Raw genomic sequence first — 72,089 nt, 5'->3', positions numbered from 1 at the left:
TTCCACCATTTGGGAGCCTACTCCAAATATCAAAAAGCACTTTAAAAGAATAGGTATGGTAAAGGTAAAGGACCCTTGGATGGTTAAGTCCAGTTGAATTTGACTATGGGGTTGTGGCGCTCATCTTGCTTTCAGGCCTAGGGAGCCAGTGTTTGTCCACAGACAGTTTTCCGGGCCATGTGGTCAGCAGGACTAAAACGCTTCTGGTGCAACGGGACACCATGACGGAAGCCAGAGTGCACGGAAATGCTGTTAACCTTCCCACCTATTTATCTACTTGCACTGGCATGCTTTTGAACCGCTAGGTTGCCAGGAGCTGGGACCGAGCAATGGGAGCTCACCCCATCACATGTACTCAAACTGCCAGCCTTACGATCGACAAGCCCAAGAGGCTTGTTTATTCGGGATGCGGGTGGCACTGTGGTCTAAACTACCGAGCCTCTTGGGCTTGCTGATCGGAAGGTTGATGGTTCAAATCCCAGTGAAGGGGTGAGCTCCCGTTGCTCTGTCCCAGTTCCTGCCAACCTAGCAACCACACCAGTGCAGGTAGATAAATAGATACCACTGTGGCGAGAAGGTAAACTGCATTCCTGTGCATTCTGGTTTCCGTCACAGTGTCCCGTTGCACCAGAAGTGGTTTAGTCATGCTGGCCACAGAACCCGGAAAGCTCTCTGTGGACAAACGCCAGCTCCCTCAGCCTGAAAACCGAGATAAGCACCACACCCCATAGTCTCCTTTGACTGGATTTATCCGTCCAGGGATCCTTTACCTTTACCTTATATCCCAGGGCAGTTGCCAGGTGCCTTTGTGACATCACAAATACACCACTGGCTTCTGTTGACTGGCTTCCAAAGGTGAACTTCCATCAGCCAACATCCACAAACATCAGTCTGCTTTAGCCTTGTAGCCTCCACTGACTTCCGAATCCAAATGCCACTGGCTTCCATCCACCAACACCTGCCAACTTCTCTTGGGTCCATCATGAGACGTCCACCAGCTTCCAACCACAGACACCAGCAGCCTTCAAGGAAGCAAACTCCCTAGCATCCCACTGCCAGAGGATTGCCTCCTTCCATTCACCACTTTGCCTCCTCCAAGTGGAAGAAACCTGGGCAGTGCTGAATGTCACATCCATTGCCAGGTGTGTCCAGTTGGAAATAAAAAGGGCTTTCCCCTTGGCCTGCCTTTATATCCACTCAGTTGTCAAGTGCTTTTGTGACATCACAAGAAACCCACAGCCAATGGCAACAGCTGGGGAGGCATCATCTTCATTGCTTTGAGCCTCACAATGGCAGGTGGACCTATCAATGATTGTGTGCTTGTTTATTTGGGATGCGGGTGGCCCTGTGGTCTAAACTACCAAGCCTTTTGGGCTTGCTAATCGGAAGGTTGGTGGTTCAAATCCCAGTGAAGGGGTGAGCTCCTGTTGCTCTCTCCCAGCTCCTGCCAACCTAGCAGTTTGAAAGCACACCAGAGCAAGTAAATAGGTATAGCTGCGGCAGAAAGGTAAACTGTTTTTCCATGCGCTCTGGTTTCCGTCACGGTGTCCCGTTACGCTAGAAGCGGTTTAGTCATGTTGGCCACATGACCTGGAAAGCTGTCTGTGGACAAATGCCAGCTCCTTGGCCTGAAAGCGAGATGAGCGCCACAACCCCATAGTCACCTTTGATTGGAGTTAACCATCCAGGGGTCCCTTACCCTTTTCTTACCTGCAACTGTTTCCTGCACAGTTTACCTGGTCTCTCCAAGTTGCTTTGGCTTTTGCATATTACTAAATTGTAAAAGAAACAGCGCCAACAAAAAGTTTTGTTTTTTAATAAACAAAACTTGATACTCTTGCAGGCCTACAGCTTCTATAAGAGAGAATTCTGCCGTCTAACTCTAACTGTGATAAATTTCTCTTGACTGCTATGTAAACTAGGGTTGGTCCAAGACATTTTGCTGCCTGAAATGGAGCAGCAAATGGCACAAATCATTTCATGCACTAAAGATGCTCACACAGTATGCAATAAGAAATGTTTTTACACCAAATGGCACTTCCTCCTCTCAGATGTCAAGGTGCAGAGTCAGGCTATTTTGGCACCCGAGGCAGAACATCCTACAAGTTCCTCTCTCACTGCCTGCCACGAAAAGTAAAAAAACAATAGATTAAATGATTTATAGCCCTAGTTACAGGTAGGTAGCCGTGTTGGTCTGCCGTAGCTGCCTGAAACAAAATAAATAAACTATAGAAGTTAATAACAAAGGGCTTATTATTTTGATACTCTGCTTCCAAACTGAGACCTTACTAAATACACCTCTAGGGGGAGCTGTAACTTCAACATTCAAACATGCATATAGAATTTGAAACTCAACCTCCCTTCGTCACTTTTGAAACAGATTGTATTTCTAAGCTTCCCCTTTTCAACTTGAGCAAACAAATCTGATCTGATCTGCGAAGATGACCGAAGAGAGTTTTCCCCCACCTTGCATTTGGAAAAGATAGAAGGAAAAGGCCATTTCCCTGCTAATGGATTCACAGAACCATAGCACAAATTTCTGAAGTGTTTGGCGTGCAACAAATTGCTGAATGCCAGGGACGATACCTAATAAACAGAGTAACTTTTTTAAAAACGAAAACAAAACCATGAGTTCTAAATTGTGATTGGTCCCAATCTCTACACTTAACACTTAATTAGATGTAATAATAATTTTAAAAATCCATTTAAACCCTTATGCACGCAGTTTTACATTCAATCTACCTCAAGGTCTATCAGGATTTCTCACTGACATAATTTGGGGTGGGGGAGTGGGCTCCATTGGCTAAAATAATATAGAGTGGATTTTTATGACATTTGGCAGCTACGGCAATCACTTGGGCCTAATGCAAAACATGTGTCTGAAGATTTGTAGTGCTTAAATCGAACACTGAATTGCATGCTGGTATTAAGGAGACCGTTCTATATCATGCCATCTGCACGGGCCTTTCTCCCAGCAAATTCTGTCTCCTTTTATGAAGAGAAACAAGCTCTTAAGAGATCGAAGTGGCTTGAAATGTTAACATTATGAAACATGGCAATGCGTTAGAGGAGGGGTAGGCAACCTAAGGCCTGGGGGCCGGATGCGGCCCAATCGCCTTATCAATCCGGCCCGTGGATGGTCCGGGAATCAGCATGTTTTTACATGAGTAGAATGTGTCGTTTTATTTAAAATGCATCTCTGTTATTTGTGGGCATAGGAATCTGTTCATTCTCCCCCCCCCAAAAAAAAAAGTCTGGCCCACCACTTTGTCTGAGGGACAATGCACCGGCCCACGGCTTAAAACCAGCCCTGCGTTAGAGAAACCAGCAGCAAACACAGGCAGGGCCATGAAATACCTGCAGAAATCTTGACACAAACAGGGATGCCGAGAGTTCCGTTTTGCCAATATGTCATGGATATATCAATATAGCAGTATAAATCTAGCACCTCCTCTGCCTGCTGTATTAGTAGGGTGGGCTTTTTTACTTGCTAGGAGGCATGAAACACACACGTATACGAAACAGCCACCTGTAGTTAAGAGGTCCAGGGCAAGCAGAAACATGCCGACATGAATCATCACATCCCGGAAAGTCTATGGACCTTGAGTGGCAGAATCCATGTTATAGGAAAGGTCACGGTCTCATAAATTTCCTAAGATCCTTTGGGTCGTGTTTAGTCGTTCTGCATGGAAAAAAATTTAACCAACCCTGAGCCTGGGTTTATCACCGTTAACTTTTATTGTATGTGTGCAACTTACCCATCTCTATAAGATATTTGAAGGCCGATAGGGTTTGAATCCCTGCAACGGGGTGAGCTCCCGTTGCTCGGTCCCAGCTCCTGCCCACCTAGCAGTTCGAAAGCACATCAAAGTGCAAGTAGATAAATAGGGACCGCTCCGGCGGGAAGGTAAACGGCGTTTCTGTGTGCTGCTCTGGTTCTCCAGAAGCAGCTTTGTCATGCTGGCCACATGACCCGGAAGCTGTCTGCGGACAAACGCCGGCTCCCTCGGCCTATAGAGCGAGATGAGTGCCACAACCCCAGAGTCGGACACGACTGGACCTGACGGTCAGGGGCCCCTTTACCTTTAGGGTTAAACCACTGAGCCTAGGGCTTGCTGATCAGAAGGTCAGCAGTTCGAATCCCTGTGACGGGGTGAGCTCCCGTTGCTCGGTCCCTGCTCCTGCCAACCTAGCAGTTTAAAAGCACGTCAAAGTGCAAGTAGATAAATAGGTACCACTCCGGTGGGAAGGTTTACGTATGCTGCTCTGGTTCGCCAGAAGCGGCTTTGTCATGCTGGCCACATGACCTGGAAGCTGTATGCCGGCTCCCTCGGCCAACAATGCGAGATGAGCGCCGCAACCCCAGAGTCGGTCATGACTGGACCTAATGGTCAGGGGTCTCTTTACATTTAATTCCTTCTTGGTGGGGGAGGGGGGATGAGCAATTGACAAATTTTGTTACATAAACTGGTGATGGATATAATAGGGATATAAAACCAGAAATATATTTCAGTATTTCCAGATTACTTCCACTCTGCCCAGGGAGGGTGTCTCTATCAGATTCCTCTCCCTCTTTCAGCAGCTCCCACATACCAGGCTGGACTTCCGGGAGACGATTTGGCAGGTTGGAGGAGACGATGCGGAAGAGGAGGTGTCGGAATTCCCTAACACAAATGTCCTTTCCTGATCACACTAGCTGTGGTGCCAAATTGTACTGTGCAAAATGAGGCTGTTCACATGTTGGTAGAGGTGTGGCAATGAAAATACACAATACAGGTACTACATAGATTACACACTAGCCGGTAGTACACTTACAGGTTCAAGATGCTGATGTTAGCCCATAAAGCCATAACAGGTTTGGGACCAGAGTACTTGAAGGACCACCTGAAGTTGTATCAGCCTGCCTGCAGTGAAAAATAAGCTTCAGACACCCTCCTCATTTATTAGTCAACAGGGCCATCTCAAGCCTATCCAGCACCGTGGTTCAAATATCCCTCCGGCGCCCCCCCCCCAATTTCCCAGAGTTGCTGATCTTTTTACAGCGCTGCCGGCAGCTTTGCGGGGCTGGAGGAGGCGGGCAGCGGCTGGAGGGCGGCTCCTCCAGCGGGGAAGAGGGGGAGGCTCGGGGCACGGCGCTGCTTCAGCGCAGAGGCGTAGCAAGCCCAGGTGGTACCCGGTGCGGATTTTTTTTCTCACCCCCCCCACGCGGCTCTGGCTCTGGTGAAAATGAAAAACATGAATTGCAAAAAAACCGAGAGCTTACAGAAATATGAAATCAGCATTGAAAGAATATATAAGAACAGTTGAAAAATCTCATGCAACAGAAAATTACAAAAAAGTTCCCCCGTGTGTGTGGGGGGGTGCTGAGTGTCACCCCCCTCCAGGGTGGCACCCGGGGCGACCTGCCCCCATCGCCCCCTTGCTATGCCACTGCTTCAGCATGGCGGACGAGGTCACCGTGCCCAGACTCCGCCTCTTCCCTGGCACCTGTGCCTCAGTGGCCACAGCAGGCGGAGGCTCTGGGCGCAGCGCTGCTTCAGCACAGCGAATGAGGGCACTGAGCTGATGCTGGGGGGAACCGCGTCCAGCCTCCGCCTCTTCCCAGGCACGCTCCAGAACTTGGCATGAACTTGGCGTCCTGGTGCCCCGTGCCACTTGCCTCTATGGGCAAGACGCCCCTGTTAGTCAATACCAGACCCTCCATGTGTCCCTATCTTCCAGGGACGTCCCTGATTTAGAGAAGCCGTCCCAGTTTCTGATTTGATCCTGGAATGTTCCGCTTTTCCTTAGGATGTCCCTATTTTCACTGGATGAATGTTGAAAGGTATGAAGTTATCTGACTCCCAAGCTGTTTGAAGGGAATCCTGTATAGGGAAGCTTATTTTAATGTTTAATGGTTTATTATGTTTTTATATATGTTGGGAACTGCCCAGAGTGGCTGGGGCAACCCAATTAGATGTGTGGGATATAAATAGTAAAATTATCGTTATGGAATGGGACATCCCTATTTCCACCAGAGAAATGTCGGAGGGTATGCAATACTATCCATTAGGTTGGTGAGGGAGGGAGGGGGACCCCGTGATTATTAAATTATCTCCTGAGGAGTGTTCAAATGGCCCCTTTTTGCAGACCTTTAAATGGGCCTTTAAATAGGTATTGGTGCCTCACTTGTTTCAGATGGCTTTTGAGTAAAAATGCTGTGGTCGGAGAATCTGAAGGTTTTGGACTGGTTTTAAATAGGTTCTGTCATGCTGGACCGATTCACCTCCTTGTTATGGCCAGTCTCATGATCTTTAAGCGATGCATATTTTAGCATTCCGTGATCTTTGTGCAATTAGTTTATTGTTTTGTATTTTAATGCCAGAAGGTAGCCCCCTTCAGAAGGCAGTCTACAATTATCTGCCCAATATATTTTAAACAAATATACGAGCGCGCACATCCTAAAACACCCCGCGCATTTCAGTTCATTCACTTTTCTAACTAAAAAAAAAAGTCTGCCTCTTTCTCAAAGTGGATCTGTTGTGCTAGGGTGAGGGAGAACTTCACTTTAATTGTGCCATCCTAAGTTTCCTGCTAGGTGCTCAAAACCCTCATGGAAAATACTGACAGTCTAGAGGCGCCCTGATTTAAAAACATAGCAAAGGGAGTAAAAAACAGCAACAACCCTTATTTTAAGGGTCAGTCCATTTGCCTCTTCCTGTTACCTTTTGTAAGGGCTCCTGGGAGGCTGGGGGCAATGGAGCAGGCCTCATTCCAGACTGGCAGGGCAGGATTGACTAGCGGCGAGTTATGACAAGTGCCTGCCTGCGAACTGTCCCCCTTGTATTGGGAAACAGCTTCAAGGCATTTGAGACGATGTGTTGTCCATGGATTATTACCTTCCCCAGGTGCTTCGAGTCATTCGGCTTCCTGTTCCATAAGATCAAGAGCGAAATATTTCTCCTAACAGCCCCTCTGAAATCCACTGCTTGCCTCATTTCCCTGCAGTATTGATGATGGATGCACACCCCAAATCGGAGGGGGTGGGAAAATGCTTTTCAAAACACACACACACACACACACACACACATGATCCTCTCAAGGTTACCACATATTTCTACTTAAGGGCACTATCTGCATGAAACACATCCACTATTTTTAACAGGGAAGAGTGTGGTGACATTTAACCAGAACGGGGAGGGACAGCTTTGCATTCATGCTGACAAAGAAACATTTTTTAGTATGCCAGGAGTAACTCAATCCCATCTCCTATCTTAATTTTTGAATCCCAAGCCAAAACAAGCTGAGCATGATATTTCGCCCCCCAGCTGGAGGCAAAGTCAACAGGGAAGAGGAAGACTTCGTGTTAAGTTTTCACAGCAGCCTGTGCTAAAGGATAAATGCTTTTTCCCTCTACCTTTGCTCACACGGACTGAGAACATCATCCGCCCTGAGCAGAAACGACTTTTAATGTACGTGACGACAGCAGCATGGATGCTATTAGCCCAGAGATGGGAAGAAGATAAAGTCCCTACCAGAGAAGAATGGGCTATGCCGAAATGGCAAAATTGACTGGAAAGTTCAGGAACCAAGATAAGGAATGGGGGCAAATTATAATTTATCTTGGAGACCACTGTAAACAGATGAAAACATTAGCAGGATTGCAATAACACTTGTAATGTAATGGGTATTATGAAGATAATGGAGATAATGAAGTGTGTGTGTGGAGTACTGAAAAAGATGCAGTAGAAAAGATTTAAGAATAGAACCTGTCATGAGGAAGAATCTCTTAATTGTGTATATGTGTTACGTTATTTTTATTATTTTTATAATTTTATACTTGTAAAATCGAATAAAATTATTTCAAAAAGAAGAAGAGAGAGAACATCATCCATCCTCTTGCTGGGTAGAAGAGGTTCATGCCGACAGGGCCATCTGTAAGCCTTCACACAATCTCAGGTCTCCAGAATGTAAGAAGAACTTTGTTGGCTTACTTAGACTAAAGAATGCTTGACTGCAGAATCACAGAATTCTAGAGTTGGAAGGGAACTCAAGAATCATATAGTCCAATCCACACCAATGCAGGAATTACAGCTTAAAAGCTCCTAACAGATGGCCATCCAACCTCTGTCTAAATACCTCCAATGAAGGATCTAGCCCAGGCATCCCCAAACTTCGGCCCTCCAGATGTTTTGGCCTACAACTCCCATGATCCCTAGCTAACAGGACCAATGGTTGGGGAAGATGGGAACTGTAGTCCAAAACATCTGGAGGGCCGAAGGTTGGGGATGCCTGATCTAGCCTCTTGTTCTCACAGTTGTCCACCAGTGATGCCAATGGAAAGCTCAAAAGTAGAAAATGAGCAGAAGAGCAGATTCCCCACTTGTGATTTCCAGTAACTATCAACCATCATTGATAGCATGATACAAACTGAGTTGTCCCTTCAAGTCCTTTCCCTTCCTCGCTAGGCGGTGGTGGAGGGAAATTGCACCATGCTTTCATGTACGAATGTCCGCTGAAATGAAACTATTGGCCAAAATTGTTACATACAGGCTATTGATGGAAAATAAAGAAGAGTGCAACTATAATAATAATGTTTTATTATTTATACCCCGCCCATCTGGCTGGGTTTCCCCACCCACTGTGGGCGGCTCTCAACAGAAGATTAAAAACACAATAAAACATCAAACATTAAAAACTTCCTTAAAGAGGGCTGCTTTCAGATGTCTTCTAAAAGTCAGATAGTTGTTTATTTCCTTGACATCTGAGGGGAGGGCACTCCACAGGGCGGGTGCCACTACCGAGAAGGCCCTCTGCCTGGTTCCTTGTAACCTCACTTCTCACAGTGAGGGAACTGCCAGAAGGCCCTCGGAGCTGGACCTCAGTGTCCAGCCTGAACGATGGGGTGAAGACGCTCCTTCAGGTATACTAACCTAGGAAGGTCAATTTGAAATGAAAAGATAAAGACATTTCCTTCTCGAATGTGTAGTATTTGCCGCATTCTTTTCTTGATAGATAGGAAGCCCTGTGATTCGGAGCGCTACAGGTATCTTGGCTCAAAGACTATCAGGAGGGGCTTGTGTTTGGTTTACATGGTTTTCTGGCACATTTCAAGCCAGAAACACTGCAATCCATTTTTAAAGTTACATTTTTGTTCAGCTGTAAAATGTCTGGCAATTTATTTTTCCAGCTGTTTTAAACCTTTTCTAAAACAACATTCTTTCATAGTCTTCACACTTCTCGACCTCATTAGACTTGTATCGAAATTTTTGCACGAGAGAGGGAGCAGTGAATTCAGCGTGTATGGGAAAAGACAAAAGTATTGCCAAGTTTATTTCTAGCCATGAGGGGCTGGGAGAGGACACCAAGGAAAAGTCAGCACTACAGAATTTTCTGTTGAAATAGCTGAAAGTTACCAATATGTCCCCAGACACCAAAGCAAGGCATCACTCAGTATTTGGATTTTTCAAATCTTTCATTCTTTTTGTATTTCTAACAGCCAATCCCATTCATGTTTACTCAGAAAGAAGTCATGCAATGTTCAGCTAACCTTTCTTTCAGCTAAGCATGCACAGAATTTTCACCTCAGCTTAGGTTCCTCACTGCATCTTCGGCTGACTTCATTTTTAGAGACTCCTGATGCCATTGTTACCAATCCATTGCATGCTGTTTTTCTCCTCGTATTTTGGAGAACAAGGGTCTCCCCATGGAATCGTTGGGCTCCAACTCTCTGTGGAATCGTTAGGCTCCAACTCTTTGAGCTCCTCTCACCCCATGTCATGATCCAACCAGCCCCTCCTGGATTTCTCAAGAGGGCTCATGACAGGATCTGTCACTCTTCGGCATGGTGATAAAGTCGTGGCAGTGCCGTGGTGAAGCTGGAAAACAGCAGTTTCACATCTTCTTCTTCTTTGGCGATCCCTTGTAGCCAAGTAAGATTGTCTTCCATAAACAGGGTCTTAACAGTGAGTCTGTAAGTGACTGTGGACACCAATTCTGAATCCACACATACTTCCACAGTGGGGACATGGGTTTCCAGGAGGGAGCTGATCACAGTGAGGGTTTGCCAAGTGTGCCTTCCTCTTAGCACATTTCTCCCTTTCGTCCTGAGTTCAAACGTCTTCAAAGTCCATGACACCCTTGGTAAAAGCTGTTCTCCAACTGGAGCGCTCACAGGCCAGTGTTTCCCAGTTGTCCGTGTTTGTACTACATTTTTTTAGATTTGCCTTGAGACAGTCTTTAAACCTCTTTTGTTGACCACTGACATTACGCTTTCCATTTTTAAGTTCGGAATAGAGTAGCTGTTTGGAAGACGATCATCAGGCATCTGAACAACATGACCAGACCAACAAAGTTGATGTTGAAGAATCGTTGTTTTGACACTGGCAATCTTTGCTTCTTCAGTGTCTATGGCACAGACCAAGCTTTAATTCAGAGAACTGTCTGCTTTTGTGATCTCATTGTTCATGTGGACCTTAGCCAAAACCGCACAAAAACTTGTGAATGATACATCCGTGTGGATGCTTAAATGCCTTTAGTGGTGAGAAACATATGCAGCTTGGTTTAGCAATCCTACTGTCAGGCTGCATAGGAGAAGTCTCCGAGTCTGACTCATGGGTGCAGACTGAGGGCAAGACCAGGGGGTGGGGTGGGGTGGGGTGTTGTTCTCTTCTGGTAGCTTCATAGTGTTTGGTTCACAAGACAACACTTCAGAAAGATTAAAAATGGATTAAAATTAAAGTTTGCTGAAGGGTACACAAGAAGTATATTGACAATTTAGTGGGACTCTATCTAACAGATGGTGATTTGTGCAAGGCCAGGGCACACTTTGACCCATTTGATGAAGCTGTAATTGAAAACTCAGGACATGACCTCACTAATAACTGCAATGAGACAAGATCCAGATTCAGCCTTTAGCAGCAATGTAGACTCGAAATGTGCCAAACCAAACACATTTATTTGGCTAGTGCCCTCCTTAGCCTAAAAAGCATAGAGGCCCACTCAGTTACTCTAATACTAGCACAGAAAGGCATTTCTGTAACTTCTTACATAGGAAAAAGGCAGAGGATATAATACAGAATCTAATATCTTGGACATTTTGGAAAAACTGATCCCACACTACTGAAAGTTAATGACCGTTGGGATTTGTTAATGCCTCGATTGAAGCAGATGTTTCAGTATCTAAAAAAATACCTAAAAGATTGTCAAGTTCCTCAGAAGGCTGCTATAAAGGAGACTGAAGGAAAATATTAGACTAGCCGTTTCTTACAAAACTCAGTTTGTCCTCATTTGGAAGATATGTTAAATTCCACACATTCAAAGAACATTATTTCCCTCAAAGAATTCTAAGCATGACACGTTACCTTCCACATAGTTGCAATTCCCAGATATCCTTAACAATCTACAGCTCCCAGTATTCCTAGAGGGGGGGGGGGAAATGTGCTTTGAATGTGCTATAAAGTTATAGTGTATAAACAGCTTAAACTACTAAGTACTATGGTGCAGTTAAATGAATTAACTTTTCTTTGGCATCTGCAATTCATTAAAATGATGGGACAAGGCTCTGTTCTGTTGTTCATAGTGCTAGGATGCAGTTACTATTGTTATGGCATACCCTCCAACATTTCTCAGTTGAAAAGGGGCCTTTTCTGTGGTGGCTCCTTCTTAGTGGAATGCTCTCCCCTGGGAAGCTCGCCTGGCACCTTCATTACATAACTTTAGGCATCAGGCAAAAACATTAGTCTTTTCTCAGGCCTTTGTTTAATTGACCAATCAATGGCCTTTTAAACTGTGTGTGGGGTGTGTGTTACTGGTTTGTTTTTCTTTTTGTTATTATGACATTTTATTTGCTATTTGGGGACATGGGTGGCACTGTGGTCTAAATTGTAAGGTCAGCAGTTCGGATCCGCACGATGGGGTGAGCTCCTGTTGTTTTGTCCCAGCTCCTGCCAACGTAGCAGTTCGAAAGCATACCAGCATGAGTAAATTAATAGATACCGCTGCAGTGGGAATGTAAATGCCGTTTCCGTGTGCTCTGGTTTCCATCACGGTGTCCCGTTGCACCAGAAGCAGTTTAATCATGCTGGCCACATGACCCGGAAAGCCATCTGTGGACAAACGCTGGCTCCATCGGCCTGAAAGAGAAATGAGCACTGCAACCCCATAGTCTCCTTTGACTGGACTTAACCATCCAGGGGTCCTTTTACCTTTTACCTTTACCCTTATGGTATGTATTTTTGTGTTTTTATATTGTAAACTGCCCTGGGATATAAGGTAAAGGTAAAGGATCCCTGGAAGGTTAAGTCCAGTCAAAGGAGACTATGGGGTGTGGTGCTTATCTCAATTTTCAGGCCGAGGGAGCTGGCGTTTGTCCACAGACAGCTTTCCGGGTCTTGTGGCCAGCATGACTAAACCACTTCTTGTGCAACGGGACACTGTGACGGAAACCAGAATGCACAGAAATGCAGTTTACCTTCTCGTTGCAGTGATATCTATTTATCTACTTGCATTGGTATGCTTGCTAGGTTGGCAGGAGCTGGGACAGAGCAACGGGAACTCACCCTTTCGCGGGGATTGGAACCGGGGCTGTCCATAGGGCCAGCCCTGATTGGAACTACTGACCTTCTGATCAGCAAGACCAAGAGGCTCAGTGCTTTAGACCACATCGCCACCCGCATCCCGAATAAACAAGCACACAATCACAGATAGGTCCACCCACCATTGTGAGACTCAAAGCAATGAAGATGATGCCTCCCCAGCTGTTGCCATTGGCTGTGGGTTTCTTGTGATGTCACAAAAGCACTTGGCAACTGAGTGGATATCAAGGCAGGCCAAGGGGAAGGCCCTTTTCTGTTTCCATCAGGACACACCTAGCAATGGATGTGACATTCAGCACTGCCCAGGTTTCCGCCACTTGGAGGAGGCAAACTGGTGAATGGAAGGAGGCAATCCTCTGGCAGTGGGATACTGGGGAGTGATCATAAGACTTTGCTTGCTTGAAGGCTGCTGGTATCTGTGATTAGAATCTGGCAGACATCTCATGATGGACCTAACAGTAGCTTCTGGAAGATGTTGGTGGATGGAAGCCAGTGGCATTTGGATTCGGAAGTCAGTGGAGGCTACAAGGCTAAAGCAGACTGATGTTTGTGGATGTCACTGATGGAGGTTCACCTTTGGAAGACAGTCAACATATGCCAGGGGATATTTGTGGATTGAAGCCAGGACACGAACATGAATAGATGTCATCTTTTTGGATGTTGGCTGGTATATGTTTGTGTGAGTAAATGGGATATTTCAAATGTGGTTGAGGCAGAATGGTGGTTGCCTGTGCACAAATGTGATGTGTGAAAGATAGATATTCATGAATAGATGGAACCCATGGGAGGCGGTGGGATATTGGTTTCATGGAATCAGAGAATCAAGGAATCGACTTTGGGAGGGACCATGAGCGTCATGTAGCCCAACCCCTTACAATGCGGGAATCTTTTGCCAAATGTGGGGCTCAAACCCACTGGTATGCTTCTGAACTGCTAGGTTGGCAGGAGCTGGGACAGAGCAATGGGAGCTCACCCTGTTGCAGGGATTAGAACCACCAACCTTCTGATTGGCAAGCCCAAAGAGCTCAGTGGTTTAGATCACAGAGCAAAGATATTTAATTAATAAATATGTAATTTAAGTGTTCTATCTCTCATTTGAATAGTGTATGTGATATATAAATGTATGTATTTGTATATTGTTCTATACCTGAGTGAGCACACAAAGCCTTTAGGCTTGTTGGCAAAAACTTTTTAAATTGAGCCTCACCCTGGCAAAGGTCTGGAGAACACAGTGCCACTCTGTGTACTGGTAACCATTCCTGTTCTAGAGCATTTTGCACCATCTGCTTATTCAAGTGGCAAAGCTTACTGATATATGCTGGAATGTTGCTTATATCAATTCCTCATGGAATATCTGGGATTACTTTGTTCTTCTTGCAGAGGTTTTGATCACCCTTAAGTCTAGTTATTTCCCTAGCTTTGCAGTGACACTAACTGTTCAGTCAAAATATATTTGGCATGGTGATTCAAGGGCTGCTTTTACATGATTATTTGCCTGCTTGTCCTCTGAAGCAATCAGTGCAGTTGTTAAAAATTGAAGGTAAATTATGATGCAACATCTGCTTCTGGTCCCTACCCACATGAGGGTTGGGGCTGTGCCTTGTCTGTCCACCCTGCAGGCTTCATCCTAAGAGTGTTTTAAATTTCGTTCAGGGTTCTCCTCTGTCTTCCCAGCTCCTGACTCACCTCCAGAATGGTCCTCCTTGGCCTATAGATTGGTCAAGGCTTCAAAAGGATGGTGTAGGCTGTCTTACCTGATAGGGATCTCCATCTCATAAGGATATAGGCCGGGGTATAATGACGTTGTTCCTCCAGCAGTGCTAACAGAGCACTGGGACCCTCCACTCATCCTGATCTGTTGAGTTGGGCTGCGATTGGCAGATATCTCCATTGCAACGGCAGCTTCTTATTACCCTCTCTTTGAATTTGGCTGATTCTGGCCGCACTCTGGACCTGGCTGCCCACAGTTGGGTCAAGGGTCTCCTGTACACAAAAAGAAAACAGTTTGAAACATATTGCATTTGAGCTATGTGCCTACTTATTACTGATGTTAGAAAGAAGCAGCATGAGAGTACCTAAACATACTGTAGCGTTATGCCTGCATCTGCTGCTGAAGGCCCTTACAAGGCTGGTAGAGTTGTGGTTTTATAGCTTCTCTTGCCATCCAAGGAGTATTTTACGAACTACTACCAAGAAGCAGTAAAAATCCACATTGTTTCAGATCCCACCCTGACCCGACATGTCAATTTTTGCTCCTAGCGCTCCTTTGATCCTTCAGGTTTCCTCAGCCTCTTCTACTGAGTCACCAGCTGCTTCTACGTGCCTGACCAAGTCCTGGAAGGGAGATGAAGTCATTTCGAAATCAAAAGTTGGTAACGTTACGCACAGTGTGTGTGTGTGTGTACATCTTTGTGGCATGAAGCTGAGCTACATTGGCAAGAAGAGAGTGTCCGGAAGTTGGAAGCTGAGGCCGCCATGGCTTGGCAGGGCCCATCACCAGTCCAAATTAGATGCAGTGCCAGCCATTGCCTTCCCTGCCTGGACCCAAGATGCTTTTCAGTGGTTGGTGTCAGTGCCAGTTTAGAACAGAAGCCAAGCTCAGGTGGTCCCATCCACATGGACCAAACACCATTTTAAATTACCTAAAATTCGATGCCCTGTTGGGATTCTGGTGAACACAGAATTAAAACACTCTGGAGGCGTTCTGATTCTCTGGGTGTCTGCCCACAAGTGATACGTGCAATTTCCCTTGTTCCGAGTTCAGTTTTGGGCAGACACTCAGAGAATCAGAACGCCTCCAGAGTGTTTTAACTCTGTGTTCACCAGTTGAGTTAGATTAGAAGCAACGGAGTCGAGTCTGTTTTATTGAAGACACAGACTGCCATCGTTCCAGCTGCGCTGTAACTCTGCTGGGTCCGAACAAGAAGAAGCTTTGCAGAGCGTGCTGGGGAGCCACCATTGAATATTGGCTGCATGGGTCTAAGGATTTACGACCCACTAATGAACTTTACAATACTACATTTACTACAACATGCCCTGATGCCCAGATCTATTAAATTCATTGATTTCATATACTACAGTCCAGGTAGGGCTACATCTAGACATTTCATAGGCCAAGGCATTGCATTTTGGGTGAATTAAGACATTGGTTGTTACTACAGATGGGAGCTGAGCTGAGCTCCCATTGAAAGCTCTGTCCCCCATCTACCACTGAAGCATGTCTAGGAGGCTGATGGATGTGGCATCAGAGAAAGCTTGTGATGGCCAAATTTGCCACAAGAAGAGCTGAGCCTGGTGTTGGGTGAGGGGACATCAGCAGCACCAAACCACGGGCTCTGTGAAGTCCCGCACCAGTCCTGGATGTCTGAATGTGTTTTCTAATTTTGGCAAAAATGACCGGTAGAATCAGAAATCAGGAAGACCAAAGTTAATTTATAATTTATAACTTATCTTAAAAAACCATTGTAAACAGTTAAAACTGTTAGCAGGACTGGAATAATACTTGTAGTTTAATGGTGGACGTAATGGAGAGGTAAAAGATTTGGATTATTATAAAAGATGCAGGAGGAAATGATTAACAATAGGACCCACAAAGGAGAGGAGGGAACCCAAGAGATTCCTTGGAATCTTGTTTTTATGTTATATATTGGATATGTGATTGTAAAACTTTGATCTGAAAACCAAATAAACAAATTTAAAATGAAAGTGTTTTCTAATTTGTGCAAGGATTGTAGCCACGATATGTTCCTGCTTAATAGTGAAACTAGATGTGACGGAGGGGATATCCATATTGTGGATACAGTATATTTCTCCAGGCACTGCAGCCTTGACCCGAAGCCTCCCCTTTCACAGCTGCTTTTAACAAAAGAAAACAGCAGCTTAACAAGCCACAAAAATGTGAGACTGTAAGGGACAGCACATCACAGGAGTCTCCTGACCTTATCTCTCCAATACTTCCTCTCCTCCAGACCAAAAGGTCAGGTCTGGCCCTCCTTCGCTGCCCCCGCCTGAATTTTTAAAGCAGTACCTCAGTTTGATAGGACTGATGTGTCTGAGCGCGACTTTCTTCTTGTTTCTTGTTGCGTCTTCGTTCTCTTCCCATTATTTACCCTGATCTCAGCCTCCGTTTTTAAAAAAAGATAGGACACTGAAGAATGTGAATTGTAAGCAGAGTTTATATTGGAAGAGAGCCAGGTGAGCCGTGCATCTTCCTCTTCCTGGAGAAAGATGGTTGGGCCACCTCAAGCTGTTCTCATTCCTGTCTTCCATCCAACAAAATCAAGAGCAGCAAGGCCACACTCTGCACACTCATAATTCAGTTAATCCCAAAAGCCAATATCAATGCTGTTATAAAATCATATTGGGGTGTGTGTGTGTTGCAGGACACCATTATTAATGAACAGAGAGGGGTGACAGAATTTGACATCCTGTCCAATGCCATCTTCCCTGTCTCCTCACCCCTCCCGCTAGGACGCGACCCTGCTCAGCATAAACTCACACATTTCCCCTCTCCACCTCCCCTCCGCCCAGAACAAAACAATGTTTCCAGAAGAAGGGGGGGGGAAACCGCCCAAATCCAAAGTGACCCTTTTCTACTCAAGTTAATAATACAGCCTATTATATGTTCTCTTACCATGAAATCTCTATCCGCTGCCTCTGTATTAGAATTGCTAGTATCTCTCTGTATTGGAATTGCTGTTTTATATCTTAGAACTGTATATGTCAGGACTGCTACCTTTTAATTAGAAATCCCTGTATTAGGTATGTTTTCCAGGTATATTTTCTGTATGAACCCTGTATGATCCCAACCCACCTGAACCTTGCCCTACTACCACCCTATACCCATTCAAGGACACACGGACAATAGAGGGATTAGCTGGAACAACTTTATTCAAATAAAATGCCATCCTCAACGTAGCCCACCCTTCCATGGCCTGGAGGAAAACACCTGCCGGGCGGACTTCCACCCCACGGAAATCGCCAGGAACTGCCCCACCTCTGCACCCATCTCGACTGATTGCCCCTCCGGCCAAACAAAGGAAAACACCATCAACAACAGGAGGAGAGCGATTGACATCTCACCATGTGAAAAAAATACTCACCGCCACCCATCCTCCTTCTCCTTCCCCTCCCTCCCAGTCCAGGGATTTTCACATGGGGACAGGAGGGTATAAGAGGGAGCTTCACCATTTCCCGGGGTTCCTTCCTTCTTTCCAGAGGCAGGGACCCTACAGCTGTAGTTCTTTCTTTTCTGCAATAAAGGGATCTGTTTGTTTTTCCTGACAGCATCGTGTGGTCTCTGTCATTTTCCCGGCGGAGCTGAACTTAGTGCAAATTTTGGAGCTTCCGACCCACGTCTGTCCTTCTTAAAAGGCAACGCATTTTGGGGTACATTTTTCATAACAATGCTAAATCCTTTGCTTTTAGGAATACTCTTTTACCTTTAACATTTGGTTGACAGTGAGATTTGACGGCTGCAGTTTTCCCTCCGCCACGTGGCAAAGCAAGACTGGAAGATGTTACAGCCTGGATATTTCTCCAGGTGACTTTAAAGGGAACAGGTGCTCTCCCTTTAAATCAATCTTCATATTAATGGGGTGTGGGGGTTTTTTGGTCGGGGATTCATTACTCTGACCCCTTTAAATTTCTCATTATTTTTCAATAATATTTTATTGCTCAGCCGGATTACAAGTTTCATGTATTACAGTCTGCCAATTACCTGTTCACCTGGGAGGAATAGCAATTGCCTGGGAGTGAGCCCTAAGGAGGAAAAGAGCACCTGTCCAAGGGAGGCACTCGGATGCAGAACCCGCATCACAAAGCAACACCTGAAATCAGGGCAAAAGCGGTTCTGTGTTGCAGGGATCTCTGTCAATTCCCCGTGGAACCTTCAAAGTGGGGTTCTGCAGGGCTCAATCCTATCCCCCATCATAGCTGCCAAGTTATCCCTTTTTTTAAGGGATTTTCCCTTATGCTGAATAGGCTTCCTCGCGAGAAAAGGGAAAACTTGGCAGCTATGTCCCCCATGTTGTTTGACGTCTACATGAAACCGCTGGGTAGGGTTATCGGGAGGTTCAGAGTACGTTGTCAGCAGTATGCTGATGACACTCAGCTCAATTTCTCCTTTCCATCTACAGGTGAGGCAGTGGAAGTATTGGACCAGCGTCTTGCCTCGGTAATGGACTGGATGAGAGCCAACAAACCGAAGCTCAATCCAGATAAGACAGAAACACTGTTAGTGGGTGGTTCCCTAGACCAGATGGCTGGCAGGTTGCCTGCTCTTGATGGGGTTACACTTCCTCTGAAGGAGCAGGTTCGTATAAGGTTACCAGATTTTTTTCCAATGAATCTGGGGACACAACAAACAAACAAACAAACAAACAAACAAACAAACAAACAAATGCTACACATTCACGTTTCCCTTTCCTCTGAGGCTTCTGTCTCCTTTCTCCATGAGCCTGGGCAACCCCTGAGTTATTGGTTCTTCAGTGCTGGTGGTGGGGAAGCGGTGTGCGGTGGGTCAGGCACGGAAGGCAGAGGAGGGCTGAAAGCGGCGGCAGCAAGGCTTGGGCAGCGCGATGCCTCCCTTCCCATCGGAGCAGCCCCAATCCCATTCCTACTTGTGTGCAAGCAGGAGGGGGCGTGGATCCCTCAGCTGGGAAAGGAGGCTTCCCGTTGCCTAACTGAGAGATCCCTGCCCCCTCCTGCTTGCACGCAAGTAGGAGTTGGGAGGCTGCTCCAATAGGCAGCATGAAGCCTCCCTACACAGCTTAGTTGCTGGGCTCAGGGAAGGTGGAGGCAGCCCGGAAGCTGCATCTTAGAGCCCCTGCACCACCATCATATGGGGACTTCCAAGCAACTCCTGAAGCCAGCCAGAGCCAACTGCTCCGGGCTGCTGAGACTGCCGCTGCTGCATTTCCCGGGGACATGAGATGAAATCCGGGGACATTCCGGGGATGGAATTTGTCCGGGGGCTTATTTGCAAATCCAGGGACTGTCCCCAGGAAACGGGGACATCTGGTAACCCTAGGTTCGTAGCTTGGGGGTACTCCTGGATCCTTTGCTGTCGCTCGAGGCTCAGGTGGCCTCAGTGGCCCAGAGAGCCTTTCATCAACTTCAGCTGGTGGCCCACCTACGTCTCTATCTGGACAGGGGTAGCCTAACTACTGTTGTCTATGCTCTGGTAACCTCAAGGTTAGATTACTGCAATGCGTTATACGGATGCCCTTTTAAAATGTGTTTCTTTGGGGGGGGGCTATTGAGTTGTTGTATATCTTGATTTTATTCTGTGAACTGCCCTGAGACCCCTGGGTATAGGGCGGTATATAAATTCAATCAATCAATAAATAAAATTCAAGCAAAGTGGCCTAGACGAGGTAGCAGAATCACACCCCAAGCTGGCTACATATGCAATTTGAATTTAAAGCTATGTGGTGCCAAGGGGAATTGACAATTGAATACGCCACATAAATACCTGCAATACTAGCATTATTATGGGTGCTTTTTTAAAAAAGATACAAGTGAAAGCATTGGCCGTATTGTTCAATGAATCGTAGATATGCCCTTTTAAAATGGGGGTGGGTGGTTTTTTTTATTGGGTTGTGGTTTTTATTTTGATTATATATTCACGGTTTTATATTTTGATTTTGTTCTGTGAACCGCCCTGAGACCCCTGGGTATAGGATGGTATATAAATTCAATAAATATAAATAATAGCTATACAGTGTACAAGCTAACAAGCTCTCATTAATCTTAATTAAAATTGATCTTTATCAGATCTGGCACCTGAGAAAGAAATTATGTTTACTAATGTAATAGGTTTTCCTCATATCTCTGGATTGCCTATGTCTGAAATTTTAGGACGCAAGGTTAAGTGTCCTGAAAATAGCGGGTTTTGTAGCTATCCTCTCTCAAATGTAAATAACCTAAGTAGTGGTAGTAATAATATATCAGGTCAAACCAGTTCCAAGATAACAAACAGGAAACCTACATATGTTGCCACTTTGAACAATAGGAACTACTGGTGGACTTTCAGATTTCGGAAGCTTCCCAATTTGCAAGCATTGTTGTAGCTAGTGCATAACTGCTCCCTAGTGGAAAAGATATACCACTGCAGATTATTTAAGCCAGTTGAGCATGTTGCCATCAGAATGTCAAACAACCTGTAGCTGGATTTATTTATTCACGATGGGTAATATGACGCTGGGATTCTGCAATTATTATTTTTTGGGGGGGGAATAGAATTTCTGTGATTTGTTCTTCTAAAATCCAGTTGAGATTAAAGTTTACTAGATTACTTTACCCACCATGTCTTTACCCACCAATGTTGAGGGGGCCTGGTGCGTGCCGTGCGTGCATGTCATGTGCAATGCGCATCACACACATCACCGTTTTAGAGGTCAGCTCCTCCAGAACCTTTGGCCTCTGCAGACAATGCAACGTTGTCCACATGACATCACACACATGCAGCGTGTGACAGGGCCCCCCTCAATCTTGGGGGCAACCTGGCGGCTGTGTCCCCAGCTCAGCCATTTTGCCGGGTCAGGCTCCCTCACTCAGAGAAAACCAGGACTGCGTTTGCTTAGTAACATCCATGCTTCTCTTTCTTTCTCCTGGATCCCAAAGGCAGCTAGTACCTCCTGAAGGGCCAATATACAGAATAAATATCCCACCTGTCCCATGGGGAGGTATGATCTCCACATTGCCATTAATTTCCCTGCCTCAATAGCATGCTCCTTAGTCCATGCCAGAAGAACAGAACTGTGAACTTTGGAAGTTTATGAACTCTCGCCATCAGAGGCTGGTCCAATAAAAGTAATTGCCTTACCTGCTTTGCCTCATTGAATATGGAGAAGGCAATAAACCCAATGAATCACGTTCAATGTATTTCCTTCTGCGCTCAGTAAAGACCTTTATTATTATTATTATTACCAGTGCACTGGGATGTATGATTCATGCAACAAGTTTGCACATATTTAGTCTACTCCTTGGAAAGGTGCTGCTTTAATCTTGTTGGCGGGTCAACGTCATGCTAATGAAGATGGAGAAGTTACGGCACGATCCTATGCGTTTTTCGACAGAAGTGAAGCCACGGTGTTCAATGGGACTTATTCCCAGAAAAGTGTGTGCAAGACTGTAGCCTAAAACATGTATGGGCAAAACCCAGTGGAAGGTCAGAGAACCATTGAAGAAAGTAGGGATGGGGAACCTGTGACACCCCCCCCCCCGATGTTGCTGAAATACAGCTCTCCTTTTCCCTGACCATCAATCAAGCTGGCTGGGGCTGAGAGGAATCCATCAACATCTGGAGGATCATAGTTCTCCAATCCTAGACTAATGTATCTGACAATATGGTGAGTTCTTTCCCTTCCTTCCTTCCTTCCTTCCTTCCTTCCTTCCTTCCTTCCTTCCTTCCTTCCTTCCTTCCTTCCTTCCTTCCTAGGTTCCTCAATCCTAGACTAATGTATCTGACAATATGGTGAGTTCCTCCCTCCCTCCCTTTCGTTCTTTTGCCAAAAGTGGCCTATTGTTTTAGCATTCAAACTTCAAACAAAATAAATATTACAAACACCTTGGAATCTCAAATTTTAAAAGAACACGTGGAAATTCTAATACCTCAAGTTTTTACCACATATGAACATTGTATTTAGTTGCTTATTTTACATCGTTTGTATACCGCCCAAGCCACAAGTTTTGTTTCCAGATTCCCTAAGTATCCTCCTTTTTCTTTTATTGATAGAGGGAACCAGAAAAATATCTGCACAAAGGTATTGAGCACTATCTTTACAAGCCTAAATTCAATAGCTGGCTCATAAGATCATGTATGTATGTGTCTGTCACGGGATAGTTTTACAATTTAAACATTTCAAACTAAAGCAAGCCACAAATTAGGTACTGGGTAAAAACATAGCGGAAACTGAGTTATTTAAATTGGGGAAACGAGAAGAGGAATAGAGAATAATTAAATATACCATAACAATAAAATATAGGGACAGGGTTTATAGGGTTAGATATTTTTTTCTTTCTTGCAACTAATTCTGTAATGTACCTTTTTTGAAGAAAATTTCTATGTAGGAACTTTCCATGCTACATTACAAACTATTCTGGCGAGGCCCGTAGACCTCCAGAGAGGCTTCTAAGAGCCAGAAAAGGCTGCAAAAACTTATTTGGACCCAAGATCTGCTTATAGTTGAAACAATTAATATTTTTCCCTTTCCTGACACAGTAGAGGGATTACCATTTGCCTGTGAATCATTTCCACATACAGTAGCGCCTCGACTTACGAATTTAATCCGTTCCGAAGGCACCTTCGTAGGTCGAAAAATCCATAAGTCGAAAAACGCCATTGGAAACGCGATTTCCCATAGGAATGCAATGGAAACAAAAATTCGTAAGTCGAAGCAACCCCATCTAAAAATTCGTAAGTAAAAAAAACCCTATCTAAAACCGCCACGGTTTCCATTCAGATGTCAAGAAATTCGTAAGCGCCCCATTCGTAAGTCGAAAAATTCGGTTGTTGAGTCATTCGTAAGTCGAGATACCACTGTATGCATATTTAGTATACGTAGACTGCAAACTGAGTAAGCAAACTCACCCTCCCCGAATTAATCACAAAAGGGCCATTAGAGTCCCTTAGTTACAAAGAGTTTAAGATATTTTTGCAATTAAGTGATGCAGAGCAAGGCAACACACCAGATCTACGTATTTTATTGGGCAATGTGTAGTACTGGCATCGAATCCGTAACTCATTGCTCAGTCCTTACTAAGGATGACTCCTGTATTTCCCAAGACCGGAGACAGTGAAAATCTCTGAATTTCTCAGCATCCTAAATTGTTGTGGCTATGCCTGTCAGACTCAAAGTGTTCAGCCATCACCTTCACGCATGTTTTACCCATAATTAGAAGGAATTCCTGTTTGCCTTCTGGTCTGGATTACATGATCTGTAAACACAGCAATGCCATTGTGAACTTGAGCAAGACGGCAGGACCGACTGCTTAACATTTTTCTAGTTGACAAATGGGTTTTAAGGATATCGAGGCTGGTCTGGTGGTTTCAGCATCCGCTCTGCGGACCTCAGATTTCAAACTATACAATATTGAAAATCACATTTTGGCACCATGGGAAAAACCTGAGACTGTGTGCTGGCATTCCAGCACTGTACTGTTAACTCCTAGGACCTTTTATTCTGTAAGATTGGTGGCATTGAACATCACAGTTCTCTCCAGGAGAAGAACAACCTTACCGCTTCTTTATACAATGCTTGTGGGTTATCCTTGTTTTTATTTTTGCTTTTATTTTCTTTGTACCGCTTTATTTCTTTATAATGAAAACCTTTCAATGAAATATGAATACCAAAAAATGTTTGTAGTGAAAGATTCATGGTAGTCTGGTTTATGCCTTATTGCTAGGCTGAAGAAATATAGCCCTGACTTACTTAATATCTAGATTCTGTTAATTTCAGCCTAGGGCTCAATAATAATAATAATAATAATAATAATAATTTATACCCCGCCCAACTGGCTGGGTTTCCCCAGCCACTTTGGGCAGATCCCAACAAAAGATTAACAATTCATTAAAACATCAGTCATTAAAAACTTCCCTAAACAGGGCTGCCTTCAGATGTATTCTAAAAGTCAGATAGTTGTTTATTTCCTTCACATCTGATGGGAGGGCGTTCCACAGGGCAGGCGCCACTACCGAGAAGGCCCTCTGCACTGGCCCTCAGTGTCCTAGTTGAACGATGGGGTTCAAGACTCCTGCACTTCTGGTTTCATATGTAAGCACACAACTGGAAGAAAAAAAGAAAAGACCTGCAATAGAACCTGGAGTGTATTCGAGCCACACTCTCATCCCTCCTTCAAGGCAGAACCTCTTCCATGTCTTCCACTGAGGGGAACATAGTATCCACATTGTCTTTTCCCCCATAGTCTCCATTCTGATGGGGGGGAGCTTTCCTCCCCATCTCACCCCAACTGGAAAGGTAGTGTGGTGTAGTGGTTAGAGGGTTGGACTAGGACCTGAGGGACCAGGGCTCAAAGTCCTCAATCAGCCATGAAGCTCATTGGGTCTTCATGGGCCTGTCACTATCTCTCAGGCTAACCACAGGGTTGTTGTGAAGTTAAATAATGGGAGAATGCAAACTGCTTTGAGATCCTTGGAGGAAATGTGAGATATAAATTTAGCAAATAAATTGTTGTTGTTTAGTCGTGTCCGACTCTTCGTGACCCCATGGACCAGAGCACGCCAGGCACTCCTGTCTTGCACTGCCTCCCACAGTTTGGTAAAACTCATGTTAGTAGCTTCCACTGTCCAACCATCTCATCCTCTGTCGTCCCCTTCTCCTTGTGCCCGCCATCTTTCCCAACATCAGGGTCTTTTCCAGGGAGTCTTCTCTTCTCATGAAGTGGCCAAAGTATTGGAGCCTCAGCTTCAGGATCTGTCCTTCCAGTGAGCACTCAGGACTGATTTCCTTCAGAATGGATAGGTTTGATCTTCTTGAAGTCCAACTCTGTAGCAGTCAGAGTGGAACGCTCTCTCCAAATTTCCTCCTCTGAGCTCTACCTGGTTTCCCTAAACCTGCTACAGCCCCTTCTTCCCCCTTTCAGTGAACTACTATTCTGTATTCTCAAAACCTTTCTCTGCTATTGTTTCACTGCTACTCCTTTTCCCCGCTCCTCTTTGCAAGTTATAACAAAATAATAAAACTGGGAGACTACGACACACTCACACCCCAAGACCCGTATGATTATGTAAATTGGAGCATGCATTATTTATTCTGGTTGATGTTTACCGAAAATGCAAACCAGGACATGCAAGGGAAGGGTGTGGCTGAAACTACAAAACTGAAGTCCTGTTTTTCTACTTGCTTTGCCCATGGCCATAAGCTGAAAAGCATTATTACTTCACTCCCCCCCCCTCCCTACCGTACAATTTGCTTCCCATCTGGTGTTGTGGCAAATAGAGTTTCATAAAGTGCTGGGAGTTGTGTGCAGAGTGGTTACACGGGTAATTTATCACAACCGTGATGGTAGCATTGATCTTTTCCTTCTCTTAGGAAATAGTGCACAGGTGAACAGAAGGAGTGGGGCAGGCCACTCTTGCAAAACACAGGTGGCGCAGCAGCTGTAGAATTGCATTATTATGCTTCCGCTTCCCATCCTTCTTTTTCCCAATTTAAGGATGTGTCTCTCTTCAAGGTGTTATAGGGGACCAGGCAAAATCAGCAATCCCTTCTGGGTGTGTCCAAGGTCATCTTGATAAACAAGTTGCTTTGCTTTGCTTTAAATTATTGCTAATTAAAATGCTGACTATTAACACAGTCATGTCTTAGTCAGTCCTAACCATATCTACTCAGAATTAATTCATGCAATTTCTCAACGTATAAGTAACTCTGCATTTATAGGTTCCTCTGCTACCACAGCCGTTAATTAAGTCATATTGAATTCTGTGACATTTACTCACAGTTGCAGGTAAACGGGATTAGGATTGCAGATTTACACAGAAGTAAAGTCCCCCTGAGCTCATAGGCACCTGCTTCCTAGGAAATATGCTCAATATCGGTGTTGCAAACGTGACCATGCGAACGATTGCAACTTGAACGTTTTGTAATATTTGTTTCTCGTCATTTTCCAGGAGAGAAATAGGAGGAGGGAATATTGAATCAGTTTGGTTGGGTGTTGGCTCACTGGTTCCTCGTGCAGCAGTTCTGAGCTAAGCCCACCATGCGAGCCACTAAAGGAAGTGTCAATGAGATGAGCAAAATACCTTCTTCTCTGGATCGTAGCAGGAAGAACAAGAAGTGTAGAACTGAAGCTGGTTCTCCTCCTTTCTTCCCTTATAGTATGCATGTGACTCCCACACATCCACGCGTAGATTTTGTTTGCTTGAATTGCGTTTTAGCTTGTTGGAAGCTGTCCAGAGTGGACGGCATAATAATAATAATAATAGCCAGATGGGTAGCATAATAATACTGTAGTAATAATAATAGAGGCAAAAACATTCCTTTTTAACCAGGCCTTTGCTTGATTTGATTTACATTCTATGCCCTTTTAAAATATGGTTCACGTTTTTGAGGGGGATGTTTTTGGGTTGTTGTTTTTATTTTGATTGTATATATTGTGGTTTTATATGCTGATCTTCTTTTGTGAACCGCCCTGAGACCCCCAGGTATAGAGCAGTATATAAATTCAATTAATAATAATAATAATAATGATAAATGTTAATAACCCAGGGTCCAAACTAGAGCATGGTACTAAATGTGTACTTAGAAACCGCATCAAATCCAAAGAAGAGAGGTCTCCCATTGGCACCATAACTCATAGTCAATGGAGTTACGGCCATAACTCATAGCCAGTGGGTGGAGGAGATTGTTGGGATTGCAGCTGGGGAGGGACAGCTTATACCTATATACTCTGATGTCGTTTTGGAAGAAGTGTCTTTGTGTCACATCTACTTTGGTCCACAATTTAGGCCAGGGTTTCCCAAAACTTGGGTCTCCAGCTGTTTTGGGGCTACAGTTCCCATCTTCCCTGACCACTGGTCTTGCTAGCTAGCGATGATAGGAGTTGTAGTCCAAAAACAGCTGTAGACTCAAGTTTGGGAAACCCTGATTTAGGCGATCCTGCAACCTCCCCTGGCTCAATCCAAAACTCACTGCTAAATTATCTCCCAGAAGCGTCATGCCGCAAAGATTCGTGAACCCCTTTATGTTTCTACGCGAAGTGCTGTGGATTCTAGTTGCTGTATAAAAGAGTAAACAGACCTTTTAGAGGATTTACAGGTGAGGCTGCGTGGGGAACCTTTGGCCCTGCAGATGGTGCTGAACTGCAACTCCCATCAGCGCCAGCAAGCAGGCTGTCTTCAAAGCCATTCTACTCACATTCAATCCGAGCAAGTAATTCTCGTGAATTATGATGCTCTTGTTCTCGTTCTTTCAAGCAAGCTTTGTGTCCTGCACTACTGGCCTTATCGCCGGCTGCGTTTTGAACCAAAGGGCAGCACCACCCAGAGCCCACTGGAAAAAAATGTGAGAACACAAGTTGGAACCATCCCCTTAAAATAAATAGGGGGCAGCGATAGCTTTGCTACAGAGGTTTAAGAGAACTACTGGAGAGCAGACGGAGAGCTATGAAAGAAAGAAAACTGGAAATAAGCCAGATGGAAGCATACACTGGGCAAAATACATGTGCAGGATACTAAGAGGTCTGGAAGCCCCATTTACTATTATTACTTTAACTACTACTTATTATTATTATTATTATTTTGAATTTTTATACCACCCTTTATCTGAGGATCGCGGGGCGGTTTACAATATAAAAGCACAAAAACACAAAGCATAGTAAGAAACAAAAACAATACTGACCCCACAGTTCTAATACATGCATAAGAAATATTGCCCTTTACTCTCCTGCAAGGGAGCATAGGATGGTAGTTGGAAGGGATCCTAAGGCCCATCTAGGCCAACCCCTTGCAATGCTGACTTGGAAGGGAGCCCGAGGGTCTTTGAGTCCAAGCACCTGCAACTCAGGAATCTCAACACACAGCCCCCCCCCCCCGCAATCCATTACAGAAACCATACTGGCCACCTGCTTAGCTTTAGCAAATGTGCTGGCAGTTTTATTGCTGGATGGGCAGCCAGCCGCGATCTTAAGTCTAGCAGGACCTGCCATAGGACAGAGTTAACTCCTAAGGGCCGAGGTCCCTTCAGCCTCCCCACCCCCAAATACTCAACACCACCCCTTTCCTTTCTAACCTAACACTGCATGCAACACACACGTCTCACAAGAAATGAAACTGATCTGTAGAAAGCACAACTAAAAAAAGAGAGGTAATGCACGTATTTTTGAAAATTAAGAAATGGGATTGCCATTCCAATGGCGCTGCATATTGTGACCGATCCTATGGGGTGGGGCATCCTTGCAACCCTTCCAATCTGCATCTTGCAACCGATCCTATAGGGTCGGGCATCCTTGCAACTTTACCAATATTCTGCATCCTGCGACCGATCCTATGGGGTGGGGCATCCTTGCAACCCTTCCAATGTTTTATTTACGTAAACTGGTGTCCTCCACCCCCTCCAGTCCACACGCAACGGATTGGCCACAGGGCCATAAACTGGATTTCCACCTGCTCGTCTCTACAAGGCAGGCTCCTCCGGGGTGTGGAAGGAGTTAAAAGGGGGCGTGGCGAGGGGCGTGTCCGCCGCAGGTTCCCAGCCCCGCCCCCGCACGCCGCGTGACGTCGCGGCGCGCGCCGGGACCCGGAAGCATCTCTCGGCGATGGCGGCGGCGGAGGGCGCGGGGCAGCAGTGGGTGCTGGTGGAGATGGTCCAGGCCTTTTATGAGGTGAGCGGGCCGGGAGGAGGTGGCGGCCCCTCGAGGTGGGTGGCCGGGTGGGTCGCCCAAGGGCTCCCCCGGCCTTTCCCCCCCCTCCAGAGGAACGGGGAGAGGAGAGGCTGGAGGCTTCCCGAGGGGTCGGGGAAAGAGCAGGAGCCTCGGCTGACCTCTTCCCCCTCTCACACGACCGAAGAGGGAGGCTGAGGCCTGGGTGGGACGCCGGGGAGGAGGGTGGTTGCCCGGTGGAGGGGCCCATGGGGAGGGGAAAGGGGTCGCCACGCCTGGCCGTCAGGAAGACGCATGGCAGCTAACAACAACAAGGGGCAGAGTTCCCTTCGCAGCCCCTCTCCCAAGAAAATGAAAATAAAAAATTGAGGGGGCTGGGCCCCCAAAGTTCAGGGAAATTCCCATTCAAATTGTGTGTGTCTGTGCAACATTATTATTATTATTATTAAGGGGGCTGGGCCCCCAAAGTTCAGGGGAATTCCCATTCAAATGATGTGTGTCTGTGCAACATCATCATCTTCATCATCATCATCATTATTATTACTAAGGGAGCTGGGCAACCGAAGTTCAGGGGAATTTCTATTCAAATGGTGTGTGTGCCTATGCTATTGTTGTTATTTATTGAATTTATATATACCCGGTCTCAGGGTGGTTCACAGAACAAAGTCACTTATATCTAAGAACCCAAGGCATCAAAAGATTTTTAAATCCCAACAAAGAATCCAGCATAGGATGGATTATGTGGGGTGGGGCTTCCCTGCTTCCCCTCAATATTTTATTCAAGTTTGCACCCTTGTGAAAATAATAATAATAATAATAATAATAATAATAATAATAATAATAATAATTTATTTGTAACCTGGGTTGCCCCAGCCACTCTGGGGCAATATGTATCCTCGCTCCTGGCACATCTCCAAGCCAGGAGGCTTTTTCTGCAACACTGGGATTAAAAGATGTCCTCTCTGAATATGGACAGCGCTCTCCCCGTTGTCATTCTCAGATTTAATTTTAGGAGCAAGTTCTTAAAAGCATTAAACTGCTTGCTGGTGCTGATGGGAACTGTAGTTCAGTGCCAAAGGTTCTGCAGGGCCAAAGGTTCCCCACACCTGTAAATCTAAATTGGGGTTTCCTGAACGTGGGTCTCCCATCAGTTTTTGAATGGCAACTGCCTTCATTCCCATCTAGCAGGACCAGTGGTCAGGCGTGATGTAGTCCAAAAGCAGCTGGAGAACCCCAGCTAAATGGTCTCTGTTTACTATTTTATACAGCAGTGTGCCTAGGAGCAGGCATTTTATTCTAGCTGGGTATCTTTTTTAGGTTGTACACGCAAACGATGCCCCTGCAGATAGGGGCATCTCCTCTAAGAAAGGTGTGTGTGTTGGCTCCAGGGAAGGAAAGCATCTTTGCTTGTGTTCAGCCAAACTTTGTGAATGTTGCAAGATGGCATGGCCAGTCAAGCTATGCTTGGGCTATCAATAGGGCTCAGGGAAGCAGTTTAGGGCCTTCGCTGTTGTGGAGCTTGCATGCATATGTTACTGACTGTTTCCTGCTATATGGGGCAAACTGGATTTGGATGGCTTTGGGTTCCCACCCCATAGATCCCATCAAGATATCAGAAGGTGTCATTAAATATTGCAGTTATAAGGGTTATTTAGGCATGAGCACCATTGAATTCTGAGAAAACATACAGGTTCTGTTTATAAGTTTCCCTTACAAATGTGTGGGGTAAATGTGCATAATCTTGGTTATCATTCAGTGGGTGTCTGTCTATGAACGCTCTGCTGAATTAATTCCCAGTTATCCAACATTGGCTTATTTTTTTGCTTTAGGTAAACATAAGTCTTATTGTTTTTTAATTAATTTTTATTTCCTGGCTTTTTAATTATTTGTATTTATATTTTTTAACCTAATAAGCCACTCTGAAATCAGTTTTGATGAAGGACATTATGTTTTAAATGAATAGGCTTCTGTTTGTTTATAGCACATGATTTATAGTTCTAAATAATGCTAGGGGGTGGAAACAGCATGCAGATTAACCTTTTGGCCTATGCTTCTAAGGGAGTGGTATGTACTTATTCTGTTCAAACCCATTGACCTGATGCTTGTTGAAGCAATCTTCCCAGAGTTTCGTGGAGACTGTTGAACTCTTTGAAGATCCTGTGTGTCTACAACATGTCCCCATAATGCAGCTCTAATGGGAGAGTAAATATCTTAAGTAAGAAAGACACACTGTGTATGGAGAGATAGCTAAGTGTATAGAACACTTGTTCTGAGCTATACCAGTTGCATCCTGGGCACATGCCATTTGACCGTGGCCTGCTATAAAGTTGCCTATTAGGAAATGTAAGAACTTGTTTGGCAGCCAGCAGTTCCATACCATCAACAAGTGGAGAAAGAATGGACCACTGTCTGCAACAGCAACCTTCTTGGGAGAAGGTATTCTCTTTTGCTAGTGCCCGGAATTTCCATGTTCAGTGCAGAGGAGGGGACTTCCTAACCTTTGCAGGCTTGTTTATAAGGCTGCGTTATTGGATCCAAGAGAATAAATTCAGCTTTTGTCCATTTTTTTCTTCTAAAACCTTGTGATTGGGCAGTGCTGGGCTTCCTAAGCACGCGGCTGGCGCTGTGGGTTAAACCACAGAGCCTAGGGCTTGCCGATTGGAAGGTCGGCGGTTCGAATCTCCGCGACGGGGTAAGCTCCCGTTGCTCGGTCCCAGCTCCAGCCAACCTAGCAGTTCGAAAGCACGTCAAAGTGCAAGTAGATAAATAGGTACCGCTACAGCAGTGTTCTCGGAGCCACCAACATAAGTCTGACCAAACTGCGGGAGGCACTGGAAGACAGGAGTGCCTGGCGTGCTCTGGTCCATGGGGTCACGAAGAGTTGGACGTGACTAAACGACTAAACAACGACAGCGGGAAGGTAAACGGCGTTTCTGTGTGCTGCTCTGGTTCGCCAGAAGCGGCTTTGTCATGCTGGCCACATGACCTGGAAGCTGTATGCTGTCTCCCTCGGCCAATAATGCAAGATGAGCGCTGCAACCCCAGAGTCGGTCACGACTGGACCTAATGGTCAGGGGTCCCTTTACCTTTACCTTTAGGCTTCCTAAACGTTTCAGTCGCATTACGAGTTTGGATAAAACAGCAAAAAGTGGTGAATTTAACATGTACACTTTTAAACAGATGGCAAACTTAGATAAATGATTAATGTGCAACCGGTATTTTTGTTTACTTTCCAGGCTCCAACTTACCATCTTATTTTGGAAGGTATTCTAATCCTATGGATAATCAGACTTCTCTTCTCCAAGACGTACAAGCTTCAGGAGCGATCTGACCTCACACCTAAGGTTTGATATTCCAAAATAGTCTCAATATGCTCTGACAAAAATAATCGTCAATATGATTAATAGCTATAATGCTTGAAGTAAGCACTTCAGTCTAATCATAGTTTTTTTATTTTAAAAAACATGTTTTTACTAAAGATTTTCTTGGGTTACAAAAGTACATACATTGCCTCTATTTTCAGATCATAAAGTCCCTTTTACATATCAGTTATATTCAATGTGAGACTTTTAATGTACTGTATACAGTATAAGATTGGGGGAGAAGAGAGGTGCCACGAAGAGAGAATGGGGGAAGGGAGGGAAGAGGGGGCTGAGTCTAATCATAGTTGTATATACAAGTGTGATTGTTTTTCCTAAAGTCTCACAAAAAACCCCTGCTTGATTATGGACTGCGTTAATTCGTATTACTAATGACTTGGCTCTAGAGAAGTATGTTTGCATAAGCAGGGAGGTTTTGGCTGACAGACACACTATGTGGGTGCTGTTTAGGACACCCACAGCCCATGTTTTTCTCTGGCTCCAAGCCTGTTTAATAAGTTGTGGTATTTAGGGGTGCTGTTTTGAAGAGTGATGTTGGTTTCAGTGTAGCAAAAAAAAAAGTTCCTGTGACAATTACTCTTTGAAAGTGGTGCTTTGTGCTTGCCTTGGCAAGTTCTGTTGATCAGCTGATTGGCAGCACTTCTGTACCCAGGGCTTTGGAAGACCTAAAAGTCTGTTGATTGGTGGCACTTGTGAAGCCCAGTGCACATTACATCCCAAAACCTAACAATCAACTGATCAGCTTTAGGAGTACGCAGGTTGATTTCAAGCCATTATGTCATTGTGATGCAAGGTGATAGTCATGGCTGAGCCATGTTGGGTTGCAGAACAGGAGGGGATATAATGACAAGGCTGGCTGGATCCAGTTCCCCACCTGATTCCAAAGTTATTCTGAAAGGTGGTTGCCCAGTTTCATAATGTGTGTCATACAGCAGTTTTCCACAGGAGAACAGATATGATGGCTGAAAAATGCTCTACCTTTTCTTTACTGATCCGGACGACTAGTTTCTTCACAGCTGTCATTCATAGCGAAGTGGAGATGTAGCTTGCTTTTATTTTAAAATATGCTTAGTTCACTTTTCCAAGGGTCAAGGCAGCTAGCAACATCAAAAAGTATCAGCCTCCCGAAGCAGATCATAATCTCTACAAAAAGGAATAGTTTCACTATATGCAGCTCCCTTCAGCGGATTATTAGTTGGTAAAGCAAATATATTTGGAGCAGAGCCTGACCCGTGGAGTAGAGCTAACACAGAGTCTCACAGGAAATGAGGCAGTCTTGGAGGGCCAGTCTATGATGGCTTTTAAAGAGTGGCTAACCTCTCGATCAGGCACATCCAACTCTCTAGAGCACAGGTGCCCAAACTTTTTCCAAAGAGGGCCATATTTGATGAAGTGAACATGCGTGAGGGCCGACCAAAGTTGTTGAGCTTTTTTAAGGGTTGAAATTGTTCTGTTTCAATCCTTGCCATGGGGGCTGGGTGAAATCGACTGGCAAGCCGGATTAGGCCCCCAAAACGGACTTTGGACATGCCTGCTCTAGGGGCTGCGATTTACTCCCAGTAAAATAACACTGGAAGTGATCTACCCATTGTCATTGCCAGAGTTGTAGAGCTTTTGGGGGGATAGAGTGACCAGAGTTGTTGAGCTTTCTTTGGGTGGGGGAGGGGGGATGGACCAGTGTTGTTGATATTTTTTTAGGGGGGAATGTTTTAATTTGATATTACTTAAGTCCGCAGCAATCGCTACTTACAACACTCAAAACGTCAACACATGACATGATAGCTCTCGCAGCTGCTGCGGCAATTGAACACAGCGCCAGGGGACCGCACACAGGACACAACAGAGGAATACACCAAGGGCGGCAGACGGGGGAATATTCCATTCCCCTTTGTTTCATATACAATCCTGCAATCGACCACGATCAGCCGGAGATCTACCTGTCGATTGTGGTCGACCGGTTTTATATGTCTGCTCTAGATGTTTTTGGACTCCAACTCACAACAACTCCCTGTTAGCATGGCAAAGGATGATGGGAGTTGTAGTTCAGCAACATCTAGAGGCCCCACCCTTCGAAGTAGATGCTACAATGGTTTGGTCCATGCAGCTCTTTTGGAATTTATGGACATCTAGTTGATAGGATTTCTGATTAGTTCAGATCTAGTGCCTGGTCATATTTTGTTATTTTTTGCCACTTGTTTATTATTATTATTTATTTTGTGCACATCAGATTCCTTTATGTTGTTTAACAAAATGCATATAAATTACAGTCAAACCTCGGATCCCAAATGCCTCCGTTTTGGAACAATTCGGCTCCTGAACGTTGAAAACCCGGAAGTAAATGCGCCCGTTTTCAAACGTTTTTTTGGAAGCTGAACATTCAACGCGGCTTCCACTTGAGTGCAGGAAACTTCTGCAGCAAATCGGAAGCCGCGCCTTGGTTGTTGAATATTTTGTAAGCCAAACGGGTTTCTGGAATGGATTACGTTCGACAACCAAGGTTTGACTGTATGCTTGGTTATAAGAAAACTTCCAAGCAGTTTGCAAAAATATAACCTAAAACAATCCTCAATAAACAGTTCAAAATAGGTATTTTAAAACATTCAAAAGGTTATTAAAATCAGCAGTAGATAAAAATATAAAACACACATAAGTTCTACATGCCAGGAGAGGCTTGCCTAAACAAAAATGTTTTCAGCGGGTGTTGGAAAAAGTATAACAAAGGCACCTGCCTGGTGTCAGTAGGCGGGGAGTTCTGAAGTGGGGGTGTTGCCACACTAAAATACGAATTTTTTACAAGTGTGGAGCAAATATTAAGTGCCCATAGGCCAAAGCAGCCAATTGGACATATATGGAGTAAAGTGGTCCTGTAAGTAAACTGATTCCAAGCTGTTAAGGGCTTAATATACTAAAAGTAGCAACTTGAACTTGGCTCGGTAGCCTATGGGTAACCAGTACAGAAATCTGAGTGGGCAAGATCTCCCTCCTGTCAGGGATGCAGGTGGCGCTGTGGTCTAAACCAGTGTTTCCCAACCTTGGGTCTCCAGCTGTTTTTGGACTACGACTCCCATCATCCCTAGCTAGCAAGACCAGTGGCCAGGGATGATGGGAATTGTAGTCTGAAAACAGCTGGAGACCAAAGGTTGGGAAACACTGGCCTAAACCCCTGAGTCTCTTGGGCTTGCCAATCATAAGGCCAGCAGTTTGAATCCGTGTGACAAGGTGAGCTCCTGTTGCTTTGTCCCAGCTCCTGCCAACCTAGCAGTTCGAAAGCAGTGTGGGTGAGGAACCTGTGGCCAAATGTTGATGGTGGCGCTGTGGTCTAAACCACTGAGCCTCTTGGGCTTGCTGATCGGAAGGTCAGCGGTTTGAATCCACAATGGGGTCAGTTCCCGTTGCTCTGTCCCAGTTTCTGCCAACGTAGCAGTTCGAAAGCACGCCAGTGCAAGTAGATCAAAAGGTACTGCTGTGGCGGGAAGGTGAGCAACGTTTCCGTGTGCTCTGACATTCATCCCGGTGTCTCGTTGCACCAGAAGCAGTTTAGTTATGCTGGCCACATGACCCAGAAAGCTGTCTGTGGACAAACGCCGGCTCCCTCGGCCTGAAAAGCGAGATGAGCGCCGCGACCTGTAGTCGATTTCAACTGGACTTAACCATCTGGGGGTCCTTAACTTTTACCTTTTTAACTGTCAGCCACCATGCCACAGTATTCTGCCCCACCTGCATCTTCCTGCTGCAAAGGATGCCTCTCATAGAGGAAGGAATGATCCAGTCTTGATATCACCAAAGCCTGAAGTGAAGCTGTCCCAGTTCAGGCACGATTTTAGCTTTCACACCAGTCACAGCTGATAAAAGGAATTCTAGCCACTGAAACGTCTTGGGCCACCTGTGTCAGAGTTGGATCCAGAAGCACCCCTAAACAGCCTGCCTGCTCCTTCAGGGGGAGTACAGACCCACCCAGGCCAGGCACTTGACCAATTTCTCAGACCCAAGTACCACTCACCCATAGTGTGTTGCCAGGATTCAAGTTCTGTTTACTTTCCCTCATTCATCCCACCACTGTATCCAGGCAGTACGTCGCCCTGAGGCCTTTTGGCATAAAAACACTGAATAAATAAAGATGATAATAAAACCAATATTCAGGTGGGTGAACTTGCTTGGTGCATCTGTACAGAGAAGTCTATTAATTTCATAATGATCCCTTTAATGTCTATATTGCTCTTGCAAAGACATGTTGTCAGCATAATCAAGTGTTTTCCCAACGCAAACAAATATGTGGCAATAGTTACAGTGCCAATTGGCATGCATAGAACATAAAAGAAATACAGGTGAAACTCGGAAAATCAGAATATCGTCGAAAAGTGCATTTATTTCAGTAATGCAACTTATTATTTTTTAATTTTCTTTTAATTTTTACAAATGCTTTCTTTTGGAAATTCCACAGTAATAAAATAGTTACAATAATACAAAAATAAACAAATATAAACATCGCTATTACATTTCATTAATTACATTCCATTTATAATTGACCTGCCTAATGACAAATAATTACAATTACAACAAATAAAGGCTTGACATATCTTGCTTTGCATGTCATGCATCTATCTTATATATTGGTTTCACCTTTTAAGTTGTGTTACTGAAATAAATGCACTTTTCGACGATATTCTAATTTTCTGAGTTTCACCTGTATGTGGATTAGAAAATGGGAAGCATATTAATATGAATGAATTATACTTTTGTGTCCATTTAGCTTGCCAGACATGTGTGTAAAATCCAACTGCTTAGATAAAAAAATATCTTCCTGATTTTCTCAATAAAATTATTAACAACCAATATTTGGGCTTCTTTCTGTTTTAGGAAAAGGAAGAATTGATTGAAGAATGGCAACCAGAACCACTTGTTCCTCCTGTATCCAAAGACCATCCAGCTCTCAACTACAATGTTGTTTCAGGGTAATCCTAGAATAAATCAACTTCATGTTTGACTAAACAGCCCTATCCCTTGCAAGCTTACTTGAAAGTCAGTCCTCCTGACTTCAAAGGTGCTTGCTTCATAGTCTGTATGCTTAATAAATATTGCAGCTTTGATTACTTTCAGGGGAAATCGTGATTTGTTCTCTTGCAAACTTTGAGAACCAGGTTATAGAATGGATTGAACTTTCAGCTTGCAACAAAATTTTGTAAAAAAACCAACAAAACCCTCATGTCCGCATGAGGATGCTTGGTCTCTGGTTCACTTAGTTAGCATTCAGCTGCTTAATTGATATTAGAGACTTGCTGTTGACTTTTCAGAAATGTTATTGTGAAAGCTTGTCATCAAATCTAAACTTTTTTAAGCTGAGGAGATTTCAGTGGTTAAGAAATGGTTGCTGGCTTCTGGGCGCCTCTGAGAGTGAAGGCAGACCACTGTATTAGCAGTACCAAAGTGATCTCTCTGGGATGCAAGCCTGGGCAGTGTGTATGGGGGCCCTTGGCTGCCCAGATGACAAGACCACCCTCTCGGCCTCGCTATTGTGGTCCAAAGGAAAGGAAAGGAAAGGAAAGGAAAAGAATATGTTTGGCACCAGCTTGGCTGCAGGAGTTGCCGGAAGGAGGCAGTAAGAGCCTGACAGTAGGAGCTGTTCGGCAGTGGAATTTGCTGCCAAGGAGTGTGGTGGAGTCTCCTTCTTTGGAGGTCTTGACAGCCATCTGTCAGGAATGCTTTGATGGTGTTGGCAGGGGGGTTGGACTGGATGGCCCTTGTGGTCTCTTCCAACTCTATGATTCTGTGATTCTAAGGTTCCATCCAACCATCTTGGGGACTCCACTCTGGATTTGTGTCGGGTTTACTCCTTCGCCTTTTCTTCTCCCAAAGATATCCTGCAGGCAGCAGAGGTTTAGGATCAGAGTTTTCCTTCCCAGGTTGATGAGCCCCATCTGCCCCTCACTTCCCTCTACAGCACGTGCAGAAACTGCCTTCTTGACCATTGGAATTCACTGTTTATTGGTCTTGTCCACTCAGTTTGCTGGAGCCTGTTTTCACATGCAGGGGAAGTCCCTAACTCACTAAGGGTTTGAAGCCCATTGGCTACTCTCACCTGGTTTAGCTGGCCAGTCAAAGCCATTCCCAGGGTGTTGCTGCTGCAACATGCTGACAGCTTCTAGGAGCCACAGGTGAGATCTGAGCACAGTTTGGGCGCCAAATGTGGACAAACTACCCCAGAAGGAGCCTAACATGTCTCTCACCGCTCCTCCCCTAACACCCCATACAACCCGGTTAAGAAGCAAAACCTATAATAGTTGGAATGTTAATGTTGACCCCAAAGTAAGTTATCCTAAAACTAGTACCTGTAGTTGGACATAAAGATTTGTTTTCTACCTTGCATGTCCTGCCATAGTAGTTCAGTAATAATAATAAAAACAAGTACAGTCGTACCTCGGGTTACGAACACCTCGGTTTGCAAACAGTTCGGGTTACGAACTGCGCAAACCCGGAAGTGTTTTCGCCGCGCTTTGCGCGTGCGCAGAAGCGCCGCGCGCGTGTGGCGCTTATGCACAAAGCGCAAAAATCACGCTTTGCGCATGCGCAAAATGGCGCTGCGCATCGCGTTCGGGTTACGAACTATTCGGGTTACGATCTGCGATCCGGAACGGATCGCGTTCGTAACCTGAGGTATTACTGTAGATAGATATTTGATCATTGAGGAAAGGTAAGAAACCTCTTTATTTTAGCTCTGTTGAAAGCAAAGCGATCTTTAACTAGGGCAGTTTTAATTTCTGATTGTCATAAGGTAGTTCTATGTTTCTCAAGATCCCTCTTAAATTTTTCTCTCCACTGCATGTTCCAAAGATTCAGAAAGTTCTTGAAAGTACTTAGTGTCTGAAAATGCCAAAATGTGAGATGAGCACCACAACCTCATAGTTGGCTTTGACTGGACTTAACCATCCAGGGGTCCTTTACCTTACCTTCAAAGGCATGGTTTCATCAACAGGAATGCAGCTATTTGAAATGTGATATAAATACTAAAAAAGGAATCCCCATACCAGAAAGATTGAACAGTTTCCACCATTGCAATATGTATTTTCAAATTAGTTGTGTTTCCAGTGTTGTGCAGAATTTTTAAAAGCTCTGTTCTCTTACCATGTGCCTGAAATGAAGTTAGGATTAATAGTAAGCTAAGGAAAGTTTGATTTTCTTTTCTTTTCAGGCCTCCAATTCATAACATTGTCGTGAATGGCAAGGAATGCATAAACTTTGCGTCATTTAATTTTCTTGGGCTTTTGGATAATGAAAGGGTCAAGGTAAGTGCCTGCACTGTTGCTCACCTGTAGGTATTGGCTCAGGTGTAACAATCCTGCCTTAATAATTACGATTTATTAAGCATCATGTCCCCGTGCTACACTTTGCATACCAGATTCAGTTAGTGCTGTTTACTTTAAGCCATAGTTTAAAGATGCCCAAAGGGGCAACTGCAGTTTAATCTTGAACTCAGCACCACAGTTTTATAATACTGCTGTTCATATTGTGCTTGAAAAGTCTACATGAGAATCCTAGGCAAAATCTCCATTTTAGGTGCTGAGCCCCTGGCAACAGACCTGCTTGGATTTAGAGATCTAAATAAATATAGTATGCCTTCAAACCCTTGTCTGGCATCTTGCTTGTAGGGCACCTATGTTGCATTCATCTGTACTCTCTGGGGCATGAAAGTGCCAATACTAACACTGTTGAATGTCCCAAGGAATAGCTATTGAATGTCCCAAGGGACAGCTCACTAGCAGGGGTCAGCAACCTAAGGCCCATGGGCCACAAGTGGCCCATGGGGGTTGTTTAACCGGCCCATGGACCCACTGCTGCCCGCTCGGGAACTCCCGCCACCTGCTCAGTTGGCTCCCTTGCACCGCGCTAAGCAGGGTGTGGAGCAGAGCAGGGACCGCCTTCTGCGATGCTGGCCGGCTTCCCATTGGCTGCAGGAAGCTCCTGCAACCAATGGGAAGCTGTGCACATCACCTCCGCGCCGAAAGGACTGCCAGAAATAGCGTGTGCACGTGCGCACTCCGGCCCACCGCAGCATCTGCGGGACCGTGAACCGGCCCAAGCCACAAAAACTTTGCCGGCCCCTGCTCAGTAACATGAGATTTTTAATCTCAGGGTCATGGGTTTGAGCCCCTTGTTGGGCCAAAAGATTCCTGCAGTGCAGGGAGTTGGACTAGATGGTTCTCATCAGTGTTAGGAACTGGGATACAAAAGCTAGGAGCCACATTGCTTCTGGGACTGGAATTGTAGGTGCAAAAACAGAATGTCCAAATGCCACTTTTTTATTTATATAGGGATGTCTTTTTTAAAGACACTAAAAGTTTTCTGTTTTAAAAACCAGATTTTGGCATACATTTAATCCAGGCAGGTTTAATAACAAGAGAGAAATAATAGCTTTGGAGGGATTTTTTAAATACAGCTATGTAGGTGTTATAGCTACCTGGCAAGAGCAACAGAGGGGAATCACATAATGAGGACTCTGTCATTTCCAACAGTAAGCAGCCTACCCACCAATTTCCCTACAGAAATATTTGTGGAAGAGAGCCTGCTAGGGGAGATGCAAGTGATTCCTTGCAAACAGTGAGCTGGGGGGAGATGATACAACAGGAAGCACAAAACCGCTGATGCTTCCTGGTGCCTTTGCAGGTCCTCTTTGAAGGCAGTCTGATATCCCTAGCCACATTATAAAGGGACATTATATTATCACACAAGCATTGCTGTCTATGACTTTGTTAAAGTGCCCAATACAGCAAACAAAAGAATTTTGTAAGAAGTAGGTGCAGATAGAGCCTTGAGAAAACATTTTGGAGAGGGGTTCAAGTCAGGTCAGTTAAGAAAGGTGGGTGTTTTAAACTTTATCTTTTTATTTAAAATAAACAAAAATAATCCAGTAAAAACAAAAATGTAACCTGTTTGTTTGTTTTTTAAATCCAAGTGTCCTGACAGCACTCTGAGATCATCAGTTAATAATGTTTTATACAAATTGGTATAAAACACCTGATTTTCCCAGCAGCATGGCAGGGGGTGGGGGTGGAGAGAGAGACAGTCTTTTGCTGCTGCTCTGCAGGGCAAATCAGGTGTTTTGCGGGGTAGAGCGATAGCAAAAGGCATGTCTTTTGCTGCCACTGCACCCTGCAGACTAGCGGGCTGCGGCCAGGCCAGGGAGGAGATACTTCGGCACAATAGAGGCTTCCAACATCTCGGTCCAGTTGCAAAAGGTGGGTTGCCAGTGGCAAAATGCAACTGGAACAATAGGCATATCCAACGCCAGTCCACATGGTCCCTTCCAACTTTGTGATTCTATGAATACTGTAGAAATCATTTCTTTTCTAACTGTACTTAACAACTCTTCTCCTGTTCTGCTTCTTCAAAGAATGCAGCTCAGAATTCTCTGACAAAATACGGTGTTGGCACCTGTGGCCCAAGGGGATTTTATGGAACCTTTGGTATGTATAACCTGTTTTTTTCCAGTAGAACATTAAAGGTAGCTACCAGTAATTGAATGTTGATGTCACATAAAGGAATTGGGAGATGTGAACCAATGCTAACATATTCCTCATTCAGATGAATTGGCACGTAAGCTTGGTTTTTTTTGCATAGTGACATCAACATGCACACACATGGAGTAATAACAAGAGCACACAATCCAGAGTTTGACATGGGGAGGCGGCAGAAAGCTGAAACTGAGCATAAACAGAAAAGGAGTTTCCATTCAGTTCAGTTGAACATACTACAGCTCAATCCTCCTTCTCTTCTTTGGTGATCACTCTTAGTTTAGTAAGATCATCTTCCATAAACACAGTCTTAACAGTGAGTCCGTAGGTGACTGTGGAGGCCAATTCTGGATCCACACATCCTTCCACAGTGGGGACATATGCTTTCGGGCGGGAGTTGATCATGGTGTGGATTTGCCAAGAGTGCCTTCCTCTTAGCACATTTCTCATCGTGAGTCCCAAGCGTCTTCAAAGCCCATGACCCCTTTAGTCAAGGTCGTTCTCCAATTGGAGCTCTCGCAGGCCAGTGTTTCACAGTTGTCGGTGTTTATGCTACATTTTTTTAAGATTTGCATTGAGTCAGTCTTTAAATCTCTTTTGTTGACCAGCATTACACTTTCCATTTGTAAGTCCGGAATAGAGTGGTTGCTTTGGAAGACAAGATATATAGATATTTATATAGACACACACACACACACACACACACACAATACACATGTCTGCTCACGGAGTTTGAGGGGCTTTACACTCGGGGAAACTAGATACAGAATTGCACCAGTAGCAAATGAGAGCTAAGAGGTTCTGCCAAGGACATCAGAGGAAAAGTGAGTTCACAGGAGGGATTTGAAGGGAAAGAGTAACTGCTGAAAAGTCCACATTTCTGTCTACTTTGGGGGGGGCTGCGGGGGGGGGGCTGCTACTGCTGCTTAAATTTTTTTCCAAGACTGGAATTATCCATATGAGTTTGAGCAGGCCCCCCTAAAAAGTCAGAAGCATCCAGAAGTACACCCATGGTTGCATACTCAGTCTTTTCAGGGAGAGTACTTTTCTGGGCAGTTTTGTACTTTTTGAGTGAAAAGAGAACACTTTTGCATCTTGTGAAAGTGAAGCTACAATACTTAACAAAGTATTATAATTAGGATAAACTAGAGCCCAGTTGGATTGTAATGCCTAAAAGAAGCGAGAGGAATTCTTGCTCAAAATTAAGCAGAATGCTTCTTAATTCTCTAGAGCTATTCATTGTGGCCTACAGATACAGAAACACAACTTTTTAACCATGTCAATACAACATGATCCATACAAAAGCAAGTAAGTTAGTTGGGCATAGATGTACTTATGATGGATGAGACACATGTTCTCCCTGAAAGATTGACATCCAGGAGATACTGCTGGACCCTAGAGCCAGTTCCACATTAGTCTGAGGGGCTGCTCAGATTTCCACTGGCAATCCTAGTCTTTGAATATTCTGTAATGCCATGAGCAAGAAGTAGGAACTGTGAAGCTTTTCGTTAAAGAATTCAGCTATTGCCTTGACATAATTTTTAAAAAGAATTCTTCCCTCTGGCCATTCTCAGACTGCCTCTGGCCACATCAGCTGTCTGGACCTGAAGGCAGACCCATCAGGGCAGGACAGTTGCAACAGCATCCTAAATTCCATCTTTTCCCTCTGCTTCCCTTAAACTTTCCAGATCAGTTCCTGGTTGTTGTTGTTTTCACAGCAACAGCCTTCACACAATCTCCACTTGCAATAGAAGTTGCAACTTTTTCCAGGGTCATGAAACCGTTACAGTTGATTATTTACCGAAGCTTCCATTAGATTCTCCAGTGTATATCAGTTACAGAGTTTTATCTTGTTTGAGGAGAATACATTGCTGGATGATGCCCTAAGCTTGTTTCAAGAATGCTTCTTGGGATACACCCGCATGCATTCACAGCTTCTTTTTGTGGTTATTAAAATGTCATGTAGGGATAATTGGCAGAGCTAAAGCAAAGACTATAAATACTGAGCTTTCCAGAGAGGCCACGAGGGGGCAGTCTGATGTCTGGCCGAAACATCTTGACCGCTTGTGAACAGAGTAATGTAGATGTTGCCAACATACTATATCTGTGTGGTAATCAAGAGGTTTGAATTCAAACCTCAAGCGGAGGGTTTTTGTAATACAAATCCTGCTATGAAACTCCTAGTCTGCATTTAATCACAGTGTGAGGGTGTTTCACATTCCTCTTCTGTCTCTGCACAGCGCTATAGAGAAAGCAATGCAGTGAGCCTAAACGTTTTCCTTTATCTCCCCTATAGTCTGACTTTCTGGTGGGAGTTGCTTAACTTGCTGGTGTTTTTACCTAGAGGATTGGGAATGGCTTCCAGGAAGCCACTTGGGACTGTTCAAGTTTCACAAGGCAAACTGTTCATCTTATCGTCAGCATTTTGGGCGCTGTGGTTCGATAGTTTACCATATGAGAACAATGTCTTCCATGCTTCCTTCTCCTTTTAATCATTTCAGCGGTGGTGCTAGAATTCTCTCTTACTTTCCTTGTTACCAGAAGATTGTGGCGAAACTCTATCCATGACCATAACTGATGTTGTTTTGACTAGATTCCCATCTAGATATCCTGACTTCATAGCTTTAAAGCCATGTGGTTTTCAGTATGGTGAATGACTTCTTACTCTGAAGGTTTGGCTGTTCTTTTCAGTGTATGTGTCATCTTCTCATGCTTCTGCTTGATACCTAGGGCGCATAGGGATACGAGAAGAGAAAGGTTTGTGCCCTGCCCCTTTTCCTTGGCATTTAACAACAGATTCTCTCTTAGGAATGCTGGTCACTAAATTGGGTCCGAACTGCCCCCCTCCCGATGTGACAACGAGAGATTTTGAGCTGAAAAAAAATGGGGAGATAAGGTTCTTTAATCTGACCTGTTACCAGTTCCTCATTATCTCTAATCCTGGCAACTTTATATTGAAAGGAGATGGTCTGAACTAATAGGTTTCATCCTATCAGACTCTCGGGATGCTGTCAGCGGCTCCCGGCTGGTTGCCCAGGAAAGTATAAAGACAAGGGGAAGTTTCTTGCATTCCTTTTTTATTTCAATCTTTACAGAGAGGCTATAGACCCCAGCCTCTTGGATAATGGCATTGTCCCGAGTGACTCTCCAACCCCCGCCTCTCCCACTTCTTCATTCTTCTTTCTCATTGTCTCCTCTATGGGTGCTGCTACATGCCCTCTGTCTTTGAGCTCTTTGCTCTCTGCTTTTAAGGCTCACTGGGTTCTGGGAGATGGAGGGTCTTGAATGCTTTCCCAACTTTTCCCCTCATCTGCCTCTGAGCTGTGACCTCCCGCAAACCCCTGTTGTAAATCTATACTGCCTTCCTCTTCCTCCTCCCTGGAAGGGGCAGGATGGGAAGGCGGTCTCCCCCATTCCTCCTCTGCCCAGTCCCTGACACAGACACAGTGGACACTCTTGAAGGACTCTCATGAGGCTCAGTAAAACTCTCTTCCCCACCACTTGGGCTCGGAGGAATAGATATCCCATTCTTTGCAGTGCTTGCTTGTGCTACCTTAAACCACTTAGAAGCCACAAACAATGAGTTTGCTATCCTTTTTCATATTTGATGGAAGAGGGGTGGGAGAAAGTGGAACTATTAGACTCCATGGCACTCGTTTGTGTACAGTCACCCCGCTTGTGCTGCGCTGGATTGAGCCCCTCCAGCACCCACCCTCCAAAATGAGATGGCTCTTAATTCGCGTTTTTCACCATGGTTGAAATTAAATTTGGGACAATGATTAATTCTTCTTATATGGATGGATATTGCAGGGTTGTGTGTGCAATAAAAGTGAGCCCACCGGCAGCATATGAATCGATGGCTAACTTGACCCAACAACGCCACACACACACACACACACGGCAAACAAAATTCACTGCAGTCAACTGTAGGCGACCATCCATGCCTTGGGCCACCAACTGCTCTCAATGCCAATGAAAACTGATAAAGGAATAGAAAGATAACCTACCCATGTGACGCTGACACAAAAACCTTGCACATATACCATGTAAAACAATGAAAGTTTACTACCTCCCTTCTTCGCCCCCCCTCTCCAACTCTCTTCTCCCCCCCCACCCTTGTATGCAATATGCAATATTAAAGTCTCACTGATCTGCAGAAAGAACTTAAGAATCTAAAAATAGAGGTGAGGTATGCACTTTGGTAACCCCAGGAAATATTCAATAAAAACATTTTAAAAAATAATAATGGATGGATCTATAAAATAATGCTCAGAAAGTGATAGATGTGATTGCTCCTTTCCAAATGAGGGATGTTCAGAAAATAAGGAGTTGGGGAGAGGTAGGAACGTAAGGGATGAGAGAAGGCAAAAAAAATGTGGAAAAATGCAAGATAGGAATAAGTGTTGGGAGAAGAGATTTAACTCCACTGATTGCTTTGTTGGTTTATCGAGCCTGAAAACTGCTTGGGGAATTCCACTTGGAATGCACTGTGTTAATATAGAGCTAAGATAATTACCCCTTAGCTTTCTAAACAAGCCTCTGAAACTTGGCAATGTTGACTCCCTCTGTTTCTAGTTTCCCAACAACAGACACGTTTTGGTATTCGTTTCTGGAATATTTCTGACAGGTATCCGAGTGTGGCTTGCTTACTTTAACTCACAAAACATAAGTGCCCTTTTAAGGTAATGCAGTCAAACACTCAGATGAGTTACTTTGCACCTGGTTGGAATGACAGGATTGTCAGCCTGTGTGTGTGTGTGTGTGTGTGTGTGTGTGTGTGTGTGAAGGAGAAAATAACCTGGGCAAAGTTGAATAGATTTCCATGCTGTTAATGACTTTGCATCTTTGTGTGACTTTTCTAAAACATAAACTACCCTTCTCAAACAGATGTACATCTGGAACTGGAGGAACGACTTGCCAAATTTATGAGGACCGAGGAAGCTATAATATATTCCTATGGATTTGCTACAATTGCCAGTGCTATTCCTGCCTATTCAAAACGAGGAGACATTGTTTTTGTGTACGTAATCTTCACTTTTTCTATATTACAGTGGACCCTCCGGATACGAACTTAATTTGTTCCCGGGGTCCGTTTGCACCTCAACAATTATGTAAATAGAGGCAGTGCATGCACAAGGCACGCAGAGCACTTCTGTGCATGCGGGCGCGGCAAAACCCGGAAGTATACACTTCCGGGTTTGCCGTGGCCATAACCCAAAGATTCCGTATCCAGAGGGATACGTAAGTAGAGGTATGACTGTACATGGGACTTTCTGAAGAGGCTTCTTCAGAACCTCGGTGGTATTTCTGCTCCTGTTTGTAAGGTTGAGGTTCTTCATAGCAAAATCCACTTGTTTCTAGGTACCATATTCCACAAAAGGTAATAATCTTAGAGCCAGTTTACACTCTCTCTGTCAAAAGAGGAATCCGTACCATCCTGGACTGTGTATTCATGAGCAAGGAACATTGCGGTTGATAGCAATTCCTGGAACTGCAGCACTTGGAGGTGGGGGGAGTGCCAATGCAGATGTGGCTATTTCTATCCTGTGACTTGACTTGTTCAACTAATTTTCTTCCTTCAAATCCAAGAATCATAGAATCCATTGTGTGATAGTTAACCCCACCACTTAATAATAGTAATAGTTATAAACAACAATAATTTTATTATTTATACCTGCCTATCTGGCTTAATAACAACAGCAACAACAATATTAATTTTATCATTTATACCCCGCCCAGCCAGCTGGGTTCCCCCAGCTATTCTGGGCGGTCTACAGCACATAAAAAATGGTAAAACATTAGACATTAAAACTTTCCTGATAGAGGGTTGCCTTCGGATGTCTTGTAAAAGTCAGATAGTTGTTTATTTCCTTGACATCTGATGGGAGGGTGTTCCGCAGGGAGGGCGCTACCACTGAGAAGGCCCTCTGCTTGGTTCCCTGTAACTTCACTTTTCGCAGTGAGGGAACCATGGGCCGAGGCCATTTAGGGCTTTAAAGGTCATTGCGGTACCAACACTTTGAATTGTGCTCAGAAATGTATTAGGAGCCAGTGAAAATGCTTTAGGACCTGTGTTATATGGTCTTGGCGGCCACTCCCAGTCACCAGTCTAGCTGCCGCATTCTGGATTAGTTGTAGTTTCCGAGTCACCTTCAAATGTAGCCCCATGTAGAGTGCATTGCAGTAGTCCAAGCGGGAGATAACCAGAGAGAATCAGTTTAAACTAAAACAGAACTTATTCTTCCTGCTTGAACCACTTCAACTCAAACCCTTTTCAAACAAAATGGTCTTGGGGCCCTTAGAAAAGTTGTGCATGTTTGTGGTTTGGTTGTGCCTTCGGGGAAGAGATTTCCAAACTGGGCTAGAGTACAGTTAGGTGGCCAGTGAACATACCCAAGCAGACATTGTGTGCCTTCCTCTACCAGTGGCTTACAGATGCAAAACTGCTTGGAGAAAGAAGCCTATGAGCTGGGCTGTAGATGGAGGCATCTCATATACCTGATAGGGACAATCTCTCCTGTTGTAGTGACACTTTTCCCAGCTGTTGCAATCCGGGAATTGTTGCCAGCCACTGCTGGCAACATCTGTGTACACCCAAGTTAACCATAGATATTTCTCTCAAAGGGAGAACCTACAAGCTCTTAGTGGGTTCTGTGGTCTATTTTAGTGAACATGCATTATGAGCTATCAATCTCAATTGTTTAAAAATGAGATTAACTGGGACAGTTATAAAAGCGCTTTCATAAGCCTTCTCATAGAAAAAAGGCTAGATGTTAGGAAAGTGGTTATGTGCAATTTTTCAGCACCAGTGTAGGATCGCTTATATGATCTTGTCATTTCCAAAGCTGGATCTTAATACCATTTTAAATGCCTGTTAAGGGGTAGTTTTAATCGCTTATGAAATGCTTTCAAAATGACTACTTGGTTTTAACGATCAATTGCTGCTTCAGTATGAACTCTTTAAAAATTGCTAACAGCTGTTGAAACGTTTTGTCAGTATCCCCCATAGGTTACAGCCAAGCAAAGAAATGCACTTGATGAGTGGTTGGAATGAATTTACTTAATGTCGGACAAAAATCTCCTCTAGAGCACTCTTACAGAGCTTGTGCTTGTTATGTGTTAGTTGATACTAACTGAAATCATATATGTGTGTGTGTGTAAATCTCATTGAACTCAATGAGACATTCCCAGATAAATGTGTCTGCAGTGTAAGTAGTCTGATCCCCCCCTTTCCATTCCCACCCCCATGTAACCTATGAACTGAGTGAGTTCAATGGCTAGGAATTACCTAGCCCTGACAGTTTTCTCCTTATTAATATACATACAGTGGTACCTCAGTTTAAGAACAGCCCTGTATACGAACTATTCGGTTTACAAACTCCGCAAAACCAGAAGTAGTGTCCCAGTTTGCGAACTTTACCTCAGTCTAAGAACGGAAGCCAAATGGTTGAACAGCACTGGCGGCGGGAGGCCTCATTAGGGAACGCGCGCCTCGGTTTAAGAACGGTTTCGGTTTAAGAACAGACTAGGTTCGTAAACCGAGGTACCACTGTACTAGCTTCCTTTAAAAAAATTGTTGAAGATGGCAAGCAAACTTTTTAAAGAAATGTAAATCAATGAATAAAAGACATCAAAATAGCCTTTATGTTTAAAATTACAATTAAGAGATTATGAGCAGCGTAGTCAAAAAACTAATTCACGGAGCAATGCCTAAGATGTCTGTGGTCCCCCCTAATGTCTTAGCTGCTCTTCAGAAGACAAGCTCAGTTTGAGCCTTTTGGAAGGATGTAGTTACGGTATCTTGCCATCAGCTCAGAAAATTTTCTGTCCACATTTCAAACCCATGGAGCTAATATCTGGGGTTAGGCAGATTCATATGGGTGGAGATATTTGGTGCTCTGTTCCCAGGCCATATAGGGCTCTAAAGTTCATAAACCATGGAATCCTATCCAAAGCAAATAAAAAATGACTGAAAACAAACAAACAAACCATAAACAGTTCCATCTTCACTAGGTACAAGTTTGTTGCTGGGCTCAATTTGAGGTGATGACTATAGACTTGCAGACTCTATTATCCGGAGTTTGAATTGAGTATAGAAACAAATAGGTAGACAGTTCAGATGATGCAGTATTGCAGTTTTATGCTACAAACTGCTCTCTCCTGTCAGCGCTGGGCCAGAGGGATTCTGGTCTATTTGAAGTCTTTGCTCTGCCTTCAAAGGCAGCCCTAACATAGTGTTACAACGATCAGCTAGAAGTGACTAGGATATGTCCAGGTCTGGTTCCCGAGATAAGGGCACAGCAGCTCCACTAGCCAGATCTGGCAAAAAGCAGCCGTAACCACTTCTGCTATCTGAACATCCTTAAGCAAGGCTTTACCTAAGAGTACTGCCAAGCTGCAAACCAGATTTCTTTTTTTAAGAGGGAGGCCTCTCCCAAACCTCTTCCAGGCTGCCAGAACGTCCAGCTAGCAGCACCTCTGTCTTGTCTGGATTAAGCATCGGTTTGTTCACCTTAATCTGCTCCAGAACTCACCAGTTTAGAACTTCCATTGCATCAAAAGATGAAAATGAAAGCTAGGTTTGATCTGCATATACAGTGGAACCTCGGTTTATGAACACCTCGGTTTACGAATTTTCGGTTTACGAACGCTGCGGACCCAACTGGAATGGATTAATTCACTTTCCATTACTTTCAATGGGAAAGTTCACTTCAGTTTATGAACGCCTCAGTTTAAGTACTCTGCGGACCGTCTGGAACGGATTAATCCACTTTCCATTACTTTCAATGGGAAAATTCGCTTCAGGTTAAGTACAGACTTCTGGAACCAATTGTGTTTGTAAACCGAGGTACCACTGTATTCCGAAGAAAGTGCGTCAATTCTGTCTCCAGGGCAGCTGTCTACCAGCTCCATCTGGTATGCAGGCTGAGACTTTCAATGGGAAAGTTCCCTTCAGTTTATGAACGCTTCAGTTTATGAACAGACTTCCGGAACCAATTGTGTTCATAAACCGAGGTACCACTGTAGATGATCACTAGCCCAAATACCGGGATGATCTTGTCTAGCTGTTTCATGTACATGTTGAGAGACAAGATGAATCAGTGTGACATCCTGTATGTCAAAGCTAATGGAGTGGAGGAGGAATGCCACCACCTGAAACTAACCTTTAGGTAAAGGTAAAGGGACCCCTGACCATTAGGTCCAGTCATGACTGACTCTGGGGTTGTGGCGCTCATCTCGCTTTACTGGCCGAGGGAGCCGGCGTACAGCTTCCAGGTCATGTGGCCAGCATGACTAAGCCGCTTCTGGTGAACCAGAGCAGTGCACGGAAACACTGTTTACCTTCCCGCCTATTTATCTACTTGCACTTTGACGTGCTTTCGAACTGCTAGGTTGGCAGGAGCTAGGACCGAGCAATGGGAGCTCACCCCGTTGCGGGGATTCGAACCGCCAACCTTCTGATCGGCAAGCCCTAGGCTCTATGGTTTAACCCACAGCGCCACCCGCGTCCTTTAAACTAACCTTTAAAGTAGCTCTATATAGCACAATGCCTTCCAGCCAAGTGATCCAGAAGATTACCATAGTTGATGGCAGGGTGGATTTGATTTAAATCAAATCGATTTAAATCACGATTTAAATCAGTAGTCAGTAAGACTTGATTTAAATCTTTTCTTTTCTTTTACAGAAAATCTCATTCTTGCTGGTATAATCTTAATATTTACAACCAGATGAAGGTTTCATTTTTGGAATAATCAATTCTCAGTTATATCAAAAATTACTCTTTTGGTTATACTATTGGAAATACATAGACAGATAATTATGAAATTATGGTGAGGTTTAATAAGTTAACTGTATATTTGGACAAGTTTTCTGCTGTACTTTAATGGAAGGAGAAAAATAATCATTTCCTTAATAACAATTTAAACTACAGTATTTATTTAACTAAAGCAATAACATTGTAGCATATGTATCCATGTTTGTTAACTGATGTGGTTAAACTTTTTTTTTAACACCTTAGACTTTAGCAAACATGAAAAACTTAAAACAAATCCTTATATCCTGATGAATAGCCTTTGGACTATAATGTAACTTAAATAGGAAGCTTATCTTTAGAAAGACTTTTCCTCCAAAAGCATTTTATTTTAAAAATCTGATTTAAATAAAAATTTAAAAAATCTGAATTTTTATTATTAAAAAGAAAATCATTGATTTTTACCCACCCTGGTTGATGGTACCACAACCCTGGGAGGTTTGAAGCCACTCTGAGCCTATCCCTGAGCAAGTAATGATCTGTTATTTAAGGCAGACATATGGTGCGCAGCGTTCAAAATTTGCCAGGCACATTTTACACCTGGCTATTTCAAGTGAAAACGCCTGGATGGCTCCTGGTGGCTCCGCCATCTTGAGTTGTATGCGTGGGGATCCTTGGATCTTGACTGTTTTCACACACTAACACCCCATCCTGTAGAATTCTACCCATTATATGTTATCTGCATAGTCAGAATGAATTTCAGGAACCTAAAGGTCCTGCTGAAAACGGCAACTTTTTGAGCCGCCTGGTCCAAAAATGGCAACTAGGCATCCCATTTTGGTGACTGTAACCCTGGTTTCAGGAGCCATTTGGCAACTAGCTTATATATCAATGAGTTTCTAACACTGATTGGGTTGTTCATTTGTCATGGACAAAGCCAAGAGTATGACTGGCCATGTGCCTGACTGTAATGTTGCCTGAAAGTCAGTAACATTAAATAGAAATTCATTTGAAGAGTTCTCTGAAAGGATCGTGTGATCCCATGCAGCCACCATTGTGTTGATTGAAGTGACACATAGGAAATGTATGGTACTGGTTTTAAGGTGGCTTCTGTGATTTCTAGGCAGCTTGTGAGCCAATTCAGAGTGTAAGTTTTCACCTCTATAAACTGTTATCGATCCCATTCTCCTGCCTTCTTTTACATAGGATCTACCCTTTCAGAGACCTTGTTCTGGGTCAGTTTGCTGTCAGGGATATAGAGGAAGGTCATACAAGAAGGGGGCTTTTAAAAAACAGTCTCTTAAGAGATGCATTCAGCTCTTTTTCTGTTTGGGCTTTAGACAGTACAGTAAAAGGTATTCTTTTTCTTTTTTTAAAAAAAGCTTTATTAGGGCATAAGAAGAAAGCTTACACTCTTTCTGTTGATTTTTACTGTAACCTATATTTTGCTTTTATTCTGGTGTTTGCTTATTGTGTGATGTCTGCTATAGCTATTTTGTGTGTGTGTGTGCTTTTTTTTCTAAAAAATGTTTAGGGGTACTCTCATTTTGACTCAAGAAAATCACTATTTTACAGTTCAAATCGGGGAAAATAAATACAGTAAATGGACAAAAGTACAAAGATTCACAAAATGTTTAGGGGTATGCGTACCCCTGCGTCCTCCCAGAAAAAAAGCACTCTGTGTGTGTGTGTGTGTGTGTGTGTGTGTGTGTGTGTTTCTACCTTGGGGATCTCTCTGATTCATACAGAGGGATAGAAACGTTTTAATAAACAAAATGATGGTAGTAACAATTCCTGTGAACACAGGAAAAACAAAGTTGTTGGCTATTGATTGGGGAAGCTCTCATACACTGCCTGCATCCAAGCATAACAAATTATGGTTATATCATTATGTGAATGAGCCTCAGGCGCATTCATTTTCCTTTCTTTCAGCAGTGAAGAAGATTGGAAGCTTCACATTTTAGTGTTGTAGCGAAACCTAGAGAAGCTGTCATTAATGTTAACTATGGTTTGCTAAAACAGGCAAACCGGGAAACGTTCATGAAGCTGGCTTGTTTCAATAAGCCATAGATAAAAATATCACAGTTAAACTACAATTGGAAATAGAAGCAAAAGCACGTCATCTCCTTATGGCCATTTCAGAGAGAGAAGAATGCAAAAGCCCCATCATGTGATGATATTGCTAATCGAATGCAGTCTTGCTGTCCACTTCTGCAGCTGGAGGTGGTTGAGGCTGCTCATATGGTCAAAAAAGCATATTGTGTAGAAGTTTATGAAAAGTACATTATGGAGGGAAATCAGACTTCAAAAAGGCAGCTCATGCTAAGAGTGAACTGACACAATTCTGTGTATTTACAGTGATGAAGCAGCCTGCTTTGCTATTCAGAAAGGCTTACAGGCATCCAGAAGCAACATTAAGTTTTTTAAACACAATGATATGGTTGACCTTGAGCATCTACTCAAAGAGCAGGAGATTGAAGATCAGAAGGTACAATATTTTTGAACTCATTGATGTGTTGTAGGGTGTAATTTTAAGCTAACATATTTTGATGCCTTCATTGCTCATTATTTATCTTCTAGTCCGCTCTGAAAATGAAGTGTTGTGCATCTTTTGAAGTAGGTTTGGCAGCTGTGTTTCATTTATTCAGATAGCCATGCTTGGGGTCTGCAACTTTCACTTTATTAGCAGAGTTGTAGCAGCGTAGCAAAAAACTCCTTGCCTTGCACGCTTCCTTCACGAAAGTCAAGCCTTGTTTCTAAACGTCCTTCTGAAGTTTAGATAACAGTTCAAACGCAGCTTGTAGCAGCGGAAACTTTCCAGCTTTCAGTGCTCGTGAAATAAATCACTTTCACTCCCTTGTTCATTAAAACAAATAAAATTTATTCAAATTTAAGTTAGCTTCACCCAGGAGTATTTAACTCCATGATGCTGCAGCTCCGACGAACAGCATAACAACAGACAGATTGCTTACAGACAGTGTCATATATTTCAGATACACAATAGCAACAGGTACTACTTCCTGTTTCCTGTTTATACGACACGTCACAAGCCCCTCGTGATACAGGACGACTGCTGAGCTATAACCCCTCAGCTCACACACTTAATGTTTGAAAGATCTGCAGATGGAACTGTAAGATATGCCGTTCACCCACTTTCCCTTTTTTTAAAAAAATAACTCAAAATAACCAGAGCACACACCACTGCAATATCAGTGCAGTGTAAAAATACTCAAGAGTTCCATTTTGTTTCACAACCACACTGTAAGCACCATTTTTGTATTAAAGTAGTATCAAAACAGAGCCATGCACGTTTCTTTAGACATCAACATTTGTGTTGAAGGCTTGGAGTTAATAGCATTAAGCCTTTATCCTGGCTGCAGAGCTTACTGGCTATAAAGAATGCTTAGCCGCAAAGTATCAGATTGTTAAAAAAATGTTTTTAAGGCCATTGATTTCTGCTGGCATAAGCTCAAGCTTTTCTTCTTTACATTCTGTCAACTTTTGATGGCATTTCAATGGTAACCTAAGCGAGTTTATCTCATAACAAGCATCTGTTAAGAACCATCCATATGAAACTTTTGTTTCTCTGCAGAACCCCCGTAAAGCTCGTGTAACCCGGCGCTTTATCGTGGTTGAGGGTTTGTATGTTAACGCTGGAGATATTTGTCCTCTTCCGGAATTGGTGAGTAGGTAGTTTTTGTCAATAAGTATTTTCCCTCCCTGGGATGCGGGTGGCGCTGTGGGTTAAACCACTGAGCCTAGGGCTTGCCAATCAGAAGGTTGCCGGTTCAAATCCAAGCACTGGGTGAGCTCCCTTTGCTTGGTCCCAGCTCCTGCCAACCTAGCGGTTCGAAAGCATGTCAAAGTGCAAGTAGATAAATAAACTTTTTGAGCCGCCTAGTCCTAGACCCAGGTGGCGCTGTGGGTTAAACCACAGAGTCTAGGGCTTGCTGATCAGAAGGTCAGCGGTTCGAATCCCTGCAATGGGGTGAGCTCCTGTTGCTCGGTCCCAGCTCCTGCCCACGTAGCAGTTCGAAAGCACATCAAAGTGCAAGTAGATAAATAGGTACCGCTACAACGGGAAGGTAAACGGCGTTTCCTTGTGCTGCTCTGGTTCGCCAGAAGCGGCTTTGTCATGCTGGCCACATGACCTGGAAGCTGTACGCCGGCTCCCTCGGCCAATAACGCGAGATGAGCTCCGCAACCCCAGAGTCGGTCACGACTGGACCTAATGGTCAGGGGTCCCCCTTACCTTTACCTATTTTCCCTCCCAGTCATTATGTGCTATGTGAAGCACGTCCAGAAAAATACTAGGCTGCTTAGTGATGTGTGTGTTTGACCTTGTGCAGATAGGGATAGAGGGCTTCACCCTTTATATATGAGGAAACTTAGCTGGTGCAGGGGTCAGAAGAAAGGGATGCAGCAATTTTGAGGCAGGAGACAATATTCTCACACTGGGAATGAGGCGTGTTATATTGGTGCTGCTGTGTTCTGCCTAAAACTCTAGTTGTGCATTGATAACTTTCATAGTGGTGCTATAACTGGGGGAAACTTTGTTACAATGCACTTGGGCAATTTCTCAGTAAGAAGGCTTTCTGTTTGTTTCTTCAAAGAAATCTGTTCCTACTCCCAAAGTTTTAAGGGTGCTAGTTCTGTATTTCAGTATTTCACCACACACACACACTCCGGACTCCCAAAAGTCCAGCAACTCAGTGAGGCGCCAGCGCACAGAAAATAATGTCCTGTGCATAATCAGGTTAAATATGTTCCATATCTTACAACAATGGCAAGGAATTAAAGTGCATGGAGGTTTGCGTTTTTAGAATGAAGTTGATTGAACACTTGACAACTTGTGCATGAATCTGGTTTCTTGTCCTGAGCCCTCGATAATCTTGTGCTGTCTTGTGTCACTTGCAATTGAATAAATATGTAGGTAAAGTTGAAATACAAATACAAAGTGAGGTTATTTTTGGAAGAAAGTCTTTCCTTCGGAGTGCTGGGAGAACATGGACGAGGAGTTACAGAACATTATGGAATAAATGTAAGTGCAGGCCTTTCTTTTATGACAATGCTTTTTTGTGCCAAAAGGAAGAAACAACCTTTGATATACTTGTCTTGTTTATAGCAGTGGCTTTGCAGCCATTATGTGGAAATTCTGTGCATGGCAATCTTGTCTCTTGCATAATCCCTTAAATATTAGCTTTGCAAAGAAAATTTAAATGTAGGAGGGTTTATTAATAGCAACAAATATGTAAAGCATCTTCAAGTTATCAAAATAATTGTCCTTTAAAACAACCTACTGCAACATACCCAGTTTGCAGATTTTTGTGTTACTGCTTAGCCTTTTGCTGAATTTGTCAAGAATCTGCTTTGGGATCGGACAAATGAATGGGTGAATTTTCTGATATAAAAGAACATACTTAACACAAAGATGCCGTATGCATCAATATACCCGCATGATGCAAATTAACACATAACTTTATATAAATCCTTCAGAACATTTTACAAACTACTGGCTAGGATTCAGGGTTCTACATGTTCAGGAACTGTTTGCCCACAAAGAGGTAAAGAGCTCATAAAGTAGAACTTGGAAAAATGCAAGGACCTAATCTTGGAAGGGGAAAAAAAATCCTGCTCCCTGTTCATCTTTTGATTCCTAGAGCATTTTTATTCCAGATGAGTTATGTCATTGTAATCATTCTGGAAAGTGCATGTAGAAATTTACATTAATATTGACTCTTGGGTCAAATGTGTTAATGTATTCCAAATTTAAGTTGAGAGCTGCTTCAGATCCACTTTGCTCTTTTAGATCTCAGTGGATAAAAGCAGGAAAACTTAAACTGTGGATACAGTGGTACCTTGGTTCCTGAACGGCATGGTTGCCGAACAAATCGGCTCCCAAACACCACAAACCCAGAAGTAAGTGTTTTGGTTTGCAAACGTTTTTCGGAAGCCGAACGTCTGACGCGGCTTCCGCTTGAGGGCAGGAAGCTCCTGCAGCCAATCAGAATCTGCACCTTGGTTTTCGAATGGTTTCGGGAGTCCAAATAGACTCCCAGAATGGATTAAGTTCTAGAACCAAGGTACCACTGTACTTTGTAGGATACCACCAGGAATTTGCATTGAGTGCCACTTCAATAATTTCTCTTGTATTTTGCTGTCCGTCATTCTCTAGATGAATTTAAAGAGTTTGTGTCTTTATTAATTATGGGCACGTTTTGGGAGGGTTAAATAATTCGGAAAGCTCATCTAATTGTTCTACAGCTATATGGCTGGTAACCAAACATGCTGTTTTTAACTAACGCTGGTGTTGCCCTGTTTGTGCAACAGATGGATGACATTGATCTTATCAGTGCAAACATGGAAAACTCCCTGGCTTCTATTGGAGGGTTTTGCTGTGGGCGATCCTTTGTTATTGATCACCAGGTAGGTGCAAAAACTGGAAATGCATGATATGTTGTATGCTTTGGAGTTCCAGTAGAATACGTGACCAAGGCAGGTATTGGACAGAGTGGAGTCACACTTGGCCAGTCTGGCAGATGTTGGTAGGCTGGTGGGAGCATCTCCTCTTCGTGTCAGTTGAGAATAACACCATCCAGGGGAGCTGCAGCAGAGCATCATCAGCTATTGCTGCGGAATGGGGCAAAGGTTTCACTGGATGCAGCTGAATTGGTGCCCAGTATACATAGGACTTCCTGATCAGAAGGTTGGCGGTTCGAATCCCCGCGACGGGGTGAGCTCCCGTTGCTCGGTCCCAGCTCCTGCCAACCTAACAGTTCGAAAGCACACAGTGCAAGTAGATAAATAGGGACCATACGCTGCTCTGGTTCGCCAGAAGCAGCTTTGTCATGCTGGCCACATGACCCGGAAGCTGTCTGCGGACAAACGCCGGCTCTCTCGGCCTATAGAGCGATACGAGCGCCGCAACCCCAGAGTCGGACACGACTGGACCTGATGGTCAGGGGCCCCTTTACCTTTATACATAAAGGAAAAAGGGATGTGGGTGGTGCTGTTGTCTAAAACATTAAGCCTAGGGCTTGCCGATCAGAAGGTCGGCGGTTCGAATCCCCGCGACGGGGTGAGCTCCCGTTGCTCGGTCCCAGCTCCTGCCCACCTACCAGTTCGAAAGCACGTCAAAGTTCAAGTAGATAAATAGGTACTGCTTTGGCTGGAAGGTAAACGGCGTTTCCGTGCGCTGCTCTGGTTTGCCTGAAGCGGCTTAGTCATGCTAGCCACACGACCCAGAAGCTGTCTGCGGACAAACACCGGCTCCCTCAGCCTATAGAGCGAGATGAGTGCGCAACCCCAGAGTCATCCGCGACTGGACCTAATGGTCAGGGGTACCTTTACCTTTATACATAAAGGAAGGTTGCTGAAAAGGCAATAATTGGGGAGAAGTAGTTGATAGTAGAGGTGACTCCTAGAGCAAAGGTGAGCCTGGGCTTCAGTAAAGCAAAAAATTAATTAGACAACGCCAAATGATATCGAGCGACAGAATAATTTGGCCACAACAAGGAAATTTTGCCCATGGTATGATTGTTTTCCACCTAATCACTTTGGCACCCTCTTTGCAAAATTTAACAATTCCAAAATACAGATGTGCTTTCACTGTCGCAAGATTGAATATCTTGCCTTTGGCTGTACTTGAGGGTTGATTTCAAAAAATCCTGCTGGAAAAATGGTTATGTCCTTGTGGAGAGGGCAGTATTGAGTCAGTGGCTCATGTTCTTCTGGCTTGCACTCATTATAAGGATTTGAGGAGTGAGGTTATTACCCCTCTATTGTTGTCCTTGCTGGGTCGCTCAGCCATCACTACGGTGTCCTTTCTTTTGGCAGATCAAGATGATCAGGTGACAGCAAAAACTGCAAGGTTTTTAGCGGGAGCAATTAGAATAAGATCTTTTCTTTGATTATTGATGCAAACCTCCAAAATGAATTTTGTATAGTTAGGTTTTTACCTATTATCTTGAGTACTTTCAGTTTAAGTGCCCCACGGACCTTCTGGAATGGATTAATCCACTTTCCATTACTTTCAATGGGAAAGTTTGCTTCAGGTTAAGTACAGACTTCCGGAACCAATTGTGTACTTAAACTGAAGTACCACTGTATATTATTATATTATTATATTATATTATTGCTGTGGCTAGTGGTTGATGCAAATAAAGATACTTCTGATTCTGAGAGCCAGTTAACTGGCTCCACTTCTGAACTGATGGCCTCTTGATTTCAGAGTCATCAAGGCAGCAGGTGGCTAAGGGCACCTTACAGAATTGAAGTCCTGCATGTGACAGTAGAATCCAGGCTGTCTGCTCACAGTACTACTGTTACTGCTTTCAAATTTAAGAATGATAACTTGGTGAGATGGATGTTGGTCCACTGGGCTGTGTTGCCCACATGTAGCTGTTGTCACTGTGGACTTGGAAATAATTTCAGATTAGGTCTTTGGAACAAGGCTAGGCCAAGCATCCAGATACCAGTAAATTCTAACTTGTTTACCAATGAAGTATCTATATAAAGTGTGGTCACTCCATGCTGTTTTTTTCTTTCCAGAGATTATCTGGTCAAGGGTACTGCTTTTCAGCCTCTCTGCCTCCTCTCCTAGCTGCTGCCGCCATTGAGGGCCTCAATATCATGGAGGAAAACCCAGGTATCTTTTTTTTAAAAAAAGAGCAGAAAACTGTTCAGCATAAACTGCCAGCAAAGTTTTGAACTGCCAGACTTGTGAGATGGATTTGACTTCCTATTCTTGTGAGAGATTGCTCATAGATTCACTGTAGGAATTGCAGTTCACATTATGATATGCTTGTTAGTTGACTCAGCCCTTCATTTTCAATGATGCCTAGGTTATCTGAAGGATAGTTGTGCTATATCACCTAATGCATAGTGCAGTAGGAAAGCTTGTAGTTTTTTGAGAGTGGTGAAATCCCAAGAAATCTAAGAAATCTCGCCAGGCTAGTTGAATGGGCCACAAAATATATAAATGATTTGTTCCATTAAAAGTGATGAGGGAGATCCTTCAGATCCATGATCGTGGTGTTTCTTCTTTCTCTTCCATTGCTGCCATGAGTTTTTATTTTTTGGAATAGAGAGATACAAATACAAATATAAAAGCAAAATAAATGGCAATAGCAATGGCTACCAGGAAAGAGAGTCTTCTCTCTAGTTGAGAAGTCACTCAGAATGTGCCAGAAAAAGGCAAATTCAGCGTTGGAAATCTTTGCAAAGGGAATTGAAAACAGCTACCGGTAGTAGCATAATGGCATCATGTAAATCTCAGAATGGCCAAATCTATTACATTGTTCACAATTCCAGTTGCACTGGATTACAGCTGGGAAAGGTGTAGGGAAAATGACAGCAAAAATAATTGGGTGGCTAGCAGTTAGTGCACCTCTCAGCCTTGCCTCCTCCGCTGGCTTATGTTGTTCTCCCTCCAGGAAAGAGAATTACTCCTTTAGAGGCCTGAACAATTCTGCCACCATCCTTCACTTCTGTTTACCCAGAAGTTGAGATAAGAGAGAGCCTTCTTAGGTCAGCATGCTGCCACCACATACTTTACTGGCCCCTGCAGCCTTTTTGCTCTCTAGCAGTTCTCCAGCCCTGCCTTTGAGAGAAGGTGAAGTTCATTTATTCATGAGCTTGACTTAAAAGAGGCAAAAATGCCCCACTCTTGACCATGTGTTCTTCTGTTCTACGGTGTCTGTTCCCCATGGTCTAAGGTAGCATGGGGGCCCCATGTTTGTGTCGCTAAGCATTTATTTTCTCTGTATAATTTCCCTGTGAGCTCTCGAGTGGTAGAAAGGCAGATTTGTAGAAGTGGCAACTCTAGCACAAGACTTAAACAGCTGTTTATATTTATCCTGCTCAGTTTTAGATACCCCAACTTAAAACTGTTTTGTCTAGGGATTTTTCAGATTTTACGACAAAAATGCAAGCGAATACACCAGGCTTTACAAGGGTAAGTGAGTGCTTTGCCTTCTTGCTTTGAACTCCACGTTGAACGGAAAATGCCTCCTAAAAAAGCCCATAGTTTTCCAAACATCCTATACCATATTATCCAGGAGTAATCCCTAGTGAGTGGAATAGGGCTTACTTCTGAATAGGCATATAGAGGATCGTCTAAGATTGCACCTCCTAGTGGGGTTTCCCCCCCACCCAGCTCTGTTGAAGTTTGAGCTACTTTAGAAAATCCAGCTTCTGTGTTTGACTGCAGTTACAGTTAAAGCAGGGAACAATTTCTTGAAATACAATATGGGCAGTTTAGCCGTAATTTATCTTGAGTTTAAAATTCTTCTCCGGGGCATTTCAATATCAGACATGCGTTTAAAAGATCATACTCCCTCCGATACTGCTATATGAAATTTTATAGCTGGGGTAAATAAACATGCCATGTGTAAAATAGCCTTTGTTCCTAGCCACTCCCAGCTCTTTTACCTGCACATTGAATTATTGTCAGGGAATACAGTCTTCGATTGATACCAAAGATGCAGTCTGTGTCTGTAAATATGGTCACAATTAAGGTGTAACTGGCCGGAAGCATTGCAGAAAATAGATACTCGTGGGACCCTGTTTCCAAGACTTTGCTCTGTGTTCACTTTGGAGCACTCCCAAGTATTAATGCAGGAATATTTTGGGTGCTTCAATTTTGAGCCCCTTGTGCAAAAATAATTTCTGCGCATTTCACTTTGTTTAGCGCAAGAGGTTCTGAATTAATACATCCAAGATTAGATGAGTCTCTCTGAATTCACTGATGAGTTGAAAGTCTTCAACACATCAATGTTCAGCACAGGCACCCCCAAACTGCGGCCCTCCAGATGTTTTGGCCTACAACTCCCATGATCCCTAGCTAACAGGACCAGTGGTCAGGGATGATGGGAATTGTAGTCCAAAACATCTGGAGGGCCGGAGTTTGGGGATGCCTGGTTCAGCACATCTTTCAAATGATGAAAGAGCCTTGGCCCTAGGCTGTTGCACGATATCTGTGCCCTTTTTGGAAGGCGACACTGCAGTTCCCATTTTTCTGTAGTCAGGTGCATCTCGCATACTATCCTTAGCTTTTCCATACAAGTTATCACCTCATACATTTACTACATCTTCTGTAGCACAAGTTTTCATTAGGCATACATTTCATTGTGCCAATTTCCCCATCTCTGCCTATGTAAAATATCCTTTAGAATAGGGTTGCCATACCAGCAAAGCCAGACGCTCTTCTCTTAACACAAACATTAACTGACCTTTTGTCTGGAAGAGCTTTGTCTGACACTTTGCTTATTGTTCTTCTCTAGCTTGATGCGTGCTTGAGTCAGATGCTGGTTTATTTTAAGTAAGTGGCAAAAGGAACTTGGGTATCAACTTGGGACTTCTAAAGCAAGCCTCTAGAAATGTACAGTACATTTATGACAAAGTGCGGTTGGGGAGAAATCTGCAAATGTCAAAGCTTTAAATTGGCTGGGATTCAAAGGTGGTTTCTCTTATTAAACTACCTTTTCCTTTTGTAGCAGTTAGTTGCCTTCATTTCTGAAATGTGCTAATGGTCCATTTTATAATTAAACTGTCTGTTAGACGTGAAGCATTAGTATTGGGACCTGTGCTTTTAAACTTCTTCATAAATGATTTAAAGTTATTTTGTAAGTCTTCAACATGCAAGCCTCTCACATGGTTCCATAAAAATCTGCCTCGTCAAATGTATGTTAGAGTTGCATTCATGATTTTGCTTGTGACTAGATGATTGCTTGCTTTATGATATTAATATCCAAACACTGCTTCTCTCTCTCTCGTGTTCTTGATTTCCTTCCTTCCATTAGATTTCAGGCTCTTAACAAGATACTTTTCAGCAATTTTAATGTGGAATAATTGAAAATTGAGATGTTTCTAGAGATTAAATTCTAAATTAAATTGAGCAAAACTCTTAATGCACAACTTGTTTTAGCATATCTTTGTCCTAGTGACAGCATTGTCCACTTGCCCAGTGAAAACCTCTGGGCTGGCAGGGCTTTTATGCCGACCTAGTTGGGGGAAAATATATTCTTCCACAGTTCAGGGAAGTGCCTCACCTCTTAATTTAGAAGTGCAGTTTAGGCAGATTCTACTGGCACTCTTACAGGAGCTGAAACTGCCTCCCCAACTTGCGTTCACTATTGTTACAAAGCGACTGCTAATTTACAATGCCAGTTTTTCTTCCATTTTATTGCTGACCATATCAGCAATTTCGATATGTTGACCCTTTTTTTTAGGATTCCTGGTCTACGTGTAGTGGGGCAATCCCTTTCTCCAGCATTGCACCTCCGCTTAGAAGACAGCACTGGATCTCGAGAGAGTGATGCAAGGCTACTGAAGGAAATTGTTGATTATGTAAGAGTCCTTTTTTTCACGGTCCTCAAAGCCTAACAACGAGAAGAAAGAAGTGGAGGTGTTCTGTATTGAAGTCTCTGTTGCACTTCCTTCTAGAATTCCTCCATGTGCTGGGTTGCAAGGTTACATTTGAAAAGTAGGGTTGCCATACATCCGGAATTTCCTGGGCATAGCCGGGATTCGGCCATTGGAAACGGTGTCTGGGCAGAAATCGCTTTAACGTCTAGGAAAATCTGGACGTATGGCAACCCATGCTGGAAGTGTAGATTTGGGCAAATTCCCTTAAAAATAGCCCCAGAACTATTTTTTGTAAAGAAAGAAAGAAAGAAAGAAAAGAAAGGAAAGGAAAGGAAAGGAAAGTTCAACAACTTTGGCCAAAAAAGATTTTCACTTTTTGAAAAATGGCAACCCTAAGATTGCTACAGCAATCATCTGGGATTGGTCCCTTTTAAAACTAAGGCATATGAGAGGCAGCATTGTACCCGCTATGGGAGATGGGTATTGAGGGCAAGATAGCATTGGACGAGTGTCTCTCAGTTCCCTGGCTCTTGAGCCGTGTGGACCCACAATGTCAGGCTTCTACCAGCGATTCCCAGCCAGTTGCCCAGGAACGTACAAAGACAAGGAAATGTCTCTTACCGTCCACTTTTTATTCAGTATTTACAGAGAGAGGCTGTAGAACCCAGCCTCGTGGATAATGGCATTGTCCAGAGTGAATTGGACAATCTCTCTCACTTCCTCATTCATCACTTTTACGGGTGCTGCTACGTGCCCTCTGTCTTCGAGTTATTTGCTCTCCTACTTTTAAGGCTTGCCGGGTTCTGGGAATTGGGGGGGGGGTGTTCCAATGCTTTCTAAAGACACCATGTCCACCAGTTGTGACCCCCCTCCCATTATTTCCCAACTTTCCCCCTCATCTGCCTCTGAGCTGTGACCTCCCTCAAGCCCCTGTTGTAAATCTAAACTGTCTTCCTTTTTCCTCCTCCCTGGAAGGGTCAAGCTGTGGAGGCAGTCTCTACCATTCCTCCTCTTCCCAGTCCCTGACACACAGGGTGCTATAATTTGTCCAGTGCTATTTGACACCTATTCAAATCTGTTGAGAGTGGCCATTGGGGGCTTTGGAGCTCAGCAGACAGGCAAGAGCCTGGTCTTCCCTGCTCCATTTCACTTCTCTGGTACAACAGCAGGGAGGTGATTGCAAGCTAGCATCATCAACCGTGGTTTGAAGTTCCCTTGTTTCAAGTCCCGTGGAGATCATGCTTGCGTGTGATTTCTGGCATCTAGACATGCGCAGACATGATTTTCGACGTCTGGGCATGCACAGATGCAATTTTTGGCACCCCGGAAGCGAGTTGCCTTGCTGCACCGATTTAGTGCAGTGTGCAGGGACTCGGCGGGCATGTAGCTCAGTTCGGGGGCTGCTTGTGGCCTGGTTAAACTGCCCCCGTGGACTGCTTGTGGCCTGTGGGCCGCAGGTTGCCGATCCCTGCACTAAACCATAGTTAACCTTAACCACTACAATTAGCTGTAAATGAAAGTGAAAGATTCTGACCTCACTGGAGGAGGAAAGGAGTGGGGGAGTTGATGGGCCCAAGACTAGTGCACATAATGCAAACCTAGTATTTGATGTTGTGTGCAAGTACATGGAATGTACGTTGGTTCACTTAGAGAAAGGAATATGATGCGAGTAACGCTGTGGTCAAAACCACTGAGCCTTTTGGGCTTGTCAATCAGAAGGTCGGCAGTTCGAATCCACGTGACAGGGTGAGCTCCCATTGCTCTGTCCGAGCTCCTGCCAACCTAGCAGTTCGAAAGCACACCAGTACAAGTAGATAAATAGGTACCGCTCCAAGCGGGAAGGTAAACGGCGTTTCCATCATGGTGTCCCGTTGTGCCAGAAGCAGTTTAGTCATGCTTGGCCACATGACCTGGAAAGCTTTCTGCAGACAAATGCTGCTCCCTCGGCCTGAAAAGTGAGAAGAGCGCCGCAGCCCCATAGTCGCCTTTGACTGGACTAAACCTTTACTCTTCTTTTTCTTTTTTTACAATAGAGCAAGGAGCAGTTGTGGGGTGGCTAGAAGAGAGTTAACAGTATTACAAACCAGCACTAAAAATGTATTTAGCTCCTTGTGGCAAGGTACCACATGTTACTTAACAGTCTGATATATAACACATGAGTGTGGCAACTGATTCTCCTGTTTCTCTCCTCAGTGTATGAACAGAGGTATTGCATTAACCCAGGCTCGCTATTTGGAGAAAGAAGAGAAGTTTCTCCCACCACCCAGGTTCGTAGATACTTGCTCACCTTGCTATTAAAACAAAACTGTGTTCTTCTGATGGCAGGCAGAATGGGTGGGTTGAGAAGCATCCTGTAGCTTGTGTTGGAACCTCTGGATTTTAAAGGTCGCTGTTGTTTTATAAGTCATGGACTCGTCTATTGAATAGGCAGACTGTCCTAAACGGCTTGCTCATCTATACTTAAATAGGTTTCAGGGAATGAATATGTGTGGGTGTTTTTTTTTTTTTAAAAAAAAAAAGCTATAAAATGCTGTCTGGCGGTTACTTAAGAGCAGGCATGGTGAGGGAGAATAAGGTCACTTACTCACCTTCTGTTGTCACTAGAAACAACAGAAGGACTTGAGGCCTGGCCAGATGGGTGGGTTATAAGTAAAAAATTATCATCATCTACTAGGACCAGGGCCTTTTCAATATTGGCCCCAACTTGGTGGAACGCTCTTTCACAGGAGACCAGGGCCCTGTCATCTTTCCGCAGGGCCTGCAAGACAGAGCTGTTCCACCTGGCCTTTGGGCTGGACTTAGTCTGATCTCTGTGTTTTTCCTCCCTCATGGTTTGGATTTATGGACTACTTAAAATGAGGCTGCATTTTAAATTTTAATATTGTATTTTAATCTCTATTTTAATTAATTGCTTTTATGTTTTATTGTAATTTTATTGGTGTTAGCCGCCCTGAGCCCGGTTTTGACTGGGGAGGGCGGGGTATAAATAAATTTATTATTATTATTATTATTATTATTATTATTATTATTATTATTATTATTCATCTCACTGTACCTTTTCTAGCTACTAAACTATACCAGTCACCAAATCTAGATAATCCTTATTATTGAATTGACAGGGGAAGCTATGATTACTGTTATGTGAAGCAAAAAATATTGATGGGCAAAGAAAAGTATTAGGAGACTGAGTACATGTGCAGCTGTCTTATTTACTAAGCTATGCCACTGATCTGCCTAAGCCGGTAATGTCTTCTCTGACTGGCAGCAGCTTAAAGAGTCTGGTTTGTGCTGTAAGGTTGCCATGCAACGAAAAGACAACAACTTTGACCGACTACCCTGTTTTTGCCCCTGACAGCATCCGAGTCGTAGTGACAGTAGAACAGACAGAACCAGAATTGGACAAAGCTGCCTCGCTTATCAGGGAAGCTGCGGAGTCGGTGCTGAACTAAGGCCTGCATACTTGAGTCTTCATTCTTCACACAACACTGGGAATACCGATTTTCCTACTGTATGGTGGATTGGCTTGTGCTCCCAAGGTTCAAGCTCGTTGACTTTCTCTTCTGACGGAGTGGAAAGCTCAACTTCCACTGAGTCATTCCAGAACAAACAAACAAAAAGGTCACAAATACGGGAACGTGAAACTCTGCTCACTGTATAAGTACTGTTTCTATTGGAGATCATTGTTATCACTGGCATTTTACATGAGTTTCACCTCTGTTCTTAAAGGGCCTTATTCCTTTCCCTCACTCTCTAAATGTGTAAAACAAGCCGAGCTATTTTTGAGAGTTTTGTGTGTAACGCTAATGAACATGAAAGGGTGAAAAAACTTACACGATATTCTTCATTTAACCTCTCTTAAGATGTATTATTTTAAGTAACATTCCCCCAAACAGGTTCCTATTACTGTCAGACCAGATAGTTAAATGGTATTATGGAATTAACGCTTTTGAATAATGTACTTAAGTAGCTTTTATTACACTGGGTATGTGGGAATTTTGTACACTTTTTTTTAAGATCTTTTAGTTTTTGAAATTCCCAGAAGGAGCTGTTTTTTCTAACTATTTCTCTGGTTTCCATTAAATGTCTTATCTCATGCCAGTTCCTTTATTCTATACAAGTTGACCTTTCCTGTGATTTTACCACGCATTTAACTTTTATATACCAGTGATCACCAGTGTTGTGCACCCATTGGAGCTCCCAGTTAAATTTCAGTCTCAATCTCCACTGGATTGAGTTCAGCATTATACAATCTGTATGCACACACAGATGAAATGCTGGTAGAATTTCTTCTGCCAAATATCGATCTCTTACCATAATCTGGTGGGTGCATAAATTAATGGGAAAACTAATTCACTCATAATGTTTCTTGTCCATGTTTACTCATCAATACCTTTAAAAACCATGAATAAATTAGAAATACTTAACATTTAGTTGCATGGGCACATATCCCTACTGTAATCAGGAAGTTCCAATTTCTCTCTCTCTCAATTACTTGCTTGAGACTACCACTCAGGTCTCTGCTAAAGATGTGCAGAAAAGGGACTGTCATTGATACCATAGAAGTTTCAGTATGTCACCTGGAATCAGGAAGACCTCTTTTCGCCCTTCAAGGAAGTTAGCATACTATGAATTTGCCATGATAACTGTTCCAGATTTCTGGTGAATACTATTTTTTAAAGACTTTCTGTTAACGTCTAGGTTGCTTCTACACTCCTGTGCCTTTTTTGGTTGCTGCTACATATTCCAGCGCTCTATTTGACACATAATTTTTTTAAAAAAATAAAAGCATATATTTGATCCTGTTTTTGTCCTTCTTTCTTCATATTCCGACTGCACCATCTTCTCTATCAGCTACGATCTCATTAAGGGGGAAGTAATCGGATTTGAGCCACAGTCCCTGAACTTCGTAGAGCTAAATCGGCTTAAAGTGCTTCATGGTAACTTGAGGTGGGTATCAGGCTTCTCTTTCAGTACTTTAAGGTATAAATTTTCCCATCATGCTTCAGGCCGTGCTGCCTTTCCACATAGTGATCAATCCAGCGGCTTCGGTAGCCAAGCCAGTTAATTTGCTACGTTGATGAGTTTCTGGTTTTCTTCAAAATGCAGTTTCAGAATTGTGGCCAAACATTGTATAGTCCAGTGTAACTTTATCAGCTGCCGACAGTTATGCTAATTGTAAACTGAAAATATTTTCAGGACTGTCGACTCCCAAGTTCTCCTCTTTCAAATGAGATCAGAAAAGGGTTGGGACTTCTCATTTAAAACACACCAGGCACTCTTGTCTTCTACCACCTCCTGCAGTTTGGTCAGACTCATGTTAGTAGCTTCGAGAACACTGTCCAAACATCTCATCCTCTGTCGTCCCCTTCTCCTTGTGCCCTCAATTTCCCCCAACATCAGGGTATTTTCCAGGGAGTCTTCTCTTCTCATGAGGTGGCCAAAGTATTGGAGCCTCAGCTTCAGGATCTGTCCTTCCAGGGAGCACTCAGGGCTGATTTCCTTCAAAATTGATAGGTTTGATCTTCTTGCAGTCCGTGGGACTCTCAAGAGTCTCCTCCAGCACCATAATTCAAATGCATCAATCCTTCAGCGATCAGCCTCCTTTATGGTCCAGCATTCACTTTCATACATCACTATTGGGAAAACCATAGCTTTAACTATACAGACCTTTGTCGGCAAGGTGATGTGTCTGCTTTTTAAGATGTCTAGGTTTGGTACCCTAGGTAAAGGTACCCCTGACTGTTAGGTCCAGTCGCGGACGACTCTCGGGTTGTGCACTCATCTCGCTCTATAGGCCGAGGAGCCGGCGTTTGTCCGCAGACAGCTTCCGGGTCATGTGGCCAGCATGACTAAGCCACTTCTGGCGAACCAGAGCAGCACACGGAAACGCCGTTTACCTTCCAGCCAGAGCAGTACCTATTTATCTACTTGAACTTTGACGTGCTTTCGAACTACTTGTAGGTGGGCAGGAGCTGGGACCGAGCAACGGGAGATCACCCCGTCGCGGGGATTCGAACCGCTGACCTTCTGATCTGCAAGCCCTATGCTTAGTGTTTTAGACAACAGCGCCACCCGCATCCCTTTTTTCCTTTTTGTATACCTATTTATCTACTTGCACTTTGACGTGCTTTCGAACTGATAGGTTGGCAGGAAGGTTTGTCATACTGGTCCTTAATAGTTTTGTAGCAGCAGCTAGACTAGAGAAGAAATGTCTAAAACAGTGGTGCTTTATTGAAACTGGCCGGTTGCAGAGCAACCCTTAAACAAGTAGATGAGATTGCCTGTTGGTATGCAGTTGCTTCCTTTTCCTTGCCACCTCCATGCCTGAAAATTAAATCAAGGGCGACATTTAGAAAAGAACAATGCTTTCTAACAGTAAAGTTGATCATTCTCAATTGAGCTTATTTGGAGGTTGTGAACTGTAAAGCACAACAAGAATACTCAGTTCAGAGTGCTGGTACCCAGGAACAGCTTTGACTTCTTCCTCTGCACTTTAGAAATGTGATCCTGGTCACGGCAAAGAATGGAGGACTGTCTTCGTCTTGTCTTTTTGTCACCCCATCTGGTCTTTATTACTTCAAAAGGGGCTGTGGGGTGTTGGCGTTTGCCAATCTCTGAAGCTGCTACTGCAAACCAAGCTTTGCATCCTGCGATGATTCACAAAATGTACAGGAGCTGTAAATGCTACTCTGGCAAAGGAAATATTTAGGGTTAACCCCAAGCATTTGTGTACTTAACAATTTCAGGGCTCCAATAAAAGGAAATGTCTGGAAGCGTGTATGTATGATGATCGGACCGAAGCTGTGCTTTTTTATTTTAAAAAAATGACCAGTTTGTTCTAGACACAGATCCATTCAAAGCATGTACAATAAAAGTAAGCCAGAAATCCACATTAATAAATCAAATTGGTCATTAGAGCTAGAGCTAGTAGACGCCTCGACTTCCTTCCCCATCTCTGTGTTTCACATAAAGTCAGAGGCCTACAGCTTCCCCATGCTAGAGAGAGGAATACCCTCACTCAATGTAAATCAATTGGTACAACATTCTCTTATTGCTCTCATTCATTCAAAGTGGTGCTACACTGTTAAAATCCATTGTTACATTGCCCTGGACATCATGCCAAGAAGAGAAATAATACCTACCAGGGTGGATTGGCAGACGAAACTATTGGACTATGCAGAGATGGCATGATTAACCAGGAAAATCAGAAACCAGGAGGACCAAAACTTCAACAAAGAATGGGACAAATTTATATTACAGTGTTGAAAGACCACTGTAAACACCTGAACTCTTTAGCAGGTTTTAAATAGCTCTTGCAATGATACACAGATTTTGGACACAGTGGAGGACTGTAAATTGGATGGACTTATAATATGCACTTTGAATAACTTTTAGAGAACCCATGGAGGGGAAGACGAAAGTCTTGAGATTCGGAAGAATCTTGTGTAAAAAAATTTAACATTACGAATGAATATGAGTGTGAATGAATTTTTTAAACCAAATAAAAATTAATTATAAAATAAAAAAGGCATTGAGAAACATGGGAAATAAAGAACCCCTCACAATCATAAGGGTTAAGGTTAGGGTTTGTAAGACTCATTTTGCAGCGTGCCGCATTTTATATTCTGGTAGTTGTAACTTGCTATTTTGAAATTCTGGGCCAAAAGGCAAGAGAAGCTAATGTACTGCGTTGGCATTATTCTCTTTTGGATTGTAAACTACCTTGAATGTTTTGCATGCTCATATTTCTCTGGATTCTGTAAGCGCAGCAAAATGCGGCTCCCTGCTTTGCCACCCCACCCACCCCAATATTTAGGCAGCATATACCGTAACTTTTCTGTTGATTAGACGCCCCCGTGTATAGGACCCCCCCTATTTTGGGGGGGGGCTATTTTAAGAAAATGAGGGGAGGTGGCCCAAAGTTGTTGAGCCTCTCCCCCCCACGCAGCTGCGGGCAGGAAACACTCCCTAGATCATTTCCCGTGCGCAGGTAGGGAGTGTTTCCCTTGCACAGCAGCATCGAGGGAAGTTGTGCTCCAGCCAGCCAGCCGGTTGGCTGGAGGGCACCTTCCCCCATGCCGCTGTGTGTGGGAAATGATCCAGGGAGTGCTTCCCGTACGCAGCAGCCTCCATGCCGCCAGCCAGCGCCCCCAGATCGCTCCCTGCGTGC

At 43.8% G+C, this 72,089-nt stretch overlaps 1 protein-coding gene across 1 annotated transcript; it reads left to right on the top strand.

Moving 5' to 3' along the window:
- Positions 1-28,785: 28,785 nt before the first annotated feature.
- Positions 28,786-68,716, top strand: SPTLC1 (serine palmitoyltransferase long chain base subunit 1). The gene is made up of 15 exons (XM_035099854.3): positions 28,786-28,919; positions 32,153-32,260; positions 37,154-37,248; positions 39,483-39,576; positions 41,682-41,754; positions 46,690-46,822; positions 53,912-54,041; positions 55,146-55,235; positions 56,487-56,594; positions 57,884-57,979; positions 60,104-60,200; positions 61,454-61,508; positions 63,784-63,901; positions 66,113-66,186; positions 67,275-68,716. The coding sequence occupies exons 1-15, from the start codon at positions 28,854-28,856 to the stop codon at positions 67,366-67,368; spliced, it is 1,431 nt and encodes a 476-aa protein (XP_034955745.1). The 5' UTR covers positions 28,786-28,853; the 3' UTR covers positions 67,369-68,716.
- Positions 68,717-72,089: the final 3,373 nt, after the last annotated feature.

The sequence above is a fragment of the Zootoca vivipara genome, chromosome 10 (genome assembly GCF_965207765.1).
Source record: "Zootoca vivipara chromosome 10, rZooViv2.hap1.1, whole genome shotgun sequence".
Classification (NCBI taxonomy): domain Eukaryota; kingdom Metazoa; phylum Chordata; class Lepidosauria; order Squamata; family Lacertidae; genus Zootoca; species Zootoca vivipara.
Note: the sequence above shows the minus strand (reverse complement) of the source record. Positions and strands in the feature narration are given on the sequence as shown.

Excerpts from the sequence above, each read along its gene's own strand:
- SPTLC1 (XM_035099854.3), top strand. The coding sequence starts at position 28,854 with ATGGCGGCGGCGGAGGGCGCGGGGCAGCAGTGGGTGCTGGTGGAGATG. Across the intron at positions 32,261-37,153 it reads GATCTGACCTCACACCTAAG|GAAAAGGAAGAATTGATTGA; the intron begins GTTTGATATTCC and ends TTTCTGTTTTAG. Across the intron at positions 54,042-55,145 it reads AGGAGATTGAAGATCAGAAG|AACCCCCGTAAAGCTCGTGT; the intron begins GTACAATATTTT and ends GTTTCTCTGCAG.